The sequence below is a fragment of the Opisthocomus hoazin genome, chromosome 8 (genome assembly GCF_030867145.1).
Source record: "Opisthocomus hoazin isolate bOpiHoa1 chromosome 8, bOpiHoa1.hap1, whole genome shotgun sequence".
Lineage (NCBI taxonomy): Eukaryota > Metazoa > Chordata > Aves > Opisthocomiformes > Opisthocomidae > Opisthocomus > Opisthocomus hoazin.
Window position 1 is genome coordinate 51,781,224 of NC_134421.1, and position 72,089 is coordinate 51,853,312.

Consider the following 72,089-nt stretch of genomic DNA (forward strand, 5'->3'; position numbering starts at 1 on the left):
AGGCCCGAACCTAGCAGATGGTGTTAATTGTGTATTCTCTGCTTTAACTGATGTGAAGGGTTTTGCAAGAGCACTGAGGACTTGGGGTCTGGCACTGTCCTACTGAAAGCTATCGCAGTTGTGAGCATGTCCTCTCTATGGAGGAGTAACTCCGTATTCCACCTGTGGGCGTAATGCGCCACACACAGCCTCCGTATGAGCTGGAGAGTGTGTTTTGTGGAATACTTGTTCCTTGTGATGGGTAGTGGGACTAGGCACGCTAGCACCCAGGAAGGCATTCCTGGGCATTTTGTTATGCTAACAGGTACTGAGGCCCTGTGACTCCCTCGTACCCTGCTTTCAGAGCTGGTGGTGGTCAGCTGCTTTACCAAAGCGTGCACGCTTCCCAAGTGTGTTGAAAATCCAAAAACTGGAGACAGGCTGTGGAACAAGAGGCTTCTGTTGTTACAATTAAACAAGAAGTGAAATAAGTTCAAGGTACAGATTTCTAGGGTAAAGGAATCTGTTTTTCCTGCTGATGAAAACCAAGAAACAAATCTTCCAAGACTACCCACCTCAGCAAAGCTGGTTTTCTTTTTATTCAATGCATTAGAAAAACAGGAAAATAAGTAGGCATAAGAATGCATTTGGATTCCAGTGAACTTGCCTCATACATCACTCTAGAAACAAAATTCCCATTTACACACAGAATTTACAGAAAAGAAATTGGCTACAACTGATCTACAACTAACATGATGAAATGCAGAGGGAAAAAGCTTTTACTGTAATTGTCAGAAATTCATGTTTCCCATTTTTCACTACAGAACATAAGAAATGAGTTGAACATGCTTTTTATTTCACAGAACTAGCAATTTTCTGTCTTTGGAAAGTTTTGAAGGGAGGAGCTCAGAGGTGCTGTGGGAGGGACTAAAATTCATATTAAAGTTTTGGCATGAGAGGGAGAATTGTCAGAGTAGAAAGTTTCTTCTGAGGTTTTGCTTTTTTTTTCCTATTTAGGATGATAAGTATTCATGTTCAGATTCTTCTGATAATTCTTTTTTGGAATTCTGACTGTCAGATTATTCCCAGGATTGAAGAATGCGGACTTTCATGTTCTCAGGTAATCTCTTACTTGTTCCTGTTTGCTATCTATTAATATAGTAGTTGTATGCTGCCAAAATAAATGTAAGAAAAACAAGAAAGCAAAAATGGAAAAATATTTCAGCTGTCCTGAACATTCACTTTATATTCGTGACATTCTGAACTAAGTATCCAAAGTGGCAAAGATGACTGTTAGAAAGGGAGTAAGAAAATGCATTTTACACTACTTCAAATTGCTGTTGTTAGTACCATTTTTAATCGGTGTTTTGTATTTGAAAAAAAAATTATTTAGTTCATATTCATTGCTTTGGAGAGTCAGTTTTTACAACAGCAGTGGTGCCAAAGAGATGAGGGAGGGAGGAACGGGAGGTTTCAGAAATTGTTAATTATGTTAGGAATATATGAACCACTGACTTTCCTGTGAATAAATGAATTAAACTTGAGAAAGATTAAAACCTGTTTTTCATTTTGAGGGACGAATGTAACTGCAGTATTAAATTTAATGACTTATGTATGTGCATAAAAGCGTAGTGTGAACCATACCATCTCTTGAATTTTGTATGCTTCCAAATATCCCCACAAAGGGGCAGTGTGGAGATAGTCTGCTTCTGTTGGCATGCTGAAACAGCGAGAATACAGTAAATTGAAAGATAAAAGAAGAAAGCATAAAATGAAAGAGAATCTGATTGCCTAAATGTGGTGGTACTACCCAGATATTAAGTTAGTACATGTTACAGCAATTTTTTTCTATATTTTATACAGGTATCCTAGAAAACAGTAGGAATAAAGATGCTTATAAAATACTAGATTGAGGGACCCTCCCCCCAATATTTAAAGTTGTTTAATATTCCTGCATTCAAATTCTGTAGCCTCTATCCACTTAGATAATGGTTTTAGAATAATAAAATATAGCCATAAGAGATTAATCTCTACATGTACCTGAGCACTTTTCAAGAATTTTTATGTACTTATGTTTATGGATGCAAACACACGTGTATTTTAAATAATTTATGCTCCTTGGTCTGCTGCAATGAGAGTTTAAAATAGAAATGATTTATTGTTCTAATTTATCCCTCCAAAGTGTGTATGACTATCAGCACATAAAAAAAATCAGAAACCTTTTTTGGTGGGATTCAGTCTAGGGGATAAGATTTGCCTCTGGGAACCTTGTAGGGCATCTTTCTCTGTCATATCATAGGTAGGTTGGTCAAGAAGACCGATTCACCAGATGCCTAAAATATAGACACAACACTGAGGTTTTGTAGGCTGGATCACTTTCTTTGCCTTCAAGAGTTTGTCTTACAATTCTTCCAATACTGAAGGTTGGATAACTGAGAAAGGTGTATTTTTTTTTTTAATCTACAGGGGAAATACGTTGTTTCCAGTATAATGCAATCAATCATTTGTGATGCGAAAGATAGGATTCAGTTCATGTTCTCTATGTAATGTTTCTGCTAGTTTATTCAGTAGAATCTTGAATGAATTACTGAATTTTAAGACAAAAATGTTTTCTCACTGGGAACAATAATGAACTCAACAGGGCAATTCACTGCCAGCGTAGTATTTTCAATCTAGTGCAAAACATTTTAGCTACGTGAACTTTAGAGTCTCATGACTAACTTGTTAGAGAAAACTCCTTCTTCCTTTTCCTTTGGAAGCGACTTCAATTTCCCTACATAACCAGCCACAATTTGTGGTCTCAATCCCATTCCTACTCGAGTTACTTTAAAAGGGAGCAGTTTATCTTCTCCACAATTTATAACCCAATGCTCTTTATAGGGGTACTAACCAGGGTTTACAATTTGTCTTTGTCTGTGCAATGTATGTGTGCTGCCTTCTGCTATAGCACATCAGATCACAAAGTAGAGAATCAATTCCGTTTTTCTAGCAATTTGCTTAATATGATAATTAGACATAATTTTAAAACTATCAAAAGTTTTCTGTAGCTGCTATTGCTACAAGTGAGTGTTACAGAAAATTGTTTTCCTCTTTATGAACTTTTCCCATAAGTTTGTATAGCGGATTTCTCATCTGCAGTGTCAGCCCTGAGGTTATGTGGTTCTTCATAAAGCAGTAGGGGAAGGAAAAGGAATTAATTTGCATTTTTCTGCATTTTTCAAACTGTGGGTACTGTCAGAAGGTTTTGAGCAGGTTTAGTAACTGAAACTGCTGAGTTTGACCAGCAGACTAGATTTTAAGGTGATTATGTCCCTTGAATATTTGTAAGCAGTTTTGACTTGCTTGGGTACTTCTTATCAGAGTAAAGCATTAGTTGTACTTAAGAGGGAAATAGCGACATAACTGTTTTGAGGTATGTGACTTAAAAACCCATCACATTGAACTGTTTAGATTTTGGATCTTACTACAATTTTATGACTCATTCTTAGTTTACTGTAAGTATTCAGAAAGTCATCCTTGCATTGCCTTGTATAGAATTGTAGAATCATAGAATGGTTTGGGCTGGAAGGGGCCTTCAAAGGTCTTCTAGTCCAACCCCCCTGCAATGAGCAGGACATCTGCTTCTAGACCAGGTTGCTTAGAGCCCCTTCCAACCTGACCTTGAATGTTTCCGGGGATGGGGCATCTACCGCCTCTCTGGGCAACCCATGCCAGTGTTTCACAACCCTCATAAAAAATTTCTTCCTCATATCCAGTCTAAATCTACACTCTGTTAGATTAAAAGCATTACCCCTTGTCCTATCACAACAGACCCTACTAAAAAGTTTGTCCCTATCTACCTTATAAGCCCCCTTTAGGTACTGAAAGGCCACAGTAATGTCTTCCCAGAGCCTTCTCCAGGCTGAACAACCTCAACTCTCTCAGCCTTTTCTCACAGCAGAGCAGTTCCAGCCCTCAGATAATTTTTGTGGCCCTCCTCTGGACCCACTCCAACAGGTCCATGTCTTTCCTGTGCTGAGGGCTCCAAAGCTGGATGCAGGACTCCAGGTGGGGTCTCACCAGAGCGGAGCAGAGGGGCAGAATCACCTCCTTCGACCTGCTGGCCACACTGCTTTTGATGCAGCCCAGGATACGGTTGGCCTTCTGTGCTGTGAGCGCACGTTGTCGGCTCATGTCCAGCTTTTCATCCACCAAGTCCTTCTCGGCAGGGCTGCTCTCAGTCCCTTCATCCCTCAGCCTGTTTTGATACTGGAGACTGCCTTGACCCAGGTGCCCGACCTTGCACTTGCCCTTGTTGAACTTCATGAGGTTCACACGGGCCCACCTCTCCAGCTTGTCCAGGTCCCTCTGGATGACATCCCGTGCCTCACGCATGTCAACTGCACCACTCAGCTTGGTGTCATCTGCAAAATTTCTGAGGGTGCACTCTATCCTGCTGTCTGTGTCATTGATTAAGATATTAAACAGTACTTGTCCCAGTATAGACCCCTGAGGGACACCACTTGTCACTGATCTCCATTTGGACATTGAACTGTTGACCACCACCCTCTGGAGGCGGCCATCCAACCAATCTCTCATCCACCGAACAGTCCACCCATCAAATCCATGTCTCTCCGGTTTAGAGAGAAGGATGTTGTGGGGGGCCATGTCAAAGGCCTTACAGAAGTCCAGATAGATCACTTTTAAACTGTGTAAAAAAAATAAAAATAAAGAAACCCAACAGGGCAGGAACCTAAATTCTGAGACCCAATGTAAAAGTCAGATTTGGTGGTTCTCAGAGTGACACTGAGGGTTTTTGTGGGGAAGGGGAAGGGTGGTCAGAGATGGGTTCTCTTGTTAGCCTTTTGTGTCTACTGATGTAGTCACTCCATCATAGAAGTCCACTAGGTGGGTCAGGCAGGACTCGCCCCTGGTGAAGTCATGCTGTCTCGAATCACCTCCCTGGCCTCCATATGCCTTAGCAGAGCTTCTAGAAGGATCTGTTCCATGATCTTCCTAGGCACAGAGGTGAGGCTGAGAGGTCAGTAGTTCCCGGCATCCTTCTTTCTACCCTCTTTAAAAATGGGTACAATATGTCCTTTTTTCCAGTCACCATGGACTTCGCCTGAGTGCCGTGACTTTTCAAATATGATGGAGAATGGCTTGGCAACAAAATCAGCCAATTCTCTCAGGACTCTGGGATGCATCTCATCAGGTCTCATAGACTTATGTATGTTCAGGTTCCTCAGGTAGTCACAAACCTGATCTTCTCTTACAGTGGGGGGGACTTTCCTCCCCCACTCCCTGCCTTGAGGTCCATCCACTCAAGAGGTGTGGGAAAAGAGGTTGCTAGTGAAGACTGAGGCAAAAAAATTGTTGAGTACCTCAGCCTTCTCCTCGTCCATTGTTACTAGCTGGCCAGTCTTGCTCATCATGGGGGGTACACGTTCTTCGACCTTCCTCTTCTGGCTGATGTACTTGTAGAAGCCCTTCTTATTATTCTTAGCATCCCTTGCCAAGTTCAGCTCCAGCTGTGCCTTGGTCCTCCTGACCTCATCCAAACATAACCAGGCAGTGTCCCTACACTCTTCCCAGGATACCTGTCCCTGCTTCCACCAACTGTATATTTCTTTCTTAGTTTGACCAGCATGTCTTGACTCAGCCGTGCTTGTCTTGCCTTCCTTTCCTGATTTCTCACACCTGGGGATCAAGAACTCTTGTATTCTGTGGAAAGCATCCTTAAAGATCTGCCAGCTCTATTCTGCTCCCTTGTCCCTGAGGGCAGTTTCCCAGGGGGTCCTATTGACTAACTCCTTTAAGAGCTGCAATTTTGCTTTCCTAAAATTCAGGGACCTGACTTCACTCTTCGCCTGGCCCATATCCCTTGGGAGTGCCAACTCCACCAGTGTGTGATCACTACTGCCTAGGCTGCCTCCAGTCTTGACGTCACTGATTAGCTCCCTTGTGTTGGTGACCAACAGGTCCAGTGTCCATCCAACTGTGCTGGGACTGTCTATTACCTGGCTTAACAAGTTATCCTCAATGCACTCCAGGAGTCTCCTGGATTGCCTGCAGCTCGCCGTGCTACTTTTCCAGCAGATGTTGGGGTGGTTGAAGTCCTCCAGTAGGACAAGAGCCTGTGAGCATGATGCCTCCTGGAGCTGGAGGAAGAAGGCTTCATCAGTAGGTTCCCCTTGATTGGGTGGCCTGCAGTAGACACCAGCCACAAGGTTCCCATAGTTGCCTCAGTCTCTGATTCTTACCCATAAGCTTTCTACCTGCTCGTGGCTATTCTTTGGAGACAGCTCTTCACACTGTACCCATTTCTTGATGTAGAGGGCAATGCCTCCACCCCTCCTTGCTTGCCTATCTCTTCTGAACTGCCTGTAGCCGTTGATAACCACACTCTAGTCATGGGATTCATTGCACCAAGTTCCAGTAAGGGCAACTCGGTCATAACTTTCTAGTAGCACAGTGGCTTCCAGATGCTCCTGTTTGTTACCCATGCTGCATGCATTGGTGTAAAGGCACTTCAGCTGGGCCGTCAGCTGTGTTGCCTGCTTAGAGGAACGCCTCTTAATTTCTTTGAGGTATTTTTGCTGGTGTTTCTCAGTTGGCCCCTATTAACTCAGGAGCCCCTGGCTCATCTCTGTAGACTTCAAGTGCTGCAGTGTAGCCAGTACATCTCAGAGCAACAGGCTGAGGGCTCTCGCTAGCACCCTGTCCCTCTAACCTTGGCATGTCATCCCACAGCTGGTCATGGACAAGCCTGATATTATCCCCCTCCCCCTTCAAGTCTAGGTTAAAGCTCTGTCAATGAGCCCCACTAGCTTGTGAGCAAAGACCCTCTTCCTCCTTTGAGAAAAGTGAATCCCATCTGACGCCATTCTCTGATTACTGCAAACCCCAAAATTGTGGTGGTGACACCAGCCACAGAACCACGCATTAATAGACTGGGCCTGTCTGTTTCTTCCAGTGTTGCTGCCTGCAACTGAAAGGAGAGAGGAAAAAATAATGTGCTCCAGATTCCCTTACCAACTTCCCCAAGGCCTTGAAGTCACTTTTGATTGCCCTTGGACTATGCATTGTTGCCTCATTGCCACCCACAGGGAAGAACAGTAATGGGTAGTAGTCTGAGGGCCGTACCAGGCTAGGAAGTTTCCTAGGGATGTCCTTAACCCAGGCCCCAGGCAGGCATGAGACTTTCTGAAAAGGGGGGTCTTCCTGACATATGGAACCCTCTGTTCCCTTCAGAAGGGAGTCTCCTACAACTATAACCTGTCTTTTCTTCCTTGTGGAGGTGGTAGTGATAGAGGTGGTAGGCCTTTCTGATCTTGGTGACACTTCTGGTGTAGATGGACTGTCATCCACATCATCCTTTGACTGGTCTTCCACATCCAGAGCCTTGTACCTGTCGTACAGAGGCACCTGGGAAGGTGAGGTGAGCAAGGAAGGGGTTTGTCTGCCGCCCCGAGCATGGACTTCCCTCCTTTCACTCTTTTCCTTTAAGCTACTGCCTTCAGCCAGGCAGGGGGATGACACAGGATCCCCTTGGTCTTGATTTTTTTCTGGTGACTGTTCCTGTTCCCGTCTCAGGGAGGGCAGAGCAGGGTTCCCCAGTCTTTCTCTTTCTCAGACTCCCTGAAGCTCCTTCTTCTCTTCAGTACAGGGAAGGATGAAATAAAAGAACACTGGACATTTATGCAAGTATTACATGAAAATTTAAACAGCATGAAAATATACAGTTGTGGTCTGAGTGATGGCAAATGAACAACCAAGCTTTTAATATGTATTATGATTTCTTTCTCCTTCCTTATTTTAATGATTTGGCTTTAGCGCTCACGTGATATTCTGGTATTCAAAGGTTAAATACAACGGGCTTGGTCTCCATGCCTCACCCAATAGCAAACATATTTATCAGCCAAGTTTCCCTGTAAAAGCATGAGGGGATCCCAGCCTGCAATTGAAATTGGGTTTGTGCCCTACTCATCTTACAATCCACATTGTTTGTAAGCTGTACACAAAGAGACAGGCTTATGCCAAATTTGACTCAACAGCTGGTAGATGTCAGGAGCACTACATTAAAAAAAAACTCTCCAGAAAACTACCAAATAGTATTTGTACTGTCTGCCATTAAATGTAGTAACATTTCCAAAGTCCATGGGTAAAGGAGGAAACCCTCAACTGAATCTGGGATTTCCCTGCAATTATAAAGGTTATTGGCAGCAAATTCTTGATATAGCTGCTGCCTGTTCATGCTATTCAGAGGTGAAGTATGTGATGTTTCTTTACTGGATATTTATGCAATGGATCAATCCATTCTTGCTGAACACTACACACTGCAAAACCAGTCATATAATACAGCCCTTTGGCCACTAACTCAGCTGACATAAGTTGTCATTCTTTGTTCATTATTAAGGTAAGAAATTCATACTTCAAAAGTGATGCCAAGCCTCTAAAAAATGGACATGATAATCTAAGTGACACAATTCAGTTGTTCTCTAAAATCTGTTTGAAAAGCTATTTTTAGACATGGAAAATGCCTAAAGAGGCTGATCAGAGACCTGGTTTCCTCAGTGTGAGTGAGAGAGATACACAGTGTGAAGTCCCAACACAGGAAGATGATACAAACTTTTTTGTATATGCATCGATATAACTGATGACCGGAGGAGATGCATGAAAAACATTTCCTCTGCTAATATTTGCTGAGATGCAGTAGAATCCACGAGAGCATGCCCTAGACAGAAAGCCTGGGTTTTGCATCCCTGCCCGTTGTTAACTCACTTGTGTAGCCCTATTCAAGTTATTTCCTTTCTCCAGTTTTCACAAGTACCAAATAGCGCTGACCTTCCTGTGTGCTGTGTCTTAATTATGTGTTTTAATTAAGTGCTTTGAATACTGTAATTGAGTGTTCAGTACTCATTAAGTCAAAGCAGTCATACTTAAGGGGCTCAATCGTGTTGAGTCACTATATTAGAGTGATATTAACCCATTTGCTTATTATCCCTGCTTGCCTTCTCTGCCGGTAGTCAGGAGAGCTGCAGTTCAGCAAGTTTAGGTGACTTATCTCTTGGACTGTGTTTTGCATTTGCTCTTAGGGTCGAAAATAGCTTGGCAATGACATGAGACAGTTAGCTTCCATGTTTCCTATTGTGTCCTGTGCCACTGGCTGGGTGCCATTGCATTTCCTCACCCTGAGAATAAAACAGTCAGTGACAGGTACGAGCAGAGACTTAAAAAACTCTCCAGTGTTCCTCATTATTAGAGCATCTACCACCACCTCTTTCAGAAGAGGTGGAGATGGAGAAAGCTCTGCAATTCAGAACTTGCAAAAAATGCAACAGTAGCTCTTTTTTTTTTTTTCTTTCTGACTTCTCACTTCCTCAAGAACTGTGGAAAAAGGTTACAAGGTCTGGAAAGAGATAAGCCACTGGAGTAGCAAGAACAGCAGCACTACAGACAGTCATGAAAGTTGGGGGCACAAAAATAACAGATGTTGGAACTGGACCTGACAAGGTGTCCTGAAACTGAAACACAAGGCGGTGCTAGAAGCTTCACCACCATGAGACGTTAACATAAATATGTGCAATCAGCACCCATAGCAGGAGGTATATATTACAAAAAAAACCACACATATATAAGCAAGCTTAGCAGGAGATGGGAGCCGCTGACCTTTATTATTGGCAGCGAGTTTTAGCTAACAAATCTCCCTCAGTCCTGATCTTAGGGAGGGACAATATCCTTCAGCTTCATTTGGACGCAAAGCTCAGTGGTGAATATTGAGATTTGGGAGTAGGTGCTTTCCACAGCTGCTAAACATTGCTGTCTGGTTGACTGCTTTGCAGTTGGAAAGCTACTTGTAATTGATCAAATCTAGGTGGGACAAATTTATTGGGAGCGGTAACAACTTCAGTGACACCATGTGGTGTGACCTAGCTGGAATTCTTGCAGTAAGGTCTAGGATTAGCTTAATTTGTACATTTGCTGGAGCTGGCAATGTTGTACCTGTTATTTTGTCACATTTGTTTATACTGTCCTCTCTTGCCAGAATGCTTGTGCAGGAGAGAGAACCAAGGATGATCAAAAATGACAAGGACCAAAAATAAGTTTTGAAAAACTTTCTAGGGATAGGTTTGGATAGTTTCCTGGCTTTTTGGCTCAGCATTGAGAAGCTAGGCCTCACTCCAAGACAGGTAGGTAATTTGGAGCTAAGAAAGCTCCTCCTATCTCTGACTGAAAAGCATTTTATTTCTGGGAGCTGTGAATTCCTGTGTGCTGGCTACCAGGCTGTTCAAACCAGGAACCCACATTTGAAGTTCCGTGCATTGCATTACTGTCATCCTTGCAAAAGACCCCTAGGTTTTATATATCAACTCTGGCACAGATGTTTTCACAGTAGTTTTCGTACTCTCAGGAAAATATTTTTCCTTGTAAAACTTTTTTTTTTTTGTTGTTGATATTTATTGATGGTTTTTGGAAAACCAGGAAATTACTTGCCATCCGAAAAACACAAAACAGAAAATATGCCCTGAACAGCAGTGGGTTGCTGAGGAAGTTCCAGACCAGCTCTGAACTACTTAGCTAGGAATGATCTGTGATTCTGTGATTCTATGTGATTGCAGAACTTGTAAATTTGTGTATACTTGGACATCACAACCCTGACCCTTCCTTCATAACTGTAGGAATTCACTGGGCCAGAATTTTCTGAGGTTGCAAATAAGCTGGAAAGTCACAGTAGCTAATGATGCTGAGCACTGGAATCGATTGCCTGTAGAGCTTATAGAGATCTCCACACATGCTAAGAAAATATCTCTCAGATATGTCTTAGATAAAGGTCATTCTTCCAAAGGCAGAAATGTAGAGTAGATGGCATCTTGAGTTCTTTTCTAACCCTAATATCTCTGCTTTCATTCATCATTTTCTCTCCTGTGGGATCTAAGGTTGGTCTTCCAAGTCATATTTAACTTATTCCTTTGGAACAATCAACAGAGCCAAAGACCTGTCTTGCTATATTGCATATTCTGCCTTCTCAGCACAGAAAACATGGGACTCACCTTGAAAACTGTATGAGACATACAATCTCATTCAGGAAGTGTCTATGCAAAAATGAAGAAAGTTTGAGTTTTACTTTGCAAATTATCTGTGACTCTTGCAAGAAAAATGTTTCAACTTAGTTGCTTTGAATATGCATGGTAAATTTCAATCATTTCTGGAAGACTTGTTGTCTTGGAGTTGCCTCTACTTGCCTGCATATTTTCAGAAAGTATGAATCATATAAACAACATTGTACAGTACTAGATGTGCATTCATTGTCTTTTCTTGGAAAAACTTTGAGGAAATAGAATTTATTGCAGTTAATACATTTCACTGTCTCCATTTCTGTTTTTCCCTTTCATCCTTACATATGCAGACTTCCTTGATCTTTTTCCCACTTCCTTATCTCCCTGGCCTGATGTTCTTCCTTCCATGACTGTAATGACAGATTTCTCCATTGCATTCCAAATTTTGATATCTTTGTATTCTACTTTTTTCCGCATTTGTGATTTGTCTTTTTTTAAATGTATTTTTGCAATTCTCATTATAGTATCATGCTTTGTGCTTAGTTTTGGCCAGTAGTATGTGTCTTTTAATTTTTCCCCTCATTTTCAATATGTTATATTTATATATGATACAACAGAATAATTTTGAGAGCATGATCACATCTGTGTTACCATTCAGTCTGCCTTTGTAGCTTATTTTCTCTTCCACTTAGAGGGAAATAAAGCACATTTTTAGGCAAATGTGTGGTATAGGTGGTTTTCAGTGAGTAAGGGCTCATTAAAAATGAGATGTAGGGTGAAGCAACATATGAAGGTACTGAACACTGATGGGTTTATTAAGCTGAGGCCATGCCCAGGAATTATTGCTGCCTCTGTGGACAACAGCGTGATCAGTAGAGTCAGGTGAAACAATGCTGCTGTTGTAAAGATGGTGGAATCCTGCCTCTTTGGAAGCCTTTCCTTTGGACCTCTGCCTCCTTTGATTGGACTTTGCTAACTTTAGCAGCTACAGTATGTGGAAGAAACACAAGATAAAGCCAAACTATATGATTATTCCATAGTTTGGGTGATTTCTTTTTCTCTCCCTCCCCCCCATCCCCACAAAATTGATTTAACAGTAAAAAGATAAATAGACTATATAATGACTTTTTGAGTAATTATTTTTTATTTTGTATTTTATAAGTTTTATTCTTCCTTAACATTTCCAAATTTATTCATAGCTAACTTCTATATCAGTTATCTCAAACTTAAGATGTTTCAGCTGGAATGCACAGTATAGATATGTTTCAGTAGGGCTTTTCTACATTGGAAATTTTGAATGTTTTTTAAGTCTTTGTGTACTCATACTGCTAGATCTTTCTGGGAAAGATGTTTTTGGCTTTTGTTGCTCTTGGTGGGAGAGGGAAACCATGTATGCAGGGATTCTGGTATAAGATTTCTAATGTAGGATTAAGACTTTCAGATGCCATAAAAATCCAAATATGAATAGTTAGGAAATAATCCTCTCTCACCAAAATTTTCAAGTATACAGCTGCAAAAAAAAAGTTTTTCACCTACATGTACTAAGAAGATTTTCCTCATTTTACTGTGGCTAGAGCGTTTCTGTAACTCTAGCAAACACAATTAGAGCTAGTCAGGCATCTTTATCATCAAGTCTTTAATGGAAGCAGTTCCTTAACTGATGCTGTGGCACCAGGAAGGAATGCAGTGGCCTCTCAGGGTTGCCATTCGAGACTACTCTACCGCTGCTTCTAGCATGGCCTGAGGGATGGTTTGTATGGCCTTACATCCTTGCACAACAACATAACAAGCTAAGGCTAGAATAAAACCGAACTCATCATTTAAAAATACTTCTCTGCAGGAAGGGCTATAATCAAGAGTAGTTCCAATTTTATTTGTGTTTGAGATTTTTCTCTGTTTAAGGAGCAGAGGGAGTAACACCATTTTTATGGGAGTTACAAAAACCAGAAACATACACTCCTGCATTTCTCTACATGGCTTTGAAGGGTGTCTCACCCCTCACACATGGCCTCCAAAGCCTTGAAACTGTTATTAGAAATTATTGCCAAGCGTGCTTTGTTATTCTAAATTTTAATATGACTTTGTGATCCACGCTGACAGGGTTGGGATTACCAAGTTCATTTTTGTTTGTCAGCCCTTCCACCCGCAACATTTCAGGATAGTATCTGTACAATATTCACCCATTCCATAACCCTGCTCTTTTCCTATGGTTCCAGGTTATTAAATACAGATTAAATGGATTAAAAATTTCTTTTGATGAGAAAGCATTAGCGACTTGTCAGGGCAATATGAGAAACGTGCATGTTCAGCATGGTGCTGCCTTAAGTTGGCCAAAGCAAGAAGTTAAGCACTGCGTTAGTCTGAACTCCACACTCCAGAGCCCAGGCACCTGAATTATGAGCCAGAGTCTGACGTTGTCTCTTCAGAGTAGCTGCTGAGACCCACTCTTCCAAAGCTTCAGTTTCTGGATTTTTTTCTGATGACTGCTCAAAATAAAATGTAAATGGCCTTTGAAGTACGAAACAGATCTGCCATTTGAATATTGAAAGCACTCAACTTTAAGAACTACACTGCATCATGCCTGTCCTTCTCTCAGACCATTATTCTTTCATCTCCTCTTTATGCAATATTACTGCTTTGACAGGAGGCCTGGGAAGCGCTCTCATTTACTGGGCAGCATGGCAAACTGACAACTTAGGGTTAGAACTGCTTCAGGTTAAGGAGGATGTTGAACCTGCCTGTCCCTTGAGATAAGGACTTGAAAGCTAGAGTATAAAAGCTGAAACATGCCCATATTCTGCTTTCCTCTTCTAATATTTCCAGTTTGAAACAAGCTAGGCTTGAGCTTTGTTAGTTTGACCTCTGTTACTATTAAATCTCCTCCAGCCACCTGCTGCGCTGGGGGACGTGGGTGTCTCACGAGTGAGTGTATCCTATCCCAAAGAGCTTTGGCATAAGCTAGATGTCATTACAGCTTCATTCTGGTCATGAACTAGACACAAAACTGCATGCATCCAGGGAGCTTTCAAATCAGAAAGGGAGGTGCCTAAGAAGCTTATGTGCCTCTAGTGTTAGGTAGCAATTAACAGGGTATTATGGATCATGGCATTCAGCTGAGATTACCACAGTTTGCTTAAATCATGTTTCAGGTACCTAAATCCTCTTTCAGATTTGGCTGACTTAATCTTATTTTGCAAATGACTGCAAACTTTGGCTTCATTTCACTACTACTAGTAACAAAAGATCCGTGTAGAAAAAATGCCTTACTTGGAAGTGGACACATTTCTCATGGGTAAAGCCGAAGTTTGTATAGGCGAAATTTTTTTCTGAACTTGGATCTGATTCGAAGTTCATTCAAATCAGTGGAAAGAGTTTCACTCAACTGTAGTCCTCTACAATTTGTGAGTGTGAGTGGGGTGGCATTTATCATTTGTTAAGGCCAGAGTGTACAGCAGAGCACTGTTCTGTTCTTGGGACTGACTCTAAACATAAGCAAAGTGAGTAGTTGCCTAGAGCAAAATGGTGAGGGCTTTCCTGTTTATGCCAGAGGCCTGGAAAGCCAAGCCTGCAATATATTCCCTCTTTTCCTGAGAAATAGTGTTAGGATGTATGAGAAGACAGTAATGGGAACAGAAAAAAGATCTTCAGCACAAAATAAAAACAAGTCTTTCCAAAAGAAATAACCACTGCCTGCAGCAGCAGCAGCAGGAGTGAGGATCTCTTCTCATAATCTTCACGTCAATTCTTGCCTTTTTTTTTTTTATTTTTCCTTTTCTGTGGCAATCTCACAGCCCACTGGTTCCAGTTATGTCTGAGGTTGCAAGTCTCAGTGCTGTCAGTGCTGCTGAGGGACCTTGACTGAGTTTTTCTTGTAGCCTCTTCTGTACTACAGAGACCATTATACCATCCTAACTTCAAAGCATGGGATGTCCGTGGTTGTCTGGAGTGCTTGTGGAATCTACGTGCTCCAGTTTTTCAAGAAATGACCATTAGAATGTCCCTGTCTCATTGTTGGACTAGAAATGCTGATTCGGTACATTAGTTGTCCTTTCAAGTAGCTGAGTGGTCTGAAATTTTTAACACTCTATGTATGGGATGGTGCTGATTTATACCAGCTGAGGGTATGGTATTCAAAGTGCATTTTAATTTTGCTTTGTCTATTGTATGCAATTCTGTTTTGTTAACAACTATTAATATTTTAGGAAACATGACATCAAAATTATTCACTTTTTTTTGTTGTTTTTCTTTCTGAAAAAAAAGAAGCTAGAGCATACTGTTGCTTCAAGCAAATTCTGCTTCTAGTCCTGGAGCTGAAGCATACAATAGAACAGGCAGCTTTTATTTCAGTTTGTCATAGCTCCCTTGGGTTCAATAAATTTAAAAGCAAGTGGTTTCTGTGTAGGCCCTTTTTGTATCACAGCATTATTTTTACATACAATTCACTTGAAAAAAATACAAGGGAGGAATATTCTTCACAGTTGGGAGACCTCAAAGCAGTATTATTTTGACTGGACATTCACTTATAGAATAAATGCATGTCACTACAAAAAGTTCCCAGAAATAGAATTACTGTGCTGCTAACTCTTTCACTTGTTCTGCTCTGTAAAAGGGATACAGCCATGCAGCCCCACAGTAATGGTTAGAAGACATTATATGCCACATGCCGTTCACCTAAAATATGGGACAGTCCAGTTAAAATATGGGAACAGGATTCCTCTGCATCAGTCCAGTGCAGGAGGAAGTATATACTGACTTGAAGACAGGAATCTCTGCTATATCTGAATAGTAGCAGGTAAACAGAAGGACAAAAATCTATGGGGCCTGAGGGTCATGTGCTCCTGCATTACCGAAGTACTGCTAGACTGTGATGGAAGTGTTGGCCTTGCGACAAACAGCAGGTTGTGGAGGACAGGGTCCGTACATTTGCATATATGTGTGAAATGGCAAATGGTGCAGGAAAACAACAATTGGTGAAAGGCTATGCTTTAGACCACTGTGAAGCCTTGCTGAAGGTAGTCCAATAATCTCCAGTAAACCAAATAATCTCTTTCCTGTTTGTTCACTGTCAGTTCACTGTTTAGTTGAGAGCACATCAACGTGGCGTTAACGCAGGCGGACGTACCTTGCTCTGTTGGACACAAGCGAGCTCTCATGCAAAATGTGTGACCCTGTGAGCACTGTACTGAGCCTGAGCTTAATATCCCACTTCTCAGTTGTACTTAACCTCTCAGGTTCAGCACTGCACTATTGTGATGAGATTGTTTCGTTCAGTTTGGAATGCACACAGAGAGGCTTGCAGCTGGATAATTCATAGGCATGACTCAGGTATTTTGTTTTTAGCATTCTGTAAAAAAATCCATCAACACCCAAGCGGTCTTGTAGAAGCAGTAGTTCAAAGTAGTCCAAAGTAATGCCAGGTGCCTATTTCTTTTGTGCATGGAGAACAGTCCAAATGTTTCCTTCTGTGATTGCTTAGCTGATCCCATTGCACACTGTTCACATGATTACCACATTGTCAGTAAAAGCTGAAGAACAACCTTGCGGTTTGCCAAAAATTGGAAAGGATCATCAGTAAGATAGTTTCACCTTGGCAAAGAAAGATGACATTGAAACAGATACAGATGCTCCTTTTGAGAAAAGGTCTTTTGGGGACACTGTATGAATTTTTAACAGTTCTAAATTTTCATATTATCTGTATTAATCGTTATCATTCTTCTGGTTCTCAGTAAATATAACTACAATTTTATTCAGTTGCCACGTGTGTTCTGTAGGCCTATTATTTTTCCTTTTCACTCATTTCCAATAACATGTTTTTCTGTATAAATACTTGACCTTGATATAGTTAAGAATTTTTTTTAGTGGGACAGGAATCATTATATTAGCTCTGTGCTTTCTCTTACATTTGGTAAGATAAATACAGGGGTGACCTTTATAAGAATACAATGAGAAAAGTCCAATCCCCACCAGCATCAAGGACATGTAAAGTGCAAAGCCATTATCTGCTTCACTTATGAAAATAGCCCTGGAAAAAGCTAAAGCATACTCAGTTGTTTCCATTCGTGAAGTTCTCCCTAGATAGTTTCTGGGGCTGAATGTCTCTACGAAGGAAGTCACAATCGTTTGTTGATAGTTTGAAGAGCTTATGATACAGCTCTGAATCCTCTCTATTTCCAGCCAAATTGTATAGATCCATAGCACTTTGCCTGTGGCTGTCCACTGCTCAAAGACCTTTTTCTTTATGGAGGTGTTTGACATCACATTAGCATTGTCAGGTTTTTCGCTAGAGGCCATGAGAAATCATTTAGGACTCTTACGGGCCAGCATCTGTAGGCTCTTCCCTCCATGAACTGAATGGGCTGAGCACATGGAGAAAAGAAGACTGCTCGTAGATTGCCTACATAGAAAGGGGTAAGTAGCTCCCTCTCTGTTTTGGAGGATAACTACTGATTTGATGTGATTGTGGAGCTCCTGGTTGAGGCAAAGAATATTGTCACTTTACAAGGTGCCAGATAAATCTTAGTGGGAAACTGTCTTCAGTTTCCCACTAAGTGTGTGGTTCTGGTCACTCCGTTTATAAAGATGCATTAAAGCAGAAATAGCTGCTGAGAAGGATGATGTTAAGAAGAAAAGCCTTTTTTATTAGAGAGGAATAAAAGAGCTTGGCTTTTATAGTCTTGCAAAAAAGCTAAGAAAATGGATATTACTAGCTGTAGATAAATGGAAAGTAAATTCCAAGGTGGAAAGCATTTATTTAAGTGAAAAGGTAATGGGCACAATCAGAAGTCAATACAAGCTAACCATTATTGTGTTTATGTTAGAAATTAAAAGATTTGATGCTGTCAGAGAATAGGGCTTGTGGAACAGCCTTGGCTAGTGGAGCAGTGCACACAAAGGCCCGACTGATTTAAAAATGATCCTTCACTAGTTTTTGAAAGGGATTAGATGATGTGACACCTCTGTTTGTCAGGGAACTAGAACCAGTCATCTGAGAGATTGTTTCTAACTGTGTGCAGAATAAGAGGGATTTGTGCAGAGCATCCCCTCTTGACTGGAAATCAAAAAGAGCATCATTAGATTCATCGTCTTCATCAGCCTTTTGGCTACAATTTGTGCATTGGTTAGTGCAAGACCACACCACATTAAGACAACACTTTCCCTGTCTTGTAAGGCTATGTACAGACCCATGCTTGCTTTTAATAGTGGTCAAAGAACAGAAATTGCTGGAATAGAGGGAAGCATCAGGAGATAGTCATGTTCATTTTTCTCTGCCGTCTCTGACAGTTGAACCTAAAGTAAGAGTGTAGGTAATAGCTTTGCCACTGAGGATTCTCAGAAGTGGGAAAAACTGTTCATAGTAAATTCACTGACTTTAATGTAGACACCTTAAGGAATGAATGTTAAGTGTCTGACAGCCTGGTCCCAATTAAATAATACATTTTAGAGCACTTTCAGGCATGTAACTATTCCTTATGGAATTGTGGAAGAGCTGCCACCAACTTTTCTATGAACAATGTACAACAGAGCTAACAGGTAGACCGTGAAACCAAATTGGTCTCACACTCTTTCCTGCATGACAGAACATTCAGGGAAGAATTTCCACACTTTTACATTTGATTCAGTGCCCGGAGATATGAGAGGAAATGAGAAGCAGGTCTAATCTTTGTTTCTTTTCCTTGGCAATTTTAACTCGTGAAAATACTCTCTGTGCCCCCAAATGCAAGTCTTCCTCTGCTGATCTCACTTTCTTCTCTACAGTCTTTAAAAAAAACAATGTGGTATTACAATTGTCTTAGATTGAGGAGAAGTTGCTGTGCTAGCTAAAAGGTTGGCACCACACCTTCTATTCAGAATGCTGCACGTTGGTGGTGTCTCTTCAGATAACCTCTAGCTACAGTTGAGTAATATCACAAATGGGGAAAACCCTAGAGAAATAGGAAAATCCCTAACTGTTTGTGCATTGTGTAAGTATATTTTTGCTTAGGCTCTTCGCCAAAGCAGATATGAATCGACCATGCTCTCTCTCTGTATAGGAGTAAAATGTACTATCATGTTCAGGATCTTATTTTTGCAGAAGACACCCATGGCATTCATGAAAGGGGAAGAAAATTTCCATTATGGTTTTAGTGTGTTAAGTTTTTCTATTGCATTCATCACTGAAAATTCCTGAAAACAAAAGATATAAACAGTGGGAGAGGAACTTGGTTAATTTATTTCTTTGAGGCAAATGGTCTCCTTTGACTATTTTGAAAAATGATTATAAAAGAAAATACCACCCCCACTCCCCCTTGGTGTTGTACAATAAAAAGAAACACTTATTTAAAAAAGGAATTGAGCTGTGACCAAATACTTGCTGTAAGTGTTAGGTGTTTGTGCAAATGTTTGATTACTTATGTAAACCTGCCCAACAACAGCTCATCAGAACAAAACTGAGTGCCCAAGAATGACAAAACATATCCCTACCAGAACAAAAATCACTGATGAATATGTGTTTTTTTTTTCCATGGAGAAGATGAGAAAATAATGCAAGATGGTACTGGAAAGTACTCAGATGGTAGGATTCATCTGAGCAACAGCGAAAACCAAGATTTAATTATGATAGACTAGAAGGTATAGGAGGATTTCTGCATTGTCCCACTGTCCCACAGAAGTGGGTGGGGTTTTTTATGTTTGTAATTTCAGATAATGTATTTATATAAGATTTGCATTTTTCAGATATCATAACAGAACAGAAAAAGGCTTAATCCTTTGAGTTTTGTGAGATTTTTGTTTACTTCAGTGAGATCTTGATTTTTTTCTTATATATTTTTGAACCATGATTATAACCAGAAAAAAAGGTTGGAGAAGTTAGTTTACAGATGATGTTCTAAGAAAATTTGGCTGGCAATTGGGAAATCTCTCAAGTAACCTAACCAAAATATATTCAGCAGTCTGATACTGAAGTAGTAGGCTTTGAAACAACTGTTAAAATTCCACTGGGGTTTTACATGAGCTGGCGCATTCCACTTTTATTGGTTTAGTGTTGCACAGAATTATTCAGAAAGCTATAGCCTTCTTTCTATTGATGAATGTGTATTGGGAGAATCAGCAAACTACCAGTGAAGCTTTTCTGGGTGGGGCCAAAAATGATTAATAAATGACAAATATTATTATGAACCCATTGCAGCAGAAATGAGGTCACATCAGTTAGATATTTCAATCCTTCAGTGGGATTTAAGGAATTTATGAAACCATTGAAACAGAAGTACCTCAGTTTTAGAACAGTTATGTAAAGAAGTTTGATTTCCTTTATAGAATCATAGAATCATAGAATGGTTTGGGTTGGAAGAGACCTTTAAAGGTCATCTAGCCCAACCCCCCTGCAGTGAGCAGAGGTATCTTCAACTAGACCAGGTTGCTCAGAGCCCCATCCAACCTGGCCTTGAATGTTTCTAGGGATGGGGCCTCCACTGCCTCTCTGGTCAATCTGTGCCAGTGCTTCACTACCCTCATCATAAAACATGTCTTCCTTATGTCCAATCTAAATCTGTCCTTTTTTAGTTCAAAACCATTACCCCTTGTCATATTGCAACAGGCCCTGCTTCTTTGAGTGTTGATATAATATCGTGTAGAAGCAGCAAAAGTAATATCTTTAACAATGTCACAAGTAATTTTTATAATCTTCAGTCTATGAAAGTATATGACCAACTCTGTCTTATTATAAAAAGTGGTTTAAACTACTTTAAAATCCTTTTATGCATCTGAACTTTTATGAACTGGCAATGGTAAAAGATGACAACTACCTCTGGAAGTGATTATTAAAAACAGAAGTGCCAAAAGCACAAAGGAATGAGAACTAATACAGGTTAGATACTGGTCACTGGTTTTCTAAAGGCCTTCTTTAAAAACAAGCTTATCTAGCTAAAAACTTAAAAGCAGTGATGAAGGACAGAAAACACACTTCTTGGGTATTCTAGGCAGGTGCCACAGGGTAGCTAACATGCTGTCATTTCTCACCAGCAGCAATAATATGATTTTGCTCTACAGCTGTGCTTATGAGGAGGACAGAATTGCCTGTGGACAAAAGCCTCCTGGAAGACCAAGGAATAGTTATTTTATGATGTGCTAATGCTTACCCAGGCTGCAGCCTCTATGTTTGCCTAAAACTTGAAAACTTCCCAATGTCCAGTGAAAGACTTTTGTTGGCTCTAAAAACTCGCAGATTGTTGGCTTATTGACACAATCCTAAAATGTCTTAAAATGACTGAGAGCTGCCAGTCTGTTTGAGTGCAGGGGAGACAAGGTGGTACCTGCACCTTTTGTGGTGTGACAGAAGTGCGTCTGTGAATGAGACAGTGATTTTAAGGAAAGCAGAGGGGAACATACATGCCATATACAAAGAAATACTGGTTTAAGTGCTGTGTCAGAAACATGAATGCCGGAACAGCAGAAAACAGTATTTGCTGGCTAAGTAACGGCCTTTCTTTAGAATGTCATGCATAGTATTCAAAATAAGATTTGTCATTTTCATACTCTACAGAATTTTAGTGTGTGGTTAAGTTTTATTTCACTGGGAAAATGGCTGTAGTCTGAAAGATAGCTGGACTTTTGTTAAAATCTCAGTGTTGGGTTCACTTTGCCTCTTGCAAACTTTCCCACTTGAACATGGTAAGTACTGTGTCTGAGTAATTTCACTTTCAGGATTCTGAGCAAGGCAGTTCTCAGAAATAAAACAGCAAGTCTTGTTTCTAAAATTCATTTGCAATTACTGTAATACTTCTTCCATTGCCCTAGTGTGATCTTCTAAAAATTTGTGTAATATTCAGAAGTCTTCTATATACCTTCCATTAAAAAATCTCTTGGTTTCTTTGCCCTGGTATGAAGCAGTCAATTGTAAAAAAAATCAAGAAATAATCTGTTGGTCAGTGTGAATTGCAGTGCCTTGTAAAACGATGTCTATATTTGATGGAACTGTTGTAGTTGTTATAACCATTGCATCTCAGTAGAAATACATGAAAATGAAGATGATGCTGATCTTGTGTCCCCACGTATGAGACTGTCAAATGTAGTACTGATGTGCGTTTTTGCTGTATTTGAAAATCTTACTATCTTGAAAGTGATATCTGTTGTGGACTGTGAATATATTTACTTGTTTAAGGTATGTTTATATTTGTGTACAATGACTAAACAATATTTGTTTTTATCATTACCTCAGCTTTTACAATATTTTTGTTTCTGTTTGCAGGGGATTCATTGTAAAAGTAAACCTTCCAGTGAGTATACATCATTCACATTTTTACTACATTTGTTTTTGAATGATAAAGATGATTATTGCAGATAATAAATCCACTTTCCTGGTGACATCAGATCACTGTCATGACAGTGTATTTACCACCAGTTTCCTTGTACAAAATATTGGAAATTGGTAGGCTTTGATAAGTAATAGGTTAGTAATGACTGTGCATTGTTGCTTTATAGTTTTCCTTACCATAGATGGTCATTGGAAGAATTTGCTTAGTCATTTCACATGTTTTTATTGCTTCTATATATTATTATTGCCTACAGTAATGATACAGGCTCTTGAATTACCTGAACTCTGATCAATCACTCCTCCAGTGCACGCAGTCACTTGACAGGGTAGTACAAGGCAGCTGGCTTGCAGGCAGTCCCCTGTGAGAGGACAGTCCTCGCTGGAGGCCCAGCCCTGAGCACCACTTGTCCGCACAGTGCCTTTCCTGGATCCGTGTGGCAGAGTCCACAGACAGGGAGAAGCTGCAGCACTGAGCTGCAGGCATGTGAGATGCTGATGCTCTAGCATAGAGCGTGAGCTGGACGTCAGCTGTCATGGGTCTTACTCTGAATGCATGGCATTTATGGGACACATGTTGAGGTGGAGAGAAAGAACACAGCTGTGGAGGGGGTGCAGTTAAAAGTCCCACCTGAAAAAGTCTCTAGTCTCCCAGTGAGCAGAGCAAGCTGTTGGTGGTTTGTTCAAGGACTGTGAATGAATCTTTTTAAGATTAGGCTGCTGAGCTGCTAGTTACACAAACTATGTGGAAGGAGTCCTAGAAGAAGAGAGAAACAGGGGTGTTGACCTCTGCTCTGCCTAGCTGAACCATGCCTTCGTGCTGTTGGACAGCACAGGCTGAGGAAACCAAACTCTTCAACCCAGGTCTCAAAGGGAAGGACACATGCAATACTTTTGTTTATGAGTTAAAATCTGTGCTATTTGTATTACACAAATGCAGATCTAGATAGTGGAGGCTCACTACAGATACCACGAGGTGGTGATTCATTCCACCCATCTTAGGACAAGGTGAATTATGTGCTGGGAGGGAGGCAAGAGGGGTTCTCCCTCTCTGTTGACTGCCAAAGGTGCTTAGATGATGTACATGAGCTTAAACTAGATGTTTAGCTCTTAGCTGGATATAAACTTTAGGCACTGAACAGTTTGTAAACTGAAGATCCTTATCTTGCAAGATGATGTACATGAAGCAAAGCTGGTTGTAGGTTTTCATTGCTGCCTGAAAATGACTTATCAGCTATCTTTAACACAAGTAGCATGTAGAATGACTCAGCCTTATAGGGGTGATGAAAAATTTAGTCTTCATCCTAATTCACTTGTGCAACAGTGGGTGTATACTAATTTCCATACTTCCTTTTCTATAGTCATTGTTTTTATTATATATTATTTGAGATAAAATTACCTTAAAAGACCTTACCTGTATAATGGAGCACCTTTGCAGTAATCATTGCTTTTAGCTGCAACAAAAAGGTGACTTTATTTTCTAGAATTTGCAGCTACAAGCTTAGTAATATTTGGCAATGTAACTTTGACTCTGCCTTCTCCCTGCTGCTCTTCTAGACTATTGGTAGTCTGCTGTAGTATTTGAAATTCACTGTAATACAGCCAGACATTGATATCAATATACCATTGATTTTGAAAAAGCCTTACATCCTCAGAAAATGTATTTGGCACAGTATATCAACATGTTGTCCATTATCCTTGAAAGTTTGAAATACTTTCTGAATGTACAACTGTGAAACCCTTCTAATTTACTGTGCATTGAAATCTATTGTGAAGGAGAGGCTGTCAGTCTGAAATTTAATCAGTTTCATAATTGGTGTAAGTGCTTTTAAGCAGCAAATTTTGGTATTTATTAACTGAAGTGCACCATGTGGTTATCTTAGGAGAGCATATCTATCTAGTTTGTTTATGAAATTTGTTGAATCATCATAATGCACAGATGCAGCAGATACTGTGGTAATCATATGCAAATAGGTTTGAAATGCTACAGGTATTTATACTCATGGAATGATGCTCCAGTGAAGCAATTTTAGCGTGCTTTAGATATGCTCACAGATTTAGCACTGTCACTATCCTAAATTGTTCAAATTCTTACAATTCTTGTATGGGAGAAATAGGCAAAAAAAGGGTTAGGATTTTCTATTGGGTGTTGGCCTGGTCCTCTCATTAATGGAGTTTCTCTGCAATTTTTTTTGCTGTTCTCCAGTTTCACCTTCTTGCCTGAGGCTTCAAATTACCCATCTAGTCATTTCTATTGCATATTCATTGCTCAGTCCTGGCTTCTGTTATCCAAGTGTACATAAGGTGTGTTTTGCTGTCGTGACAGTTCTGGATTGATTTCTGCATCATCAGATAAAAAACTAATCTACTGTGGTTAAGCTGATGGCAAAAGTACAAGGAAAATGTCTACATGCTGCATAATAAGCCTTTGCTTCTTTATGCCTGGGCTTATATGTGTCCATAATTAAGGAATCTTTTATTACAGCAACAATCCTTCTCTCATGTAGGGCTAATTACAGTTATAATTCATAAACATAAAATTTAGGCAAGGTTTACTCAGCAGATGGTTTGTGTAGCAAGATTTATCTTTGTGTCTTCTGGGGTGTAGATCAAACTATTCATGAGAAAAGGGAAGAGGTGTGTGTTCCAGTGGAAACTGCCTTTAATCCCCCCCTAAACAGGGGGATTAAAAGATGATAAGTTAAGAGTTTACTGAAGAATTAGTCAGAAATGAGTCTCATACTATGATGATTTATAGAATGAAAATTATTTTCTGTCAGCTCTTCATTGTATCATACTTTTATTGTGATCTACAACTAATATCCTGATGCATTATATGATCCATTTAAATTACTATTAATGAGTTTCGCAGCTTCTTTTGCAATTCTCAAAAGGTATCATAAAATTAATGGAAAAAAATCCAGAATGGAAGAGTAATTTACTTTTATCCAGTGTGTTACTTACGTGTCCTCAGTTTGAAGGTAGAAACTGTGACCAAGGAAATCAGTGTCCCTGCTTATGGATAGACAGCAGTTCCTAAAACTGTGTTTGTGCATCTGCCTTATACTGATTCAGTCTCAGTAATGTACCTGGGTATGGCTTAGGATTCTCCTGAGATAGTTCCATGCCTGTGACATCTGATAATACCACACCTCAGGCCGTAATAACTGAGGACTGAATTAAGTCATGACAATCTCTCCTAAAAATAAGTAGAGTCAAATAACATGGTCAAATTCACCCAAAGAGAATACTTTGTGAAGAACTGTCAGCTTTGACAATGTGTATATATATATATATACACATTGCTCCTCCCTTCAATTGTTTCTAGACAGAGATGGGAATACGCAAGATTAGGCCTGGATCAAGAAATTTATACCAACAACCTAGGAATTAAGCAGAAACAATTAACCCTGAACACCATTTGGTATCCACAATTGCATGTCAAGAAAATATATTTTCAAGCAAAGAGACAGAGCTAAATCTAATAATCACTTATCTCATTATTAGTAACAATTATCAGGTAGTTCTGCAATTTAATAATCTCACAACTAACTGTGGATGGATTGATTGGGTGTTGTACAATAACTCTCCATCCTGAGATTCTTCAGGATTATTACACCACCCACCCATTCTTGGAACATGGAATATAGTGTTCACATCTGTACTTCGTAAAACTGCCTCACTTCTGTGGAAACATGTTTATGAATTCTTCAAAAGTCAATGTACTCCACTGCTTTTAAAGCCAAATTTTGTATTTTGAATGATCTGTGGTTTTCCTTTGGCTTGCACAAGTTGTCTTTGGTTGCCAATATTACCTTGGATAATTGTGATTTGACTCTACTGTCAGTTGAGGTAAATTTTCCTTCTTTTTCCATTCTTTTCCATCTAGTTCATATCAACATATTTTGTTGCCCCCAAAAGATGCTTAATGGCACAAACGCAGGATAATGGAGTGGAGATTCAGGTGTGTAGTGTTTGTCTTTTCTGACTTTTGATATTTATCATGCAGGACTTATTTCTCCTGATACCAAGCGTGAGGGCACCTTAAGGCCTGACAGATTCAAGGCAAGGTACCACATATATGTCAGCCTATCTTCATGTCCTGCATATATCAGTAGCTGATCCCTGACAGTGGGCTTCAGCTGCAACTGAAAGTGAAAGTGAGGATCTCATAATATAGGAAGAGTTCCTGTACAGGTTAATACACTTTCAGTCTTTACATTTAGAGCAGTTTCCTTCATTGGAGAGATAAGTAAGGATAAGCTTTGCCCTTCCTGCTTCTCCTCCACATCCTACATTTCCTCTGTGAGAAGAGTGGATGTGTTCTTCCAGCCCCTCCCCAGGGGGAGGAGAATGCACAGTAAAATACTTTGTTTTACTTCAGTGTCTTTTAACTTTCATGCTATGTACCAAAGTGAGAAAGGTAAGAAATATTTTGAAGAAATTGCTATGATCTAGTTACAGCTAAAATGAGGTGTGCTGCAAGGGACAAAGCCAAGGGACAAGACGCGATTCCTTGGTTATTTGTTCTGACAGTCTCTTGAACTCTTTAATTTCTGGGACTACAAACAATCCATATGAGGTAGAGAAGTCCAAGGAATGCATTGGGGATTAAATCCACTGTACTTCCATAAATTCATAAATAAAGAACTGATTTCTATGCAAGGCAGTCTAAGAAGTAGAAAGAGATGAAATATGGCTAACTGATGAGATTTGGGGCCTTAAACTTTTTACTTTTACAGTAGTCTACGGGCAGCTGCTGTGCAAACCTGTGTCTAAGGCTTTGGGATGACTAAATTTGCATAGGAAAATAAGATGAGACACAGCAGTTGTGTTTTGTACCTACAGTTTACCCTTTGAAGAAGGCCTGGGTAATATTTATTCTGCTCTTGCCATTCTGGTCTAAAGGAGAAGGAAATCCTGTAGGTGTGAGGGATTTTTTCGTAACTAGGAATGCAATGGTGCCCTCTTGTGTGAAAATGGTATTTTAACAGCAGTTCAGACCATCAGCCAAACTAAAATACTACCTGTGAAAGTGCTCACAATATACAGGTAATGGTTCTGACAAAAAGTTTAAATAAACTATTAGTCTAGCCATGATCTAGCAGCTCTGATTATTTAAAAACGTTAGTTTAGGTGTGCTCTGCTAGCCTCAACTGTTAGAAGTGTGGTTCCTTCCTCTTGTGGGTTAACACTTCCCTAAGCCAGGAAATTTATTATCAAACCCCATCTGTAGTGTAATTTTTTCCACACCCCCTGCATTGCTAGTGAAGCCAACTGGCCATGTTGGTCACGTGGAAGTCTTAAGTACTGGCTTTGCTGAAGTCAATGATGACTTTCCTTCTGATTTCAGTAGAGCTGGAGCTTCACCTTTGGCACTTTCTAACCCTCAAATACACTGTGCACAGTGAGATTTCTCTACCTTTGTATTTGTATTTGCAGGTGACATTTTTAACAGCTTCTGCCATAATGCTCCTGCATCTTTATCTTCTACGGTACTGAAAAGCATGAAGATCTCAACAGTGATGAAATGTGCCCAAGGAAGCCCATGCTCTCTTCATTTAAACATTAAAGGAACTCTGAGTCTGGATGGTAGGAAGCAGATCTGCTACTGAATCATTTCTGTTTACTTTTTGTTTATAGCTATTCAGCCAAATTTTGTTCCATCTTGCGGTATTTGTGTCCAAGCTGTCTTCATGTAATTGTATCAGAAAGAGTTTTTTGTGAAACTTTTTGTGAAATTTTACTACAAACCAGGATAAAGCCCTGGCACTTCTCAAGGGAATGAGAACTGAGATAATGAATTCAAGACAAGTGAATTTTTACTTCCAACATAATACACTTGTCCTCTACTGGTGCCCCAAGTGTACTGCTGCCCTTTTCTTTCTTGCTCTGACACGCATGCATGCACACACACACACAATAATTCTCTCTGCCCTGGTAACTCAGACATAAGCAACTGCCCCAACAGAAGGAGAAACAGTTTTCGTGTCTGAAGTTACAATTCTGCACCAAAATAAAATGAAATCACTTGAAATTTTGGGCATAGTCTATTTTCACAAACACCCTGCCATTCATGTGCTTAGTGTGTTACCATCTAGATATTTCCTGGTGTGCTTTACTCAGAGTTAATAGGTTTATTTTTTAAATTTCTATAAGAATTTGCATAATTAAAGCTTTAATTTATAGCAATCTGTATTAAATCCTTGCTCCTATCCCTATGTGCGTCTTACATATAAAGCCCCTTTTTTTGACAGTGATAAAATACATGTGCCTTTCCCTTGGAGGAAAGCTTACGATACGGTATATTTTAATTTGTTTTTTGTTTTTCTTAAAGATGCTTGAATTATATTTTTGAAATCTATTCCTAACTTGTTTCAGAAAATATCCGTGGGCTGGAAATATGTTCTCTTTCACTGGACACACAGCAATCTCAGTGCACAAATGTGAGATTTGCTAGGAAAAAAAGCAAGATGCTTAATGGAAAGAAGGTAAACTCCTTTTTTGGGGTTGTTTTTCATTTAAATGTTTATAAGCCTTTAGAAAACAATTATATTTTGTATGTATCTCGCTTATTTTCTTCTCTTGTTGACTTTGTGGAAAACTGCAATGAAATGTATGCTTCAGCATTGTCAAATGAAACTCCATAACAAAATGTCCTTTCATAACATGTAAATTCAGTTCTCCACTATTTTCGTACTTCTTCCACTTACCTTTTCTACAAGAGGAGCTGCCTCTGCAAAGGCCTAATTTTCATTTCTTTTTGTGCCCACCACATTATGGGGAAGATTTTGTAACTCCAGTTTCTAGGAAGCACAATGCCACAGAGATTTTAACTGCATACATATGATTTATTAAAGTCCAACCAAGCCAATGGAATTTACACATTTAGAAGACAGCCAAGTGCCTAAGCAGTTGTGCACATCTGTCCTAAATGCATGGTAATAATTGCAACAGCAGAGTACAATTTTTTATTAAACTAAACTCATAAGTATTTGTTATTAAAATTTGCAACTGGAAAAAGAAAAAAAGAGCCATCCTTGACCAGCTGTCTAAAAGAGATGAATTTTTGCTTTCAGTTGCTGGTGGACAACTGTTATTAATACCATACAAAATGTGTTACTTCACGTGCTTTGTAAATGTTATATGGATTGCACATGTGAAACAAAATTCTTCTCCCAAACTGCAATTGCAATTTACGCTCTGTATCACTTGGTGAATCAAACGTTCCTGTAGGGAATGCAAGGCCAGCAATGAACAATTAGTAGCTTTTAGAGTAAGTTTATAGGCAAGACTCAACAAACATATTTAATGAAATTTTCTTAGTTTCACTTGAGTGACTAGAATGGTGTCATAAGATGTCTTTTACCCACCGAATGCCTTGTACCAAACTGGAGTATATCCAACATGAATACCTATATGGAATTTAATAGTTACTGCTATCAGTGAGGGAATCACCTGCTATAACTGGACCTCAACTTTTGTCTCCTAAATTGCTTTCTCTCTCACAGACTGTTACTGGAATGAATAAATTTGCTGAAGTTGCCATTAAATGTTTAAAGAGATATTTCTTCCTATTCTGCAAGTGTTTGTGCTTGCAAAATGCATACAAAGTGGCACTTCTGGTAGTATGAAACAGCTTCTTGCTTTTGAAGTTCAATAAGCATTGTGTACCTGTATTTCTATGCTTTTAGCATTATTTGATAGCTTGTAGATATTTGGATTTCAGGAAGTGAAGAAGATAGCAACATCCTGGATTAGAAGTCATGATACTCTTTGAAATCCTTTCATTAAGTGGTATCTGCTTTACATTCTTAATGCTACAATATCTGAGACTGCTTAATGCTCCTTGTATAAATATAAATAAATCTAAACAAAGAATATTGCTTGCTTAACTTGGATAACCAGTGGTTTTCATGTATTCTGGAAGTCATGCACAAACTTGATTTTATAAATGTTTTAAACAGGTACAGATACAATTCAACTGCATTGAAGTTAATGTAGCACAACACATCTATGTGACCATGAAAACAGTACCAAATTACTGCAAAGTCAAGCTGAGTCAGGAATACTACGTTGAAGGTAGGAAAACATCACAAACCAGATGCTTTTCAAGAAATGTCTTTTCAAAAAAAAAAACAAAACCCAACCCAAACCAAAAAAACTCCAAATGCAAAGCCAAATCACGTTCTGGGATACACTGATCTAACTGATGGAAGATCAGGTATGCCAGCACCAGTCTTATTCCACATTTTGATGATTTATTATGTCCATATAAATGCTTGACTTGCTACAAACAACAGAGACCAGAGTTTGTATCTAAAAGTACATGGAAAACTGAACTACACTATGCATTTGTCCTAACTGGCCTCCTCGTGATTGGCGTCTGCTCTTTCTCTGCCTGCAGGTTCAATCCTGTGTGCTCTCTGTGCATAAGATGGACCCTCTTCTTCTCTTCATAGTTAGGGCACAGGTGGTTTCAGAGGTAGAGGAAAGCTTAATAAGAAATTGTAAAGAAATTTCTTTTTACTTGCATTAGCTAGCTGTTCTATCGCCTGTTTTCATCCTGTAACTAGGTAAGATGAGGTGGCATTTTTCCATGGTTTTGGGGTAAAGTGCCTACCACATGCATATAAAAATAGACTCAGCACTGTGGTCCAGACAGAAGGCAGCGTGGCTAGTGGAGACAAATGCACCAAATAGTGGTGCAAAAAGTAAAATGAGACCCCTTATTTGGTCCGGTGCCCAGGCTTATCCTGCCTTCCCATCTCCAGAGTCTGTGGGTGGGCGGCTCTTGCCCTTGCCCCTTGGTACAGTATCATTCCTTCCATGCAGTATGAGACATGTGGCTGTTTCACGCTTTCATAGAACTAAAGACTTTTTGTATTTAAAAAGCCTTTCATTTTCTTGATAAGTCCTGATTCACTATTGAAGTAGATGTGTAGTTGTTCCATGAAGGGGGGTGGAATGAGGTTTTATAAAGCCCAGTTTTAAGACACTTTACTGGGGTGCATAAATGAATGAAAACAGGAAATACTTCTCTGGGGAAAAGAACTGTGTTGGGAAATGAGAGCAAAGTGTTACTCTAATACCCAGTTAAGCAAGGAGAGGAGGCAGAACATTATGATCTGATTTAGTGTTCTTGATTCAAGATTTAAGTTTTGGAGACACAAATGTTAGATACTGGTTCTGAAAGTGTCGTCTGGCCTCTAATTCTGGTAAGCTCCCTGTGAGCTAAATAGGGTGTTTCTTTGTAAGCCTAGAGTAGAGTCAGAATAGCAAAAACACACAGTGGTTTACAACAGAGGAATAAGCCTGGTAAACAACAGGAGTAGCTTTCAAGGAAAGAATAAATTAGATTATAATTTTTATTATTATTATTACTTAAATTATTTTTAGGTGCTAGGTAAAGAAGTGCAGTGTTACATCCTAGATTGCCACCTTAAACAGCTGATGAGGTTTTACAATAGAAATTCCACACTGGTGAGATAGCTCTTTAAGCCAAGATGTGATATAATCTGTGTGTGTGGTAAAGGTACTTTTCTTTTTTGCTGTTTGTCTAGAAGTGGATGTAAATCTGCCTTTAAAAAGGGGTAGAAGAGATAGGTTTCCTGTTAGGAAGCTATTGGATAATTCTGCAGTTTATTTACAGTTATATAACTAAAACAACACTGAAGAATACTTTGGCTTCTGTTTTGCAGATTGCAGAAACAGTGATGTGGGAAAATATATTCCAGCTTGTTCGGGTGAGCTGATTGTCTATATAACTTAAAGCTGTGAGATATTTCTGGTGACCTATACAATGATATATATTCATAGCTGAATAAGCAGGGAAAAAAATGATGATTTACAGCTACCACTACTTGTAATTACCATGTAGTTAACAGGTAATGTCCTGGAAAATGTGTTTCTTTGTATTGACTTGGAAATGCTATATAGCGGATAAAGTTATTGACAACCTATTTAATACTTAAACTTTTGGAAATAGGTTTATGTGCTTTTCATGCACTTCGGATTGCTGGTTTTATATTTTGTCTATAGGCAGACTTCATAAATAGGTTGAAATTATTTTGCCAAACTGCTATCCTGATATAGGTGTACACATAAATATAAAAAAAAACACGTTACCCCACGCATTGTATTTGTCTAACATAGTTGCACACATTCTCTGTGTAATGAAATTTCAACCTTGGGATAATCAGCTTTTGTAGTAGTACTAGTGTGTATATTTCAAGTACTTGTACGTGGATGACATAGGATTTGAAGTATTAAGGTTGAGGGTAGGTGTCTTGGCATCTCAGTATTGCCAGTGCTAATTTAAAACTAAATAATACTGAAATTTATTCTCATGAAAATTATTATATCTCATAAAAGAAGAATAACTTTAGGAATATCAGAATATAAAAAGAATTAATTCGAACATCGTAGGTAAAAATCTGTAGGTGTTGGATTTCGTCTCCATCAAGTTGTGAATTGCATTCTCTACCTTTTATAAAGAATTAACAAAATCAGAATTAATAAAGTAATAAATGAACAGATATGATAATTTCATGCTTGAATTTTCTTTTTCAGCCGGCAAGTTTGATTATAATATAGACAGGGCGAGGAAAATTATATCAGTGAATGTTTCCAACTTTCTTGGAGATCAAAATTATTACGTTCGCCTGTGCCACAAATGGTTTACCTGTGAAGATGTAGGGGCATTTGCTGTGGTGAGTTAAAGCTCAAAGCAGTTTGTTGAACCGGTGGGGGGTGACTTGTAGGTGAAAATGCTCATTGAGGTCGTAGTTATAGGAAATGTCCTTCTATATCTTTATTTAACTTTATTAAATGTCATTTACTGTTCTGGATTCGTGACCATCTTTTTCATTTCAGATAAAAGGGAAGGAATCTTTAAAGTCAGTTTCACTGAAATATTCTCAGCTACTCCCTTGTCTATGCATTGAGGTAACACAGTCTGGAATTTGGTATATAGTTGTGTTTCTGATTAAAGAAATTTTATCTGGGATTCGTGCTAAGAAAGGAGGAAAAATTTGTAGAAAAAAGCTCTAGGCCCCAGTTTTTCACTAAGGCGTGTCTGACCTTATGATTATGTAAATGTAGAAGAGATTTTTTAGGAAACACTAATTAAAACATGGAGATAAGAAGAAAATGGGATACAATTTACATTAATTTTGGGGAAGTATTGTGTAATATTAATTTGACTGATTTTTTATAAACAATGAAAAGACAGAAAATTTAATCTCACTTAATTTCAGCATAGCATTTGATATAGTCATAAGAAACTAAAAGAGGAATTGAGGAAGCTGGGGGTGAGAACAAGATTTGTACAGTAGATAATACCTAGCTGGAGGTCTAACTCTACTCCTGTTGAATGGGGCTGTGCTAGTAGGAAGGTTATTTAAGGACCGCACTTAGAAATGTTCTTATGTAAATGTTTTCATCAATGACATGGGCACAGAAGGTGGGAACGTATTAATGAGATTTGCTGATAATACAGTTGAGAGACGTAATCAAAATGGAAGAAGGTCAGGATAGTTAGAAGAGATTATGGATCTTCATACGGGAAATAACTAGAGGAGGATGAATGAAGTGAGCTAGCTTCTCAGTGAATTTTGGGGTATGATTTACCTTGCAGATTAAGGTACCTAAATGTAGATGTCCAGATGTAGATATCTACATTTGAATTAGACGTCCAAAGTCTTATAGTCAATGGAGATCTAGTTAATGCAATCAGTTACTTAACTGACCAAATGTAGATGGCTATTTTGGGATGTGCTGGATAGCACTGCAGACTCCACTGGCTGCATTGGCTAGATCTTCATATGGCTACTGTAATAGTCATTTGGGCACTTTAGTCACACTCAGATGCGTACGTTATAGGCACCTAAAATCACATATCTTAATATGCAAGTTAAACCCCAAAGTCTCTTCCAAGCCTAGGGATTTTTTTTTTATTCTACTCTAAAATATCATTTCTCTCAGCATATACACAGAGAATTCCACAATATGATTGTTAAGCAGACAAACAGGAACTGTAATAGAAACATTTGCACATGAATCTATATAATTAGACTACAGTAACAACCATGCACATATACTTGCAGATTGCGTTGTTAGTCCTCAGATTTTAAGGATACATCCTTTACCATAACAAATGCCAGGAGATCTGATATAATGATTCTTGAATGTCTTTTGATACCCTTAGAAAGTAATGACACTGTAAGAAACTTAAAGAAAATAAAACTGGAAGACTTTCTAAATGAAATGGGGCTAAATATATGACTCAGAAATAGTAGGAATATAGTGCTAGAAGGGGTCACCATAGTTCATCAGCTCCAGTTCCCCTAATGATGAACAATAAAACAGGTATCTAGTGCAAAATATCCTTTTAAAAAACTACTTCTAAAGCTTTCTGATAAGCGTAGCATCTTTAACTTTGGTGGGAACGTTTTCTGTCACATTCTGTCTGAACTGTTAAAAACTGGTGTATCTGAGAATTTCTAGCTAATAGCCACTTTTTGGGTTGTAGGGTTGGCTGACAATTCCAGATGCAAGAAGGATACAACTTTGCCCCTTTGAAAATGGCAAGTATTGTGTGATTGCTCTTTATATGAGTGATTTTCTGCAGCTCAAGTAGTATGGCACAATCTGAAATTCAAGTGAGGTGAAAACCATGCATTGCAAAACTTCAAGGAAATTGTCATACTGGTTTGTTATACTATGGGTAGACAAAATAACTTACTTTCAGAACAAATTGTTCACAAAGTTTATGCCAACATAAACACTAAGTAACTTTCTAGTCATTTCCCACATTTTCTTAAGTCACACACAAACTGGCCAGAAGGCAGAAAAGCCACTGAGGTCAGCTTTGAAATGCTGATGTGAGAAGAGGGCTTCAAGCAGAGGTCTGAAGAAGGTGTCCAACACCCAACTTAAGCGAGGGAACAGGGAGCTGAAATAGAAGACAGTTAACTGCATATGGGAGTTCCCATACTTAATAGGAAGTTATTCACACAAAGTGTTCCAGCAAAGTCAGACTGAGATGAGAGCTGAAAAAGAAATTGTCATATTATATAGGTCTTTAGTGAAAGTTTTACCAGGCAGATAGAAAAAAGCATAGCCTGAAAGTGTTTAATTGTGTTAAGTCCAACAAAAGTCCAACAATATTTTTTCCCCAGACTATGCTAAGAACGGAGTTTAGTATTTGATTTAAAAAAAAGCATGAGAGAGAATAAAAACACCAACCCATAACAGCGCATCCAAACTCCATTAAACTTCATAGACATTCACTGCAATCCTTTTACATTCTCATAGGGCTGATGCATTTGTGTTAAAATGGAAGCAATTTCCTCTTTAGTTAGACTGGTCTTCATTTCTGATTTATTTTATTGTGACAGAATATAGTGTTTGTGATACGACTGTTCCTTTGTAGCAATGGAGTGCAGTTTGACTAAATAAAAAATGGATTTTTTGTTATTCTCTATTTGTGCAGTAAGCACTTATAGGAGTGCCCAAGCTCTCTCTGTAGCTATGCCTATGTCATGTAGTCAGATCTGGCTTCGAGGTCATCAAAGCAAGGCCTGTTGGCCATCTGCAGTGTAAAGTCCTAACCTCTATTCTTAGTAGCTATTCAGCCTGAAGCTGGGTCTCATGTGGCACAGATTGTTTTCTTCCAGATTTTCTCCTATCTCTATGTATTTCCTGAGTGTGGAACTGTTGTGCTTTGCAAGTGCAGGAAATTGGGCTTCTGAATCCCATTATTCCTTCTTTTCTGCTGTACTCTGCTGCTTTTCCTTCCCCTCCTACTGCAGTCAATCTCCTCTCTGAAGCCGTTGAATGAGGACTATGGGGATAGCTGAAGCATAGGTTACAAAGCTTTCTGCAGTCAGAGGAAAGACAGTATGTGCTTTGGCACACTGAAGCTCTTGAAGATTGTTTCTGTCCATTTAGGAAGTTCCAATGGACAATTACAATTGAAAACATAACTTATAGCTTTGATAAGGAAGTGAGTACAGGAAATACTGTTTTACAACTATAGTTTTCATTTACTCAACTGTCCTCCTTGCAGGAATCTCAAACAATTTTTCAGAGTCTAGCACCCAGCTACTTACGTATATAAGGAGCTCCAGCTTTTGAGCCAAATTGTTTTCTTTTTAAATCTTTCTTTTTTCCTACCTGACAGCTCTGTTTGCTGGAATATCCAAAGTAAATTGGCTCTTTTTTTAGCTCTTTTATCATTGATACAATAAAGTTGGGATTATAGAGTTAGTTCTGTGGTAGGAGGCAATTAACAGTTGTGTATCAGAAAGAAGCTCCTCTATGTATAAACTCTTTTGGGTTAGTGTAAATAAGAGAAAAAAGTGGAAAAAAGAATGTCTATTGGTTACTAAGCAATGTAATTATATGAGACTGAAGATGAATAAGCATCTTCTGTGATGTAAATAAGTAGATGCCACAAAAGACTAAAACAGAAGGAAACTCAGGCAAAAAGTCAATGAGCAGGCCTGGAAACAAACCTAAGAAATCTTAATTGTGGTGCTATTGTCTTAGCTATTAGGATTACACTTACATTGTATCTACAGACTCGTATAACATTCAAAGTGTAGCTTTGAAAACTGTTAGCACTGTTGGGACCCAGGACTTTGCAGTCAGTTTGAATATTCTCTAAACATTAGCTTTATAGTACATGTCCATTTATTACAAACAGCATTTTTTAAGAAGAACCAAAATATCCAGCAGATTTATTAAAACAATAAAAATTTCCACTTCATAGAAAGTTTCAGTATTTGGATATATATGCATTAGGACACAAAGTTATGACAGCAAGAGGCTTGGCAGAATTAAAGGGTCTGGAAGATTTCTATTAGAAAATAGCAAAAGGTTTTATTTCAGGACATTTCTGAGGGAAACAATATTAACAGTAATTGTTGTTATGCTTGATGGAAATTGAATTTGGACACCTGGTGTTTCCGCTCTTTGATGTAGACTGTGCTTCTTCACTTTACCACATTTTCTAGTCATGGGTGTTGTTTGTTCACTCCTCTTGAACATCCAGCTGGCTATGTTTTCAAGTTTTTGCTTCACAAATGATTTCAGAATTATATTTTTCTCCTACTTCTGACTATTAGACAAATGTAAAACTTTCCACATTACTTCTTGAAATTCATGCTGGAAATTCTCTCCTCCACATGCAGCTAAATGGAAAGCAAGTCAGTATGAAGTGACTAATTTGACCAATCAAATAAATAAGACAGATTTTATTTTATAATAGTGCCTATTTAAAATATCGCCAAATATATGCTGACTAGCTCTGAAGTTATGGTGTGCTCAGTATACATAGAAAGAAGATTTGTGTAAATGCTGTAGATGATAGATTATTTATTGTGAATTACTTGCACAGCTTTGTTTACTATTGGAGTTCTTGATATCCTCTTATCCTCTTACCTACATATTGTACGCATGTAAGTCCTACACAAGACACACAGAATCTAAGTCTCCAGTACCATGACCTCTAGTCGCTAACGTATGGATTCATTCCAATTTACCATACACACTTAACTGAAGGTCCTTGGTTAGGAGTTTACTTGCATTACCCTCCCCCTGTGACTGATGGCACAGAATGCACTTCTAGGAGCTTGTGGAGCCTACTTAAGCGCCGAGGTGTCGTTCCCTGGTGATGCCTATCTATCACCATTGTGGGAGGCTGGTAAGACTAAGCTCTCAGGTTGAACACCTCTGGTAAATGCCAATACTGTGGTGGGATGAATTTAAGTTTTACACTGTTACAGTGTGAAATACTGCAGCTCTGATTGGTGAAAATGACAAGGAAATGGAAAAGCAATGCTTTTGATTTTAAGCACATATATTGGTACCAGATTTATGAACAATCTTGATTAATTTTTAGGCATCTTGAATAATGTTTCAACTCTTTGTGCACAGATACGAAGGTGCTATGGGATAATATTGTTTATAACCCAGCGACACAAACCCTAGCTTGGGAGCCGGCCTGTCCTGTGCTTGTCATGGTTAACCTATGCAGGTTAATGAAGTCTAACGACCACTGTGAAGATATACAAAACTCTTCCAAAAATTCTTCTGAAAAAGTAAGAGCTATGCAGATTTATTCAAACTGTGAAATGGAAGGCCATGACCAAAGGTGTAATGTGAAGACCTAGACTCTGGAATAAGAGCAGCTGCAAATTACTCTCCTCTGATACTTAAAATTATTCATAATCATTGTCTGTTCTTGTACACTAACCACATGATTTATTCAGAGAGCTCACTGACTCACTATTAAGAAATAAAAAGTGGAGATGACTGTGAAGATAGTAATGTTTGCTAAATTCTTTGGGGTAGATAGGGTCTGCTTTTCATTTATAGTCAAGGTATGATTCATCTGCCCTGGCTTTGCTGTCTGAAAGATAGGTGTTCAAGTCTATGCTATTCATGTCAGACTCCCTTTAAAGTAAGTGGAACAGACATATTGAAAGGACAACTCTTCTCATCTGAAGGTAGGCATACAAGAAAGGTTGGAGGGATTTCTCTCTGAAGGTACCTCTTTATTTTCACTGGCTATCACAAGAGTCTGTTGTGATTAGATCAGATTTGGATATTTAACATTTAGACACCTAAAATGTAAGTGAGGTGAAGCTAAATCGCTTTAAAAGTTAGTGGAGACGTAACGGTTCTTTGGTAGGGCACACTCGTTTTATACTCTTATTAAGATCTCTTTGAAGTGCCTTCCTCACCCTGGTCCAATGTCTTGAAATTGTGGCTGTTGAAATATTGGGTTCCTCGGTTCTTCCACCCCACCACTTATGTTCTAAACTTGAAAAGAGTTTTCACTGCATGTACGTTGAACTGCTTAATACTTCAATCTGAAGTGTCATGATGCTGAATGCAATGGAATTCTGGCTTTCATCTTGAAAAGTAGGTTTCAGGCTTTCCTGACTCTGGAGAGAAGCCAGTAAACTTGAGGTAACAACTGAAAAGACAAATAAAATCAGACACAAATTCTTAATTTTTTTAAACTTTGTGAGTAATATTCTGATGACATGATTTGGGGGGGAGGGCCTGACTCAAGACTGTTAAATGTTTTTTTGATTAGGAACACCTGTCCAAGTGTTTAGTGATTGTTCAGATTCACCATTTTATGGGTTTCAGCAAAGCTTAGATCTTGCAAAACCAAGTATATTTGATTTTATACATGTGAGTGGTCCCTGTGGGATTAATCATCTGCTGACAAGAAGCACAATCCATTGCTTGCAGGAAAGAGAAAACAAAAAAGAGGTTTGGCGCGTAATTGTCACATCTATTACCCAGAACACACTCCAAGATTAGTTTATTACAGACAATGAATGTTTTCCTATATTGATTAATATACATGAACATGATGAATTTTCCCTTTTTTTATATTTCATCCTAAAAGGTTTGATATAGAATTTGGTCCATTTCATGTACTATAACCCTGAAGAACATCTCTGTAGTGTGCTGGAGACTACTGCAGAGATTCCTCACATAGTGCCAGCCCCCTCAGTAAATCCACACAATGCCGCCCGCTCTAATACCATGCACATGTACCGACTTGGGCCCAAAAGCTACATAACTCTTCTCTCTAATTAGGGTGGGGCTTTCACTGTCGATGGCAATGTTGTCTCCACATCTGAGTAGACTCTTACAGAACTATCTTCTGTGACCCTATTGGAGACATACTTGAGGACATCCATTATGTTCATAGAATCATAGGGTCATTAAGGTTGGAAAAGACCTCTAAGATCATCAAGTTCAACTGTTAACCCAACATCACCATGCCTGCTAAACCATGTCCTGAAGTGCCATATCCACACATTTTTTGAACACCTCCAGGGATGATGGCTCCACCACATCCCTGGACAGCTGTTCCATCATCTGACCACTCTTTCATTGAAGAAATTTTTCCTAATATCCACTCTAAACCTCCCCTGATGCAACTGGAGGCCATTTTCTCTTGTCCTATTGCTAGTTACTTGGGAGAAGAGACCAACACCTGCCTCACTACAACTGCCTTTCAGGTAGTTGCAGAGAGCAATAAGGTCTCCCCTCAGCCTCCTCTTCTCCAGACTAAACAACCCCAGTTCCCTCAGCTGCTCCTCATAACACTTGTTCTCCAGGCCCTTCACCAGCCTCATTGCTCTTCTCTGGACACTCTCCAGCACCTCAATGTCCTTCTTGTAGTGAGGGGCCCAAAACTGAACACAGCATTTGAATACAGGAGCACGATCACTGCCCTACTCCTGCTGGCCACACTATTTCTGATACAAGCCAGGATACTGTTGGCCTTCTTGGTCACCTGGGCACACTGCTGGCTCATGTTCAGCCGGCTGTCAAACAACACCCCCAGGTCCTTTTCTGCCGGGCAGCTTTCCAGCCACTCTTCCCCAAGCCTGTAGCGTTGCATGGGGTTGTTGTGACCCAAGTGCAGGACCCGGCACTTGGCCTTGTTGAAACTCGTACAATTGACCTTGGCCCATCGATCCAGCCTGTCCAGATCCCTCTGCAGAGCCTTCCTACCCTCAAGCAGTTCAGCACTCCCACCCAACTTGGTGTCATCTGCAAACTTACTGAGGGAGCACTCAATCCCCTCCTCCAGATCATTGATAAAGATGTTAAACAAGTCTAGCCCCAAAACTGAGCCCTGGGGAACACCACTTGTGACCGGCTGCCAACTGGCTTTATCTCCATTCACCACTATTCTCTGGGCTTGGCCATTCAGCCAGTTTTTTACCCAGCAAAGTGTACACCCATCCAAACCATGAGCAGCTAGTTTCTCCAGGAGGACGCTGTGGGGAACAGTGTCAAAGGCCTTATTAAAGTCCAGATAGATGACATCCATAGCCTTTCCCTCATTGACTAGGTGGGTCACCTGGTCAAAAATGTTACAGGAAAGAGGTGTTACTTTGGTCACGATGCCATGTGTTTTGTGTAGGGTCTGTTGTGCTCAGTCACTTGAGCAATGGTGTTTATTTAAGTAAGATCACTTATGTGGGTAGTAATTGATTAGATGAGACAAGGCTTTTTATGGTGAAGCCCTTGGTGGGTGAACAATTGTTAAATCAAGAAAGCAACTTTTTGTAGGTCATTCAGTCTACATTTTAGTCTTTTCTGGAATGGGGACGTGGAAAACTGAAAAATTTCTGAACCAAAGGTGGAACAACACTTTTGGGTGCATATTTAAATGTTCTGCTGAGTTGTTGATGAATGGTAAATAAGGGGCTGAAACAAGGCGACTGTGTAATCAGAGTTTTGCACACAAGCCACCACAGAATCAATTAATTTAGCTCTAATGGGTCAGACTGACTAAAAAAAATGCTACATGTTACAGATAAAAAGAAGCAAATTATTCAGTAATCCAAATTACCAGTTGTTTCTATTCTTCTTATTTTATGTGATTAATTTTGTGGGATTCTTATAAAGTAAACAAACTAGTTCCTTTCTCAGTAATCAAACCATGAAAATTTTGGGTAATTGACTTTGTGAAACTAGTTGATGAAACCAGCTAATGCTGAGTGCTCTCTTTTCAAGCAGGTTAAATATTCTCGTGTGGACACTCACCCGAGACTTTGCATGAAGGTAAAGGGATTTCTTTGTAAAACACCCATTGACCGCCCTCTTTCTGTCAGCTCTAAAAAAATGAGTTGCTAATGTTCTTTAGGATGAATATTTTTGATTCATAATGAATTTAATTCATAATGAATGGGAAGTAAGAATGAAGTAGATGTGAAAGGCTGGATTAAAAGGAGGTTCTTTGGAAGTGCGGCAGCAATGATAGATAGGAGACAGGTCAGATTGTGCCCTCTGTTTTCTCTGCTTAAGAAAAGCAGGGAAAAATGTTTTATGTCAATGTAAACTCTGAAACATACACTAAACTTAACTTATAAAGTTTTCCATATTAAATATTTGATAATAAAAATGATGATGCACTACATTTACTGGAGTACCTTTTATTATTCTAGTTGAGAAAAAAATGCCATGTAAGGTTAATATAGGCATATTATTGTTTTCTTTTAGATTACTTTTAAGTCAGTGGAACTACATGTTTCTGTAAAATAAGCATGTGTACAAATACCTGAAGAATTGGGGGACCTAATTTAAATCAAGTGTTGGAAGATACCATAGAGCAGGAAAGCTGTGAATTCAGCTTCTGCAACTTTCTGGAATGCACTGATCATCTCTAGTTGAATCTGTAGCCACAGACTGGAACTGAAAATTCAGTTTTCCTAACAGATTTCTCTGCTTTCAGTTTACAACCAAGCAAGGCTCTTGGGTCAAATGTCCATTTGCTCATGGAGAATTTCCAGGTAAATATATTTTTTTAATTACATAGTATTAAATTGTGAAAAATATTTAAATCAGTCACTAGATATGAGCCTTCCTCAGTAAGCAAGTGTGATGTGTTCACATCACTGTAGCTTGTAAACTATGGCAAAGTGATTTGGCAGATTGTTACTTCTGTGTGTCCCCAGTAGATCAAGTGTTAATCAGTATAAAAAGTGACTTGTGGGAATCAAAATAATTACTTGCATATCATTTGGTGGCACTTAACTAATTAAAAAGGCTTTTATTTTAGATATAACAATTTAGAATATAATATGTGGTCCTTGTACATCTAAAAGTAAGTTTTTTCCCTAATATCAGCTTGGAAAATGAGAACTGCTGCAGTTGCACAACAAATAGAAGTTTTCTTCACATCCCAAACCAAGGCACAATTCTCAGTTCTTGTGTGTAACAGGACGCAGCTGGCCTCATGTGAATCCATTGGGATGCACCATTCAGTCTCTGTGGTTTGTATATATTATTTCTTAAACATTGTAAGACTTTTAAACATACCTAAATGAATTCATTTATTATTCTGTTTCTCACTCTGCATCTTGAAAACATTAATAAACCCATGCATGTGCATACTGGAACAATTACTGGAGCATTTTTAAAACATGTAGTTCTAATTCTGATCTCACACTGAAGCAAGAAATAAATAAAGATCCTGAAGTCAAATGAGTCACATCAAAGGAAGTGACTATTGAGTGAAACCTTAATATTCTTTTAACGTAATTTTTGTGGTGTAGTATTTCTATTATGTATATAGCAAATGTTAATGTTAGTATTTCATATATGGGTCACCGATACAGCTGACCTGGCAAAACTCATGTCATGAAATGTAAGATGTGAGGCACAAATCCATGATGATCTTGAGTCACTCTAAGTCTCACAGCTGCCAAAACACACTCAACACAAATAAAAGGTGTTTTCAGCCAAATTAGCTTTTTGAGCTGACTGACTGTGTGACTACACAACTGTTTCTTCCAGCGAAGCAGGGGAGAGAGGGTGAGATTATGGGTGGGTAAAGATTTCTGTTTCAGGCAGCAATTAGTCAGGAAATGGAAGCCTCGTTCCCTTCTCGCAGCTAAGCCTGTATCTCCTACATTTTCAATGCAGCACTGTGGCTTGGCCTTGCCCTTCAACCCTGCCTACCAGAGTTACCTTGTTGGCCTAACGTGATCTGCTGAGAGGTACATCTGGAAAGTAGGGTCAAAGAGCAGAAGTGTGGCCTTAGCATTATTTTTCAAATAGGAGAATATTAGCAGGATAGGTCCTAGGAGCTACTAGGACTACCATGCTGAAAGGCATCCTGCTGGTTCTGCAGCCAGCTCCTCAGTAGTCTTATGTCCACCTCTAAATGTGCGCTCCTGCTCTCTGCTCCACTGACCATGTGTATGAGATGTCACATAATGGATTTTGAGAGTCGAGAAATCCAGATATTGTGATTTCTACTGTTATCCCTGACTGTGCCCACTGACTTCATTCTGCTATAGGGGGATATGCTTTGAAAGAACACAAGCATGCTGTAGCTCCTACGCTTGTTCTCTTTTTAGGGTATATTCCAGCTGTACTTCTTTCTTTGCCAGTGTATGCAGATACCTGCTGCAGCGTGACTTTTTCAAGTACCTCTGATGCTTTCAGTGTGTAGGGTTCACGTATCAGGGTGTAGCTGAGAAGCAGGCAGCTATAAGTGAGGACTTCTTAAACTCAAAGGGGTGGACACTGAAAGATGAATTTATTTTCTAGTTAATCAGTTTAGGTCTTTATTAGATCTCTGGTGCTGAATGTAACAGAGCAGCTGTTAAAAGCAGTTTCCCAACTCTGCTTAAGCTGAGGATGTGCTTAAGCAGAACATGATAACTACTCCTGCAGGAGATCCTGGAGCTGAATAATCATGGGGAAAGGCCTGGGACAAAAACAGCTATCCTAATCAACACAGACCACAGAGGGCATTGGTGGCAATATCAAGAGTCTGTCCTGATGGTGCAAGGTATCTGGTGAAATGCTGTATTACTGGCAGAGATGGAGATTTGTATGGTAGATGAGTTGTCAAATGCTGTATTCAGTGAACGCTTACAGTGGCACTTCCCTTCAGCCAGCTTATTTCACATGAAATCCGTGGAGTTTAGACTTTCTGGTTATCAAGGTTCCCTGTGTGAGTTGTTAAGTGAGAAGGGTAATGGTGGAACACCAGTAAATCACCGCTAGCTATTGAAGTGTGTATTTCATGAAGGGCACTGATGTATTTAAAGATGCTGTTTTCTGCCCTCTGGTACAAAGCTGTTATGGCCTCTGCTACTGTGACAGAACATAGGTCACATATAGTTCCTCTCAACACCATAAGCAATATACACAAAGTGTTCATCAAGACTTAGCTCTATGTTCCCAGAAACTAATATTCATTCTCTACCTAGTAATCCCTGTTCATACTTGAAAAAAAACATAGTCACCTAATTTGCCCCAAATGATTTTAGGAGTTTGCCACACTAAAGAGAGCGGTGTAGGATTCATAGCTATTAGTGGAGTAACTAAAGTTATTTTGAGGACAAACCATAAACAATCAAACATTAAGTGTCAAAACAGTCATTTAGGACAATTTTACCCTAAGGCTGAACTTGTTTTCAGCATACAATGTGATGGGAAATCCAGACGAACTGTAAAGAAAGGGTCATTCCTTCAACTCATGTACACCAGGAAAAAGTGAAGATGATCACTGGCTAACACGGTGTGAGAGTGTCCTGCCTTATGGTACTTCATAAAATGCAGGAACATTAGCTCTCTTCCTGTGCTGCCCAAATTGTGCTTGGCGAAACTACACCAGCTGCTTATGGTCATTGCGATCTGGGGATATCTCTGAAAATAAATAACCTTCCAAAATGAATATATGCTTTATTAATTGTCTGACACAGTAGAACATGTAGTATTATTGGCAAACAAACTGAAGAGCTGGAGAGACACAATAAATTTTCATTGTTCCAGGGTATGGAAAATAACAGTTTTCAATTCTTTTCATTAGGGAGATTCTGTATCAATCACTATGTCACAGGAAATGTGCAGGTCAACAATTTGCATTCAGGTATGTGTCTTGATTTTGCTAGGTACTCTGTACAAAATAAACAAATCCACTCTCGCTGCTTTCTCCTCCCAGCCAAATGTGATTACTGTGTAAACAGAGTTGGTAAAGAGCATTATTTATAGTTTGATGTGCAGCCACCACCTATTGTTGTGATGACATTAATTAACAGAGAAGTTGCTCTCCGTGGTCTTGCTCCTTTATCAGTGGCAGATAAAGGGATATCATCAGGAAATTGCTAATCCTGTCTTTATATGTTCTTTTGTAATAAAAAGGTTCATGGTATCAAAAGATCCAAGTGAATCGCAGATTAATTTTTCAGAAATCGACATTAGCTGGAAAAGGTTAGGCATATAGCAAGCTGCACAGTAAGTGCATAGTATGCTAGAATTAGTACTCCTGCAAGCAGAGCTGAGCAAATTATTTCTGACATTTTTGCAAACTTTCCGTAGCTGAACTTTATTAAGACAAAATTAATAGAAAGCAAGCAGGAAGCTGAGAGGTTTATTCCTCTGTGGAGTTAATGTTCTCATCAAACACTGGGATGAGAGAGACTGACAGCCAGAGCTGTGAGGCTCCAGCAGCTTCCCTGGAATGCCCTTGTCAGCTTCACTTTCTGCTGCTAGTAAGAAAGGGGCAAGATGAAAGTGAAGATTGGCAAGAGCCTTCTGGATAATGAGAGTTATTCTTCTTTCCCTGGTGAAAAATCAGATTTGGTGGTAAAATTGATGTTTTCCTGCGTAAATAGTTTATTTTGTAAACAAGACATTATTTGTCAGAACACAGTTCCCCCCACAAAAAATCTGATTAGCTTTATCATTTAGAAACCTAAAAGTGATTACAACTCACTATGTATACACTAGACCAGCAGTCTCCATATGCATTTATTTAAAAACAGATTAAAAAATGCAGTCACTTGAATAAACTAACAAAGCAATTTTGTTTTGTCAACACAAATGTTTAGTAGCAGTTCTGCTAAGAGGGGAATAAGTCTCAATTCTTTCTTTTAAAAGGGCTGGAGGACAGATGTAGATTACTCAGTTCCACTGCAAATCTGTGATATCCACTGTGGTAAGTATGAATGATAACAAAAGGAGAATTAGGTCTTGACTATATAGAAGAGAGCATCTCAGGTGAAGTGTGTTTTCATTGGGAAACTGAGGTGGGATTCACCTGAGTGAGTGTAGGTGTCTGCATGTGAGCTAGATATGCTCAGTTTCCTTTACAGACAATGGAGTCATATACCTCAACTAGCTTTTAATTAGCTACTGCAAGGGCAACATGTGTGGCTGTCTGTTTTCTCTGCTTCCTGGGTGAAATTTCCATCCTGTGCAAAGTTCTGCGTGCCACACCTATATTTACCTTGCTGTTGGTACACGAGATAACTAGTTAAAAACAGTCCTTGGCCAGCAGGCACACAGTGCTGTCATTGTGGTGGCTGCACCACAGCCCTGCTGTTAATTCCCCACCTCTGCAAATGGGACAGTAGTACTTCCCTCTACTGCAGAAGTACAGTGATGATATTATTGTAATTTGAGGTACGCTCAGATACGCTCACAGAGTCAGAATGTTCCAAAGTCTCCAAGCCATGAAAGTAAGGCCTTGCAGAAATGAGTGAGTTCAGAGTGAACTAAGGCTGTGGGGTTTGCGGTGAAGAGCGCAGGAGTGGTTTGTAGAATCACAGAGTCACAGAATGGTAGGGGTTGGAAGGGACCTCTGAGGATCATCTGGTCCAATCCCCTGCCAAAGCAGGGTCACCTACAGCAGGCTGCACAGGGCCTTGTCCAGGTGGGTCTTGAATATCTCCAGAGAAGGAGACTCCACAGCCTCCCTGGGCAGCCTTTTCCAGTGCTCCGTCACCCTCAGAGGGAAGAAGTTCTTCCTCGTGTTCAGACGGAACTTCCTGTGCCTCAGTTTGTGCCCATTGCCCCTTGTCCTGTCGCTGGGCACCACTGAAAAGAGCTTGGCCCCATCCTCCTGACACCCATCCTTGAGATATTTATACGCATTTATAAGGTCCCCTCTCAGCCTTCTCTTCTTCAGGCTGAACAAGCCCAGCTCCGTCAGCCTTTCCTCACAGGAGAGATGCTGCAGTCCCCTCACCATCCTCATAGCCCTCCGCTGGACTCTCTCCAGTAGTTCCTCATCTTTCTTGAACTGGGGAGCCCAGCACTGGACAGAGTACTCCAGCTGGGGCCTCACTAGGGCAGAGTAGAGGAGGAGGAGAACCTCCCTCGACCTGCTGGCCACACTCTTCTTAATGCACCTCAGGATAGCATTGGCCTTCTTGGCAACAAGGGCACACTGCTGGCTCATGGTGAACTTGTCGTCCACCAGGACACCCAGGTCCCTCTCCACAGAGCTGCTCTCCAGCAGGTCCGCCCTGAGCCTGTACTGGTGTGTGGGGTTATTCCTCCCCAGGTGCAAGACCCTACACTTGCCCTTGCCGAACTTCATGAGGATTGACTAGTTTAGTACTAAAAAGTCTAAAAGGAGTCAAGCTGAAAGAAGGCTCAGTCTGAGCCTTGCCAAAAACGTCCTGCCAAACCTATCCAAACAACCAACCTCTCCTCCCAGTTCATTGTAAACATAGTGATTCCTATGACAGATTTTCTCTGTTGTCTAAAAATACCTTTCAGTTAAGTATAGCTTCAGATTAAGAAGTCAGGAAGAAATGGAGGGAAGAAGAAAGGAAGGAAGAACAAGGAGAAGGCTGGAATTTGTAGTGTAAATGTAGTTCTTTGTACAAGCACTTGCATATGCTAGTTCAGGTTTCTTCTCCACTTAAAAAGTGATAACAAGACCACTTAAGGTGAATCAATTAAATAGGCAGAGTGTTGTGATTCATGTAGCCTGGATGCATTTTCCTTATTCATATTTTCCTTTTATCAAATGTGAAGGGTATGATGAAAGCATGTAAAATAATGAAGGGCTTCAGAGATGGCAGTCTGGGAATTCCCCTCCACCTTGTAGCAGGAGAGAATGGGTCTGTGTATTAAATGAAAATGGGGGAACACCGAAAACTGATTAAAGAACTTTTTGGGCACAGTATTTGATTTAAATGTGGAACTTCTTGTTCTGATCAAGAATTTGTGGAGATTCAGAAAAAAAATGTGAGAAATTGTGCACATATCAGTAATATCAGACCTGTAATACAGGATCACTATGTTTGTGGTATAGAGGATCTTGACCTCATGCTTCATGGATTCTTCCATACTTCATATATTTGTGATAATGCGGTCCACATTAGTGGGTGGATAATTCCATCTCTGCCAGCTGACCAGGAGGGTGTTCCCAAAACCTCCCTCTGAGGCAGGTGGGACAGGTCAGAGTCCGAGATGGGACACTGAACTAGCTGGGTCTGACTCATTGCTGTAATTTCTGTGTTCTTAATGACTCGTCAGGAGCCATTAACTGCTTCTCATGTGCAAGATTTTTAGTGTAACAGTAATACCATTACTACTAAAGACTTTTTGTATTCTTAAATGGTTATTTTTTATAAAAAAGATACTTTCTCAAGCACTAGATTTTTAAAATCAGGAGACGATGAAAGTTTCTTAAAGACAATGTCAGCGAGGGTGATAATTCTTACACTGGGATGCTATTGTGTTTGAACCTAAGATACTGAGAAAAACAATCCACGTAAAGGTCAAGGAAATATTAAACCTAAGATTTGTCCATAATTTCTGACAACTTGGATTATACACAATGTAAAAGTAAATGAGAAATCTTATAATGGCAGAGTGAAAATAGTGAAAATATTTACTGCATACGTCTTTATAAAATAGAAACTTACACTGTTAAGTATTGCTGTTAAAGATACCGAGCAGCATCAGTGTGTCCAAAAGAGCCATGGTGTTATTAACATGTGTTTTGTTACTCAAAACCAAGATTCCAGTGATGACAGTATCTACTATAAAAAAAATTAGTGTAGCTGACCATCATGAAGGCTACTCTCTTTCCAGCTGCAGGAAGAGTTTTCTGGCATGTAGATTGCGTTATATTGCAAGGCATTACGTTTTTCTATTGGTAGCTGTGCTTTAGAATTAGAATGGCTTAGCCTTATTTGTCCTACAAAGCATGGAAATGGATTTTTTTTTTTCCATGTAATAGCATTGCATTAGAGGCAAAACTTTATGTTCTTTTTAAATTTTGTTTTTCCTTTGGCCACTTTTCTGGATTCCGTTTAATGTAGTCAAACATTTTGAAACATTATTTCACCTATTAAAAAACAAACTTATCTCTTCTGAATGAAACAATAACCCAAATCAGTTAAGGTGAGAATAAATATGCGAATTATGATGAAAACAAAATGGCAACCTACATTTGAACTTGTTTCTTCAGGTTTTCGTGGTCAGACATATGGTGATGGAAACCCAGCAAAGGCCATGACGCACAGGTATCCACCCAATATACAGTTTCAAACATCTTTGAGAGTTGATAGAGTTGTTAATCTTGAAAACATATCATTGGCTTCTCCAAAGAACAGAAGCAATGTCTGAGTGAATTTTGTATTAGCCAGCAGGAATATCAGGTTCCTAGCTCTACTCTCTCCTTGTCCCCACTGCAGACATCTCTTGCTCCTGTGTTTTCTCTCCTCTTGCTCTCTCTGTATTGCACCACAGTGCAGTCTGGCATCAGAGGTAGCTGCCTTGCTGCCAGAGAGAGAGGGCAAAAGGAGACAAATAGCCAGTGGAAATGAGAAGTCTGTAAAGTAACAAGACAACCTTCAAGAGCCCTGGAACAATCTCAGATTTACTGAGTATGACATTCACATTATTAGCACCTGCCTGCTGCTTTCTCCCTGACATTTGCAGGCATATCGGTCCCCTCTGTGACATGTCTGCTCAGCTATTCCAGTGCTTCTTTTCATTCTCACAGCCCTTTGCAAAACACCTATTCCTAGGTTGTAAACAAATCAGTCATTAGTGCAGCCCATGGATGTATGATCTGGTAGACCCTGAGCTCTTAAAAATGCTCTTCCTTTAAGGATACCCTTTTGGCTTTTCCCTTGTCAGAAGATACAATTCAGAATAAAGTATCTTGGGTTTATTTATTTGTTTGTATGAGTGCTGTTTGGACTGTGACAGTCAAGTCAACAAGCTGTAGACAAATGGTTAGATTTGTTATTTAACTCCAACTATATATGACTGCAATGAACTCTCTCACGCTTCAGAGAAAAAAAGCCAATCTTCTTTCTTCTTCTGTTTTTTCCATAGAATGAAGAGTGTGCATTCTTTGCATTGAATTTCGCAACACATTTTCAAGGTCCTTAGTATCTTCTCAACATCAAGTTGTATTTTGGTGTAACTTGCATATCTTGTCTAACTGGTCATCTCTCATGTTAGTAGTTTCTGCTAATTACTGTGAGATTATTCTCCTGAGTGAAGAATTTAGCAAATTAAACCTATTCTAACATGTCCAAAAGAAGCTGGATTATGATCCCTCATTTGCCAGTATTTCAAAACAAAACAAATGTCTTGGGTCACTTGAGAATCACGTTCACATTTTCCTTCTAAATTAATATTTTATATGCAATATGCTATAAATGAGTACTTTGATAGTACCTTGTGTACCTATAGAACAAGGACCTCAGATTTTCTTATTTGTAGCCTTTGTTTTTAAACCATAAGCAAAAATTTTTGAGGAATGAAGAATGGGGAGGGTTTTCTCAGCTTTGTTACATTATACTTCTTTGTAATTACCATTGTTTTCTGATGTCATTCTGATTATTTCACCATGACAGACCATATTCCTTAAATACATCTGACAACTGTTTTCTGTGTTTGCATTTGTATTTGACTTGGAGATAACTTTCCTACTTGTCTGAGGAGGTACATGTCTTTGGTTTGATAGCTATTTAAAACTGTCCTATGGAAATTCAGCCTAGAAGGGAACAGTTTAGTAGAAAGAATGGAAGTATTTTTTTAATGTTATATCAGTATTTATGCGCAGTTGTTGAGAATAATATTACACACTGTACTGATTATCAAACATTTGGCCTTTATTTCACTGAATACTCCTGTCAAACATCCTTACTTCCTGTTGTGTAACAAGAAAATAAAGTCAGCTAGAAGATGATTAATAGCAAATCCTGAAACCATGTGAAATTGCTCATGTGAGATCAGGAATATGGGTGAGGAGTAAGGGTCTGGAACAAGAAGCTGATCAATAAAAAAACATTTTCCATCTGAATGTGTTTTTTTGTTTCAAGTCTTGGAAAGAGTGGTTTACAGGAGACATATCTGCTGTGTTGAAACACCACGTTTTTGAGGTGCCCTGAAGAGGACAAATTCTGCTTGGCTCCTTTGATATCAAAGCTTCAGTGTGTAGATGGCACATCTATTCGATATATTCTTATTCCAAGCAGTGCTACAGCTCCAAAAGCAGAGGCGGCAAGGCAGGTCTCCTAAAGCATTTAGTTACTTGCTTTGGCTGTGCAATAGAAGCACCGATCTATTCAGTCATCTGCTTTTCCTTTAATACCCTCCGGACTGCAGCCAGAAAGGAGACCTTCAGCCATTCAACTGAGAGAGCATCATAACATTACTCTCTTCACTTTCCTCCAGCAGCAGAGTCTTAAGATCAGCTTTTTGAGTATGTCCTCAGACTGAAAATGAATGAAAATTATACAGATGTGGCAGGATCTGAAAACCTAAGTGTAGCTAAGACAAAACACCACCACCAATGACAAGTTCTTACAAGGTCCTGAAGCAGCAATAGCTGTACTGAAGCTGGATGCTTTCCATGATAAGATCTTGTTTCAGCTGCACAGACACTAAATCTCTTGCAGTGTATCTTCTCTTGTTGGCTGCAATGATGGAAATATCAAAGAGAATGTGACCAGCCACGGTCCTCTCATCACTTCGGTGCAGTTTTACAGGAAAGTTTGAAAGGTGAGCATAGCAGACATGTCACTTAAATTAACTACCTGAGAGTAAAGTGTTCATCCAAAGGGAGTAGTCTAGGCTCCCTTGATGGCCGTTGCGGAGAGACAGGTACTTCCCAAGCATATTTCATTCTGTTTGGATACTTGTTTTAGAGGGAGCCTAGGCAACTTAGCCTAAATATTGACCATTAAGACATTCCTGCTTATGGCAATGTTTGCAAATAATCCCTAATTGTATTTCCATACTTTGGCTCAGGTGTGCCTGTTTGCATTTGTGTTGTGAGAAAATTGTGGGTAGCTTTTCTGCTTGACTCCCAAGCTGATCTTTAGGAGTCCTGTTTCTAATACACTACTTCAGGTAAACATTATCTCTTCTGATTGTAAAATTCCTGCTCCACCTGAGACCAGCTCTTCCTGCTCTCTCAGACGGTGACTGGACCACCCTATACATGTAATGTGCTGGAAGGAGTTCCACTCAGGTGGTGCCTTTCCTAGAGAAGTTAGATTTCTGCATTCCTAAGCTATTAGACACTACTGTCCTTGTGATATTACAGCTGCAAAAATAAAGTTTTGGGGTTTTTCTTCTGTTTCACAAGGCATTTTAAATATTGGTAGGTCAATCCTGAAAGAAGAAGGTATGAGAATCTTTCCCAGCTCTAAAAGTATTCACTTCACTCTGCTGACCACTGAAGTGTTTTCTTTTTCTCACCCAAACTATGCAGAAGTTTTGCAATATTGACCAATGCACAAGTAAATGTGCTGGAGTAACTGTCAAATGCAAAAAACCCTATATGATTGCCTATAGACTTGGCTAATTTTGTAGACCCTCCATTATTTTGTTGAAGGAAATTTTCTTCTTGCTTATTGTGGGCCTGGTCCAGTCACCCTATTTTGATACAACTCGCAGTTCTTTGGTTTTCACTTCATATGTACATTCTTACTATTATCACAGAGCATCAATGTCCTAGTTCTTCTGAGATATTAGCATATATCAGATCAGAATAAGCACTGGTAGATGCTTTGTAGTAATCTCTTCAAACGACTTTCATTTGTGTCCAGTGCATTGCACAAACCTGAAACTAACATTTAAAGTAACCACATAAATTAAGATAGTTTTCCTCCACTTATTTAGGGACGTATTTTCACTTGCCATGCCCACGCTGGTTCTGATGTGGGAAACCACACTAATGCTGCTGCAGTATTTTCGATGTCTTTATTTGCAGTATTGGATATGTATCCTTGATAACCAGTTACAGCTGAGCGGCACGCTTGAGTTGCCACGTCCTAATGGGTAGCTGTGTATTCACTAAGCCATAATAACAGCCACAGCAGATCTAGTCCAGTGCTCTGCAGGCCGTGTTCCTGACCCATCTCTATTCTGGACTTCTGATAAACTATTTCACAGAAATAAATGAGAAGAGAAATAATGATACTTTTGTAGGGTTAGTTTGCAGCTGATGTCAGTCCCTGAACTACAAAGTCAGCAACATGTGAGCCAGCAGAAGGGAAGCAGCCCAGCTGTAGGGCAGTGGAAACAGCACTGCTCCTGTTAATTCCTCAGCAGATTGACTGGGCTGTAATGTAATGCTACAACCTGATCATGTGCCTGTGCTTAGCAAACAGAAGAAAATGTTTTTGCTTCAATTTGCTGTGAAAAGTTTCAATGAGCAAATTCCCCTTGCTCATATCCTATCAACAGCTGGCCTTAAAAAATGGTGGCTTTATCTTATATCTTATAATTTTTTATTGTATGCAGAAATATCTTTCCTGGATTAAGAAAACAATTTCTCTCTCTTATCCGGAAAGCCATTTAGCACAAACGTAATGCTGCTGTGTTTAGTGCAGTACTGGAACAAGTCCTGGAGCGTGTCCAGAGAAGGGCAATGAGGCTGGTGAGGGGTCTGGAGAACAAATCTGATGAGGAGGGTCTGAGGGAACTGGGGCTGTTTAGTCTGGAGAAGAGGCGGCTGAGGGGGGACCTTCTTGCTCTCTACAACTACCTGAAAGGAGGTTGTAGTGAGGCAGGCGTTGGTCTCTTCTCCCAGGTAACTAGCAATAGGATGAGAGGCAATGGCCTCAAGTTGCATCAGGGGAGGTTTAGACTGGATATTAGGAAAAATTTCTTTTCTGAAAGCGTGGTCAGACACTGGAACAGGCTGCCCAGGGAGGTGGTTGAGTCCCCATCCCTGGAGGGGTTTACAAAGCGTGTAGATGTGGCACTTCGGGATATCGTTTAGCAGGCATGGTGGTGTTGGGTGGATGGTTGGACTTGATGATCTTAGAGGTCTTTTCCAACGAATGATTCTATGATAAGTCCGGTGGCAAAGGTGGGAGTTATTACTCCCATCCCTCTTCTGGTTTTCTACTTCTCCAAGCCATTGTCAGTATCAATGCCTCACATTTTGCAGGAACAGGCTGTTTGATGTGGTCTAAGTGCCATTTTTTAAGATCTTTAACTAAATAAGCAAGAGTCAGTTCCTGTATTGGATTCACAAGAATTCTAGAAATCGTGATTTCCTGGGAGCCATCAATGTCAAGGCAGATCTCATCTACTCTCTATCTTACATTGGACTAAATGACTCCTTATATAGCTGATACAATAAAAACAGGACAGCTTATCTACTGACAAGCAGATGATAATTTCTCTAGATCACATCTTTCAACACATGGAATCTGTAAGATATATTTCCTGCCATTGACTACATGCTGACTAATGAAACCCAAACCATCCTTTTTTAAAGTTCTGTAAGTTCCTATCTAACTTCTAAAGGTCCAGTTTTCAAAGTCAGCTTGGAACTGGATCATGTTCCACGTTGCTCTCTCCACATGAGTGCTGTAAGGTTTTGGACCTTTTCATATCATAGCAAATATAATAAAAAAACTCTTGCCTCTGAGCTAATTGCCACTATTTTCATGTATTTCACAGCTTCTAGTATATGCTCAGTGGCTGAACACCCACTGCAGAGGCTTCCATGCTTTGCTTTCATGACTTATATGCTTGCTGAAGCCGGGTTTGTGCTTGGCTAAAAGTTTTTACATGACAAGTTCTCTGACAGGATGTGTCTGGAATGAGAAAAGATGAAAGGCAAAAGAAGGTGCAGAGATAGGCTGACTAGATAAAAGATGGGGAGAATGTATTTTGAGCCTTCTGTGGGCACAGGTAGGGAGAAGCACTCAGCAGGAAAGAGCATACATAAAGCCTGCAGAAGGAAGCTCATAAGGACAAAGGATGAAGTGGACGTGCAGAAGCGGATGACTGGAGGTGGGGCAGGGGTGATGGACTGGAGAGGACAAAGAGTGAGAGGCAGAAGAGGAAGGGGGAGGTGAAGCCAGCCAGTCCAGGTGTGATTCACATTGCTGGATCAGATCTACTCCTCACTCGGAACCTCCAGGTAAAATGGGAACACGAGTGGAGAGAAACCAGGCATGTAGTGCTCTGCATCAGTGCATGCATTTGCCCTACCTGGTTGTTCTCACTTTCATCCCTGCCCTATGCTGTCTCGCACCCTCCTTCATGGAGCACAATGTCATGACGAGTGGGAAGCAAACTGACCCAGAACCTGCTTGTATGACAGGGAGTCCGCTTCAGTGTGCCTATGGACTTCTTACCTGTATGACTTCTCAGTTTGTTGGGTCCACAGCAAGTCGTCTTATGCCTCAGCTTCTAAATGCAGAGCGCGAGTTAGAAGGGGCGTGGAAACAGCCTGTCATTGTTTCTTCTTCTTCAGTAGTAGCAGTCCTAACAGCGGGGAGAGAAAGCAAAGGTGAGATTCAAATGAGCAGAGAAACACTGAGTTACACAACGGCCATATATGTTTCGATAGTCCCTTGCTGTCCATTTTCCACGTTAAAAGTACTGGCACTTGACAGGGCTGTTTCTGTCATTTTTTTTTTGCATCACTGTCTGTTTCTCTTTATTTTTAGAAGTAGAACTTTCACTTTCTCTAGTTAGTTAATATTATCATGAATCTCTCCCTCTCATGCAGTGTTGGACTTCCGTGGCAGTCAGCTTCCTCTCCTGTGGATCTTCCTATTCTGCTCTTGATCGACATTGTTTGTGAAATCCAGAATCTCTTCCTACATCTGTAGTTTGCACTCATTGATTTTTTTATCTGCAAGACCCTGGCCAGCTGAGTGCCTTCAGACTGGGCTGTTGCCAGCTCACCCTGGAAGACATGGTTCTCTGTATGTCCGCAGATACCGATATCATAATAACCCTTAAAAGTTCTGCTTGTTCCATTGATGTGTTCTTTTATCTACCCAGTTTCTTGTCTGTGCCCTACCCAGGTTACACTGCTGAACCTTACAACTGTGAGTGTCTGAATATCTCAATATTTCTTGACCATCCAAGGTTTTTCTGCCTAAGATGGCTGTATATCTGAGTCCTGGAAGTCACTTCACTGCAGCTGTGTGGGAATATGCCTAAACTAATCAGATTTACTGAAAGGCAGGATAGATCATTTTGACCACCGCACTAATGTGGTTTCCAGACTGAGGTTAACTTGCTCTGGCCAAGTCAGAGCACAGAAAGGAATCTGGTGTCTGTCCTCACCTCACTATGTAAACAAAACTTCAGCCTTTTTTCTGGATATGTGTTCTGCAGTGTTATTTGAGCTGTGTTTCCCAAATTTGCTCTTTCTGTCTTGGCTTATTTAAGGTATGAGACTGAGCTGAGCCAAATGAGGTACCTCATCTGGGGTCCCTTCCTTCAGAGACTGTGGTGTTTTTTTATGATTTGAACTGAGGCATCTTTCCTATGTTGCTTTAAGTTTCTGTGAGTTAATGGTGAGCAGAAAACTGTCATAAATGTCTCGCCTGACTTAACTCCTTTGGTCTGTTTTCAGGCAGCTAACTTCTGTGGTGTTTCATGACCCTCAAGTTTCTCCTACAGGCACATTTCTAGCTTTTAAAGGTGTGTTACAGATCACCTTTATTTGTAAGCTCCAATGTGATCAGACTTCATCTGCTTCTACTGCCAGGAGAGTATTCACCAAATAGCTTGTTGCTGGCCAGCTCACCAGACATCATCCCTACTTCCAAGAAGTGCTGCGACTGGGCTTCTCAGTGTGTCAGTAAAAACTGCAGTCAAATCCAACCAACATTTTTCTTCTGCTTGACTTTATGTCCTTCAACTGTTCCTGCAAAACCTTCAGATGCTGTCTTGTTGCATTGTTTTTTAATTTTGTTTGCTAATTTCCATTCCTGGGAGCTGCCCCACTACGGCTCCATCTGGCCTCCACATGAAAATGAGCTCACAAGTTCTTGAATTCTATACCCTGGAGGGGATTTGGGCCTTTGTGGCATCCCCAAAGTCCAACAAAGGCCAGGGGCAAATCAAGAACCTATGCCTTCACAGCTGAAGCATGTGTTAGTTCCTCACGGACAAGCAATCTTCTGACTTTTCTTCTGCGAGCAGAGCTCTTGAAGTTCATAGTGAGAGCTTTGTTCTTCTGCCTTTCTAAAGTCCAGAAATGGCTTTGGAGAGCTGTTCTTGCATGAATGAAATTATTAATGAGTGTATCTCTTTGTCTCTTGTCCTGCTATTTTTCCTTGTGTCCCATGAGGTGGAATGCCTCCGAGGAGGCAGCCCTTTCAATCACAGCCAGCTGGAACTAACTTAAAAGAGTACTTTGGAGAGACAAACACCAACAGGATGCTGAGGTAAATGTGTTCGAGTTGCTACAAAGGTCTTATCAAGCACTTGAAAGTGATACAAGGCCAACTTTCAGGAAACTGGGTCTGAAGTGGCATTGGGGAATGACCCTTAGTTTTTGTGGAATACAAACCCCTCTGATACTTTATTCTCTTTGTCTAAGAAATATTTTGTAGTCCCTAAGGTGAAACTTTATTGTTCCAGTTTACTTCAGGATTCTGATCGCCCCCATTACATACAGATTAGTTCCCTTCAGGGCTTTCATTTGGAGCAAACCAGCCTTTCCCATCTGAGAAAAAGCATGGGCACAGCTTAGGCTCCAGGGTTTTTTCCTCCCTCTGGGGGGTGTGGATATAACCAGTCTGCTCGCAAAACAGCCCTGGAACACCATATATACAACCTAGTCTGTGCAAGTTGATACTGCAGACCAAGATTTACTGCATGGAACGGATCAGAAAGATAGTGTAAATGTACTGTGAGGGCTGTTTATCACTTGTCATTACCTGCTTGGTGCAGAGAATTTGGGTATCATGGGAAACAGCTGGACAAAGCTTATTGCTGTTGTGTGGCATCTTTCAGATGAAAGAGGAATCTGTGCTTCCTGAATGGATGCTCTGCTGTACTCCAGCTTATCAACGCTCTGTTGTCATCACAGGAGAAAAGTAGTGACTGTGTTTGAAGAACATAAGCCACCACCTATGCTTCTGGTATTTTACAAGACTCAAATGCTACAGGCTAATTTGGATTAGATTCTCACAAGGTTTCATTCTCTTTCTCCATTAAATACTCCAGTATTTTGGTTCCAGCTCACAGAAATGAAGAACCGTTGCATCAGGTCTTTCCTGGAGTTAGGTTTGTGTAAGACTCAGCATACAGGGTAGCAGCATTCCCTTATCTATATCTTAAGGTCCGTAAAGAAACTGCTTTTAAATGTAATAGGCAATTTTATGGAATTCTGAAAAACTCCAGCAAAGTGGGAGGGGCACTTCAAGAATGTTCATTGTAGTACAGTTCACAACCACAATTCCCATCCCACGTCTAATCTGACGATTGTGAATTTTTGTGAAGGAGGACGTGTACATGTGTGTGAAGTGTGAGACAAAGGGAAAGAATGAACTTCATCATGAGAAACTTTCTCTTTAGTATTATCTGCCCTGTGAACCGCTGCTTGACAGCAACAATCGCTGTGCCTGCCAGAAACAACATCCTTCACTCCTCGATTAGCATTGTCACGAAAAAAACAGCCTTTGTCCTGCCCAAGGAAAGTATGCCTCTGATCTGTAAGTCATCTGCAGTAATTAGTAGTAAATCCCAGTCAAATATGGATTCCATTTGTCTTTTGTGCTATTTTTTGCTTGGCAATATATGCACGCTACTGAGTTTCGTTTTCCAGAAGCACAAAAGCTCTTAATTTCTCCTGTGAAGTCCAGTGATTCATTTCCAGGTAAACAGCAAATTTTCAGACCATGAGACATATGGAAAAGCTTTTGAAATGTGGGTAATTACAGGTTTTTCAGAGTACAAATGTTAGATACGGTATAGAAGCATGAGAAATCAAAGTCTTCTCCTCACAAGGCAAATTTTGATGGCCTCTGGATCACGACATTATGAGCTTCCATGGTTTTGCTGCCATCCTTGCTAATTCCCCTAAAGTCTTGGCTTGAGGTCCCCATCGATAGAAGTCAGGGCAGGATGCAGCCCTGGTATTCTGTGGGGGTAGCTACTTTTTCACAGTTGCCAGGAGTGTGTCCTGCAACAAAGATGCTCCTTCTTCGACCATGTTGTATCACACGATGAGACAAGCCGCTTCCCTTTATATATGCCATCTCCGAATGAAGTCCATCCTGGGGGAGGATTGTGGGGCTGCAGCTAGAGGCACACATTCCCTTTTTGCCATACAACACTGCATTTTCTCTCCTGTTGTTGCAGCCAAGCCAGTTGGCATCTGGGAAACTGGGCCTGAGGAGCCAGAAGAAGCAAAAAGTACTGTCTGGGGAATGCAGGGAATCACAGACAGAGGTAGGGAAAGCTAAATCTTTTACCCTGTAAATCTCATCCTTCCTTACTTTGTTGCAGAGCAAGCCAAACCCAATCTTGATAAGCTAGCCAGGATTGCAACACACGCTGTCAGCAGAACTTCTCTGCACCACTGCCTTTTTCACAGGTCTATCCAGTCACCTCAGGCTTCCCTGACTTTGTGTAAGGACAAGTGAGAGTTGGTACTGAGTCAAATCAAAAGTTCATCTAGCTTGTACTCTGTCTTCAAGAGGAACATCTGCAGATAGCCAGGAAAAGCATAGGGTGATATTCCCCAACTTCAATGCTCATGTCTTAAGAACTTGATGAATGAATTTTTTTGTGTGTGTTTGATATCTCCAGAAGGGTTTTTCTAATACAAATTTACCTAAACTTAGTCTTTTCTTGAACTCATGTAAACTTCTTAAATTTTCTATTTCTTCTGGCAAGGAACTCCAAAGTTTGAGCAGGTGATGTGCGAAACATGTCTTTGCTTTAAACCTGTCACCAGCCACCATGCCATTCACCTAGCTCTAGCTGTCCTCTAGCTCTCGTGTCATAAGGGACAATGAACAGTTTCTCTCTGCTTATTTTCTCACACTCCTTAAGCTTTATTACTTCTACATTATCCCCTCCTGATCTTTTTGGCAGTCTGAAGAATTCAGGTCTATTTAGTCATTCTTTATACGGAAATCACTTGAACTATGTACAGTATTCAAAATATGAGTGCTTCATGAATTTATACAGCAGTCTAGTGACGTTCTGTCCTGTTCTCTGTTCCCTACCCGATAATGCTGACAACTACATGCCTGTTTTTAACCAGTAACACCAAGTACTGAACTGTTCACAGCATGGAACTGTTAGAAACCCAAGATCTCATTCCTTAGTGCTTATGGCTAAATCAGAGTTTAGCACTATATCACAAAAAAAAAAAGCAGCTTTATACTCTGTGCAGACCCTGCTTCTTGTAGACTGGACAGAGAGGCTTCATTGCTACTTCTTTAACTAAGAAAAATCAGGAGGGAAAAAAGGACAACTGCTGGCACTTCCCTGGCATTAGACAGTTTTTGACAACACTCCCATGCATGCTAATACGCCGCTGTGCCAAACTGCAGGGAAGACCCAGCCAGAGGATGCTCAGTCCTTACCTGGATGTTTGTACCATGAGTAGGTGGTTGTATTATGGAGGCACCCACGCACTGTTAAACTCTGTGCTCTTTATACAGTCAGGATTTAAGAGAAAAAGGGCCAAATTGTCCAGTCCAAACCACTGCTGTCTAGAGCAGGCTTTATGTGACTATATCATATATGGACTATAATATTCTTCTGCAAGATAGGTAGCATCGGAAAAGGTTGCAACTTACTCATTATGGTAGCTTTTGTTTTCATGAGTCTACTGAGTTACTGTGAGCTACCATAGGATGCGTTCTGCATGTATTTGAGGTTTCATGGTAGGGGTGGTGACGGTGGTGGTGGGGTCAATGGTGTTTACTATAGCTGTGAAGTTAGGACTGTTTTTTCCCACACATATTACTCTATTTATCAGCATTGAATATCACCTACCATTTTATCACCAGCTGCTCACTTCCACAAAACCCATTTGCAATGTGTTGTATTCAGCTTGAATACCTTAGGATCACTGGCAAATCTTTTGTATGAGTACCTACCTAATTTATGAGCACGTTGAACAGCTGAACCAACACATGCTTCCTCTACAGCAGTAAAAATTTATGTCAATGTTTCTTCTTAAATTGCTGGATATCTTCTCGATGCCCTCTGTCTCATCCTCAGTTTTTTGTCATTAGAAGACGTGATTGTCTTCAGATAGATTGCTTAATAGCACAGCTGGGGCCAAAAATGAAAGCTGTGGAATGGAATTGCACTGATTTGCAATTAGCCATGGAGTGCTCCAAAGGGAAGTGCTCTGCAGTGAATAATATGTCTCCCTGTATTTATTTCTTAATTTATGCAAAGTACTGTTTGCTTTGGATTAGTCATTCTCCTTCACATTCTCAGCTGTGATTTTTATCAAGCGTTTCTTAACAACTGTGTAGGTTGAGCATTTATTTGATCAATTGTAAAAAACTGAACACAGCTTTCAAACTGTAATGACCGGTAAGGAAAGAAGAGACTACCTATTGGGCCCAGGCTCAAGTCTTGCTGCACACGGGAGTCTGATTGACAGGGGAAATTTCAACCTGTGTTGAAATGTACTTCCACAATTGCATGGTTCCTCTGAAACTCCATAGCAAAATTCTTCATGCAATACCCAGGACACTTAGTTATCTGCTTGTTTGTTTGTTCATTCGTTTATTCATTCCTTGACATCTGTCAGTCCCTTTGATCTTCAAGACAGATCATGTGGAAAACTCTCTGGACACCATGGTTCTGTGTATTTTCAGGGCTCAGTGGGACTCCTCAGCAGCAACTCAGCCTCTCCTTCCTCTTAAAATTGACACGGAGGAGAAGAAACACAGGCCTTCCTTCTCTTGGAGCACTTGACTACTGAAGGTTATGGTATGATGGTTTGGAATTTAGCTTGTCCAGTAGCTTATTCAGTAGGATGTGAAGCCAGGTGATTGCTAACCACATGTGTGTCCGAGCTCTGGTATTGACTTTTTGTACTGGCCCACCTCCAGAATTTGGGAATTACATAAAGCACCTCTTGGGTCTGGCAGAAAATAGGAGCAGAAAGAGGGACTCCCATCTAGGAAGGCTGTGCTGCCATTCAGTGTGACCTGGATAGGCTGGAAAGCTGGGCAGAGAGGAACCTGATGAGGTTCAACAAAGGCAAATGTAGGGTCCTGCACCTGGGGAGGAACAACCTCATGCACCAGTACAGGCTTGGGACGGACCTGCTGGAGTGCAGCTCTGCGGAGAGGGACCTGGGTGTCCTGGTGGACGACAGGTTAACCATGAGCCAGCAGTGTGCCCTGGCTGCCAAGAAAGCCAATGGAATCCTGGGGTGCATCAAGAAGAGTGTGGCCAGCAGGACGAGGGAGGTTCTCCTTCCCCTCTACACTGCCCTGGTGAGGCCCCATCTGGAGTACTGTGTCCAGTTCTGGGCTCCCCAGTTCAAGAAAGATGAAGAGCTACTGGAGAGAGTCCAGCGGAGGGCTACGAGGATGATGAGGGGACAGGAACATCTCTCCTACGAGGAGAGGCTGAGGGAGCTGGGCTTGTTCAGCCTGAAGAAGAGAAGGCTGTGAGGGGACCTAATAAATGCTTATAAATATCTGAAGGGTGGGTGTCAGGAGGATGGGGCCAAGCTCTTTTCAGTGGTGCCCAGTGACAGGACAAGGGGCAATGGGCACAAACTGAGGCACAGGAAGTTCCGCCTGAACATGAGGAAGAATTTCTTCCCTCTGAGGGTGACGGAGCACTGGAACAGGCTGCCCAGGGAGGCTGTGGAGTCTCCTTCTCTGGAGATATTCAAGACCTGCCTGGACAAGGTCCTGTGCAGCCTGCTGTAGGTGACCCTGCTTCAGCAGGAGGGTTGGACTAGATGACCCACAGAGGTCCCTTCCAGCCCCTACTATTCTGTGATTCTGTGATTCTGTGATCTACCTGTGCAATGGTAAATGCAAAGCAGGGTCCTGATGTACAGTGAGGAGAACAAACAAGGCTGGAAATTCCCTCCGGAGACTGAACCTCAACGCAAATTTGTTATGGCCAACACCCCAACACTGATGTGTCTCTGAGCTGTCTTTGCCCGGCATCTCAGCAGCTCATGGGAAGGAACGGGGGTGTCTCGGTCAGAGCCCACATGCTGGCCCCTGTGCCTATGGCTGCTCTGTGGTACTTGTGAAGGCAGAACTGCAGCTATGGTGGGAGCGACACTCAGGCAGGAGGGAAGTGCGACGTTTTTGCTGAGTGTGCTGAAAATAGACTGCAAAACCTGGGGCCTGGGCCAACCTGCAGACCGGGAGAGCTTACTGTGTGCCAGGAAAATGTCTCCAAAGCATTTAATTGGAAAAGAGGATATATAAATGCTCTGCCTTCCTGTTCTAACACGCATTTCATAACGCAAACACATACATCTGCAATGTCGAATAACACACGGGGTACAGGGAGCAGGCCCAGGTGAGGCTCTGTTTGGACAGTTGCTCATTCCAGAGAAGAGCTGTTCATCCTGAGGTAGAGGGATTACTTGGAGGGTGACTGCTCTGCTCCTTCACTGGAAAAGAAATATGGGTTCATAAAAGCAAATGAAAGCTAATTACGGATTAATCAGTTTTATTGTCGTGCTTCATGATATTATTTACTGGGAAGTATTTTCCTCATGAGAAGCGGTGGTGGCTTCGCCGTGATGGCTGTGGGGCTTGATTGCACTCTCCGTAGATGTGGCTCGTTTGGTTTCCCTGGAGTTACTCCACATACAGCTTTCAGAGGAAAAATGGGCACATGGTCATGAATCATCATAAAAGTTTTTGCAAAGCTTGAAATCCACAGTTCCCTAATATTTTTCTGTCAAGGCAGCCAAGTAAAGTTTTCAGATCCCTTTGTTTCTCATTTCTCTTCAGACACCCATTTCCTCCCTACTTCCATCTACCTTAGATAATCCTCAGCAGTTTCCTTTTCATGATGTTTCTGTTCCAGCTCCAAGGTTCCCAAAACGTTCTTCCAACCTGAACGTGAAACCACAGTCAGAACAGCAAGTATTGCCATTTTTACGTCACAACTTTTTAACTCCGAATTTTTTACTAACTTCTCAATACAGCAACATCAGACCCTGCAGGAGGTGCTTCCACTTTGCAAAGACAAGAATAAGGAAGTGAATGCAAGTTTCCAAATGCCTTTTTTTCCTATAAAAATCTCAATTCCACTTAGATGGAAGGGGAACAAAAGGAGAAGGATGCTAAAATGATATATAAAAGAGAGGAATCTACATGAGAGGAATGTGCGACCTATGACTAATGCAGTACCTTTTGAAAAAAAATACAAAGGATATATCTGCCGTCAAATTATCCTTTCTTATGAGGTAATGACTGAGGTATGAACTGCATAGCCAAGTCTTCAGGGGCCACACATGCACACACTAAGAGGTAATTTCTAAGGAGGGAGAATTGCTTGATTGTGAATCCTGACTTTGAAAGTGACTTGGATTTACTGCCCTGGTTTTCCTTATTACAGAGATGTTAATTTATATTAATGGTTCTCCCAGTATTGCACAAAGAATTATCTCCTGGTCTGTTGATAGCACCCTTGGATCCAGCCATGCAGACCAAAGATTGGCTTCCATCTCTGCACCCCCTCTAGCCCTTCTCTTAGCTTCCACTGGGGGGGGGGAAGCCCATAAACATAGTATTGTTTTATTGAATTGTGATGACACACCCTTTTTCCTACTTTATTTTGCCAGAGATATTAAAACATTTATTTTGCTCTACACATTCCTTGTGGTGAGAAACTGGCTTCAGAAGTAGTATCTGCATTTTCTTCTTATCAGTTGTCTATTTTACTTTAGCAATTTGTTACCTGTTTTACTTTTGTCATTTGCATCCTCCAGCTGTTTATGTGGAAAAGATATAATTTGTGATTGGGTAGGAAGAGGGATGTAGTATCAGTGTTTGTCTTTCAGGTGAATTTTAGTTTATTCAAAGTTATCTTTCAGAATTGCTTCACTATCAGGCAGCAATCTAAAAGCTGAAGTCAGTCGTCTTTTCTCATCTCTTTCATTATCTCTTTCCTCATTTATTTTTTTTCTAGGCCTTCCTGAAAACTCTTCCAGTCCTTAAACTGTGTTAACTTCAGGCTGAATTCATGGACTGATTTTTAACAGGAGTTTCACCACCAGTAACAACCATTTCAATGTAAATTCTCATTCCAGAATTTGATTTTTAGCTTCAGTCGATTGTGTAAAAAGGATGCTTTGGGGTTATTCCAGATGCACTTTCAAACAGACAACATGAGTGAGAAAATCATGCCAGAGATTTCAGACGGAGAATTCATATAATCAGTGCCCGTGCCATGGTGGTTGTGCCACTGCAGGGGCCTGTTGCTGTGCCCAGGTAGTTATGTTACTGCCTTGGCTCCAGCGGCTGCACGCCATGTCAGGGAGCTCAGCCTCGACACAGCAATGGCAATAACAAAAGCTATGATCTGACACACAACCCATTACAAAACTGCTCATCCTTGGCCACTTTCCAGTTACAACATAGCTTCTTTTCATTTTCAGAGAAGGGTAACTCAAGGAGAGTAAACCAGCTAGTTCTAAAAGCACAACTTGTCCCTAGTTCCCTTTAAGGAAACTAGCCAAATACAGCGCATAATCTGTCAAAGTTTGTTTAAAGTTGGGAATTTCCACTTGACTAGCACTTCTGAAATCTGGTGCAATAATCATGAATGATGAATCCTGTGAAGAATAAGAACAACAGGAATGACAGTTTCCAGTAAGGCTGTCATGATAAGACCAAGTCAGCCAGTGCTGGGAACCTCTGAGAGAACTAGAGAGCAACACGGTGTGACCAAGGGAAAAACTACCGCAACACAGCAAATGCCATTGGTGTCAATCATCTTTCATGTGGGTGTGTGAGGAAGTGTGACTTCCTCTTCTCTGCTGGTTATGGGTTATTTCAAATGAGAAAACCCCTTGGAATTTGCATAGATAACACCGAGCAAACTCCGGCCTTTGCAGGCTGGGATCTTTCTGTGCTCACCGAGGGACCGCTGCTGCTCAGGCTGCGCTCGTTTGAATGGTCTTGACTGGTTCGTTGTGGAACCGAAAAAAAATGACTGCACCTCCAGAGGAGGTCAAGGATATAGTATCCCGACTCCCTGGATATTTGGGACATCTGGAAGAAGAGGAGGAGGCTTGAAGCCTGGTACTGTCTAGCCCATACCTTGCTACTGGAAACTACTCCTTCCAGTAGGCTGCTTTCTGCAGGAGATAGGTGGAAGGCTTTGCAGCGGCTGGGCTGATGCTTATCACTCACATTTTACACTGCTGGGATTTTGAATCGGAAATTTGGGGTTTGACAGTGGCTCAGTAACACGTGGAGCTGCCGCTCTTAAGCTGCAGTCAGGAGACATCGTAATAGTTTTTTTTTCCATAGAGCTCCAGGGATCTGGGCTGCTGAGGATGGGCACACTGAACTCCAGGCTGCATAGTTTATCACAGCTCCTCTCCATATGGGTGTTCAGGGAATAAACCAGCATTTTCACTCTTAATGAGGCATATTAAGTATGAAAGTTGAGAAAGAGATCGATCACAGACTGGATATACTCCATTTGCTGGAGATGTTTGCTGCTTTGCAGGCTAGCTCATGCCAGATTGTTGGATGGTGACACACTGATTCGAATTATGGAAATACAGAAATACTTAAAAGGAATTTTATGGCTGATATGTAATAAGGCACAACATCAAAGGTGAAAAGAAAAGGATACTTCCTTTTTTGGGGGAACTTCTTGGCTTTCATGTGTATGCTGAACTAATTATGCAGTCTGAGGCTTTAAATGTTATTCCTTGGTTAATGTACTGTGTAATGACTTTTTTTGAAAATAATTACCTATGGCTACAGCAGTCTGATTAGATCTATCTGAAATATCAGTGACAAATTTATGCTAAACAGGAAAGGGTAGCAATTTTTTTCCAGCTTTTGAATCATGACAGAGTTGACCACAGTTATAACGTACATGTAAAATTTGTTCTAGAAAGATAAAATGGGATTCTTTTCTTGTAGCTAAAAACTCATTTGGGGTGTATGTCCTGATCAGTCGTTCTGGTCAGGAGTCCCCTCTGAGCTGAAAAGATTTATAGTAGGTCTTTTCATAAAGAACTGTGCCCCTAAGTGCAATTTGTTATATAAGGTTATAGGAAGGAGTAAGTGTCTTGTGAGTTTCTGTCTGAAGCAGGAGCAGACCCAGCTCAGCAGCAGAAGAAAATTTACAATTTCTGTGCAGATACAAGCAGTGAAAAGTCCTCTGGGGACTGGGAAATAAAAATAGAGGTAAGGCCATATTCCTATAAGTTACCAGGCTCTTTCAGATCCTAGTCTGACATGCTGGCATTGCGGTATAGCAAGAAGTGCCCATGAGGCGAGGAAACACACGCCTCTCTGAAAAGGCTTCTGTGGAGTGAACGTGGGTTTGTTGAGCAGAGACAGACAGGCACAGGCTTGGGGACCGGAGTGTGGGTGTCACTGCGCTGTCACCCCGGGGAATGTTCCCTTCTGGCAACACCAGCCATGTGCTGTCCAAAGGGGGTTTAAGGTATGGCCTCAGGCAGCCAGTCGTTTGGCGCATTGTATCTGTGCTCTGTGTTTGTCTCTCTCCCTGCAGCCAACTCCAGTAAGGAGCTGCCTCCTGCAGCTGGCATTTTCTTACCAAATGATGGGTTTTTACAGAAATTCTTCCTTCTGCTCTCTCAGAAGCATAGTATCCCCACTTCCTTACTTACTTCTACTCCCTTCCCTTCCATGGATTAAAAGGAAAGATGATCCATTTTTGCCTTCTGTCAAGACCAAAAATCTGTGTTTTTTTTTAAAACGGGAAGTCTGGCTTTATTAAAAAAAAAAAAAGAAAGAGAAAACTATTTTCATTCTGAAAAATCTTAATTGCAGGAAAACCTGAAACATTTCAAGCTATTCTAGCTGTTAACTGATTTAGTTTAAATCGTAAGAGTGGAAAGTGGAAGACACGTGGACTTGGGGTGATAAAACTGAATTAGAGACACAGCCTTGTGGAACTGGTAAAAAAGTTTGGATGTATGGGGATTATGGGGATGCGGAAGAGGTGAAGACGAATTATTTCACAGCATATTTGTTACCTATACAATATAACGAACAAATCTTACAGCCTGTATTTAGCCATACGCCTCTCACATTTGGTTTCATGTAGCTCATTGTTGCTGCCATGCCAGCAGAGCTACATCCTAGTCAGTCACTTTCTTATTTGCTTTTTAAAAATGCCTGGTTTCAATTCCTTTTCATGATGCATGGATGATCTAACCTAAGAGCTTCTTTGGGTGACTCCCAGTTTTACCTTACTTACAGTATTTTTGCAATATCACTTCTTCCTAGAAACCAAAGTACTTCTGTGTTACCAAATTCCTTGCATGAACTTTCCCAAGCTGATTTCCAGTTATATCACCAAGTCAATGCACCTCTTGAAACTTCTTTCTGTGTATTTCTTTCTGGTTGCCCTCTTTGCCACACCACACTGTCCAAAAAGCAGACCTCAAGGTCAAAACAAAGAGAGTGTAGCAACAGCGGCCAGCACGTGGCCAGGGGTTGTCCTGGGGTGGCCTTGCACAGCTACTCCTCGGCTCCACAGCCCTGTGGCTCTGTAGCTGGCAGTCACACGACTGCTGATGAGTGTCACATCTGGCAACAGGTAAGGGATTTACCATGAGGGATTGCACGTGGAATTAGGCATTGAGACAGTCGATGATGGGTGGGAGGCAGTGTCTGTGGTGCTGAGCGGAGCTGGCAGTAGGAGGGCCCAGGACTAACAGGCATTTCGGGTGACGCATAAGAGAGGGCGATGCACTGGTACACCAGGGATTTCGGGGGCAGGCTGGAGGTGCAGTTGCTGAGTATTGAAAGAGTCTGGGGAAACAGAGGTGAATGTCTATGTGTGCCTGGCCTAGCAGGTAGAGTCCCTGCCCCACCACCTCCCAGCCCAGGGGACTGGGCTAGGTCCTGCTGCACATGAAAAAAAAGAAGAAGACTTCTTCATTTAACTGGCAGAAGATGCTATCATACAGATCTGAAATGAACCATGGTTCTCTGTGAGAAGTCACCAGACAGTCAGGTTAAGCTTTAAACATAAAAGTGCATTAAAAACAGTGATTCCTCAGGCTGTTTTTCAGTAGATTACAAACTTACATCTGCAAGATTTTGTACAGCGCCTTGGTTATAGTAATTAGTGTTTCTACACAGATGATAAAAATACTATGCTTGTACAGAGCTGGAGTTTGGCTGTGAAACACCAGTCCATCTCACAGATTTATTGGTCCATAAAAATTACAGGCATAGACCCAGCCTTCTTTTGGGTTATTATGAAATCTGTTAAAAAAAAAAAATCTAACACTATAAAAATGTGATATAATTGGTAACATCCCCAAAAAAGACTGAATCAGGGCAAACGAACTCAAACATACTGTCTATGCTACTGCCAAAAATATAAAATTATGCTTGAGTGCCACAGTCTTATTTTATAGCACATGCCTGAAGATAAATTTTATGGTTCAGATAAGGCCTCTTGAAAATAGACATTTATGAATCTTTTATTATAGGGGACTCTTCACTGAGCACCGCTGTAATAAAATCCTATCTCTGCAAAACAGATCATAGTGTCACTGTGACTGTTACCATGCAAACGAGTGTTGTTTCAAAGCCTGCCCACAAAACACGCAAAAATGCTCCAGTCTGGAGCACCAAAGTTTAAGTTATCCTTTGTGTAGAAATTGTACATTCCCTTCAAGTTCAGTTTTTCTAAAGTTGAAAGTGAAATTTTGTTTTGACATTGGGAAGTTTTGGCTTTAGAGGACATGAGAGCTAAGCATGGTTTGGCTCTAGAGTCCAATTCTCCAGTCCACCGGGAGTTCCCAAAGGCAATGAAGGATCCTTATTAAATGTTTTTTTAGAACCTGAAGGTGCTACTGCTGCTAAATGCACAAGGGCAAAGGAGAGAGGCTTTGATCATTCCCTCTGTATGTAGTTTCACCCCATGGCTCTGCTTTGGCCCTCTCCAATTTGCTTTAGCTAGGACAATACCTGGGCATAGTTCTGGGGAGAGTTCACTCCAGGCTCTTTTCTCAAAAAGTAGTACATAGGAGAGTACCCTGGCTTTGGCTCCTTCCCCCGTACTGTCCTTCCACAACCTGTCAGCGTCTTTTGCTCTCACACACACCTCCACACACTCCTATAGACTATCTCTGGGCTTGCAATGCACACCCTACATCGCTTGCTATGAAAGCATCCTGGTGGGCTGCAAAACACCTCTTACTTTGTTTTTTAGATGCTTTGAACTGAAAGCAGCAGGCAGAATAGTCACAGTTTCTGCAGAACCACTAATGTACCACGAGGCACAAGGAGATCTGCTCTGAAGGGTGCTAACCTGAAGTGGTGTAGGCATGAGCCAGCCTGTGCTGCTTAGTGTCTTTTACTTAGCAGTAGTAAACTAATAGCAAACTGCAAGCAAGCTAAACAGGGCCAAGACACTGGCTTGAGAAGTGGCATCTATCATTCATGCTGTCTGGTGTTTACTACGCTCTCCCTGTCCCGGTTTTGGTCCCTGACCATTAACTACCACTGCCTCAGATGATGGCCAGGAGTGGCTTGAGGGCTAGCAGGAGGGCAGGGGCTGCCTCCAATACGTGGTATGGAGAAGCCCACACTGTGGCAAGAATCTAGCTATGCTGAAGCAAGCAAGCCAGGTTATCCCATTAGTTTGCATGGTCAGAAAAAAATACCCCAGTTGTACATCCTACTAATATAAATATGGCCAGTATTTCATAGCAATCATCATTATAGTTTGCTACAGCAAATGTAAAACACTACAAAGCTGTTTAAATATGGTAGGTTCTTAGCTGTAATGTCCTTTTGTAACTTTGTGATCTAATTGGCTGAACATGGTGTGTTTTTAGCGCAGTTAAACAGAACCCAGCTTCAATCCCAAGCAAAACTGAAACATTTCAACATTTGTTTCTGTTACACATGAAGAAAAAACGTGAGCACGTGCTTATTCACAGAACAGATGTTCCCACAAAAGTTTAATTAAAAATGTAGAAGTTTTTCTGCTGTTTTTAAAATCTAGATGAGATGTTATCATAGTGCACAATCAAAAGAATCCACTTT

At 40.4% G+C, this 72,089-nt stretch overlaps 1 protein-coding gene across 1 annotated transcript; it reads left to right on the top strand.

The window, feature by feature from the left end:
- Positions 1 to 997: 997 nt before the first annotated feature.
- Positions 998 to 50,980, top strand: IL17REL (interleukin 17 receptor E like). The gene is made up of 17 exons (XM_075429049.1): positions 998 to 1,099; positions 22,240 to 22,267; positions 27,745 to 27,894; positions 28,684 to 28,793; positions 30,270 to 30,384; positions 32,004 to 32,048; positions 32,875 to 33,014; positions 33,178 to 33,249; positions 34,835 to 34,889; positions 38,245 to 38,408; positions 41,866 to 41,913; positions 42,584 to 42,641; positions 42,979 to 43,124; positions 45,677 to 45,736; positions 46,747 to 46,804; positions 50,078 to 50,132; positions 50,953 to 50,980. Exons 1-17 carry the CDS (start codon positions 998 to 1,000, stop codon positions 50,978 to 50,980), a joined length of 1,434 nt encoding a protein of 477 aa, XP_075285164.1.
- Positions 50,981 to 72,089: the final 21,109 nt, after the last annotated feature.

Bases quoted from the DNA above. Each gene is read 5' to 3' on its own strand.
- IL17REL (XM_075429049.1), top strand. From the start codon at position 998: ATGATAAGTATTCATGTTCAGATTCTTCTGATAATTCTTTTTTGGAAT. The intron at 22,268-27,744 runs GTGAGTATACAT...TTGTATTTGCAG, and splicing joins TTGTAAAAGTAAACCTTCCA to GTGACATTTTTAACAGCTTC. The intron at 33,015-33,177 runs GTGAGTTAAAGC...TTTTCATTTCAG, and splicing joins ATGTAGGGGCATTTGCTGTG to ATAAAAGGGAAGGAATCTTT.